At 41.9% G+C, this 72,089-nt stretch overlaps 1 protein-coding gene across 2 annotated transcripts; it reads right to left on the reverse strand.

Moving 5' to 3' along the window:
• Positions 1–21,756: 21,756 nt before the first annotated feature.
• On the reverse strand, positions 21,757–40,612 carry CUNH21orf91 (chromosome unknown C21orf91 homolog). 2 transcript variants are annotated; one of them, XM_066208543.1, is made up of 5 exons: positions 40,545–40,612; positions 40,045–40,174; positions 27,161–27,676; positions 23,831–23,893; positions 21,757–22,795 (listed from the first exon to the last, which is right to left on the reverse strand). In XM_066208543.1, the coding sequence occupies exons 2-5, from the start codon at positions 40,166–40,168 to the stop codon at positions 22,635–22,637; spliced, it is 864 nt and encodes a 287-aa protein (XP_066064640.1). In that variant the 5' UTR covers positions 40,169–40,174; positions 40,545–40,612; the 3' UTR covers positions 21,757–22,634. The 2 variants fall into 2 exon arrangements, with proteins under 2 accessions (XP_066064640.1, XP_066064639.1); XM_066208542.1 differs by having other exon boundaries at positions 40,505–40,604.
• Positions 40,613–72,089: the final 31,477 nt, after the last annotated feature.

Here is a 72,089-nt window from a genome sequence, read left to right on the forward strand (position 1 = left end):
ACCATCACCCTGTGTATTCACGAGATATGGCAAAGTGTCATAGCCATGAATCCAAAACTCTCTGAAATATGAACATATTCCTGTCCTTTTATCTCCTCTGCACTCCTCTATTCCCAGTTTGTAATTCTGTTTTATCTTATGGATTTAGTTAATATTAACTTAATCTATGTAACTGAAGAGAAAAAAAAACACAAGGCAAAACTTCCTACATTAATGGCTTGATATTATACATTAATGATGATGAAGTGGTACATACAACTGTGAAGAAAGTGCTAGATTCTGCAGTCTTACTGTATCTCATGATACTTGATTTTGTTTCCCTTTAGCCTTGAACTGCTGGAGTTAATAAATGAAAGAGCAATTTTGGGGGTGAAATACTTGATTAGGAATATGGAACAATCATACAATAGTAAAACAATCCCATAAAACCCAACCCCCTCCCCCCCCAGTATTTTATATACAAAGACCTACCACACACACATATTAACATATGCATTGTTGTTAACCTTTATGGTATAGTTAGGAAATAGGAATGTAGTAAGGCAGAAATCTAATAATGTTCTTCTTCCAGATTAACTTTTGTTAAAGTATTAAACACACTCTTATCGCTAACAGATAATATTGCTACTTCTGTGGTAGGCTTGAGTCCGATGTTCTAACCCAGACTGGCCTCACTGTGTTAGATGCTAGAGGCAAACAGTAAGAAACCTGTCCTACCACATAGATCTAAATAATAATAAATAATAATAAATACAACCAAATGCTGAGAGGTGAAGCAGTAGGCAGATAGTTGTCTTTATTTTACAGAGAGGGAACCAAGTGAGCAATTAATTCAGTGAGATACTACAGATCGAAGAGGGGCCCTGAAATAGAAAAATAATCCCAAACCAGGTTTCCTGTATCAAAGTCCAGAGCATTCAGCAGGTCAGAATTCTTCCAGCAACAAGAGCTGTGGGAGCAAAAGAGGAGAAAGTATACCTAGGCATTAGTTGGAGAGGTTGACAGAATTGTGAGTCACTAGGTAGAAAGAGGAAATGGGAAGCTGAAGGACAGGATTATGGAAAAGCTCAAAGCAAAGCTTTTAATTTTATGAACCTTCCCTTCATAGATAGTTGAGGTACGACTGCCAAAATACGATGTTTATTTTAGGTTTATTCCCTGCAGGAGACTTCATAAAAATGTGTGGATTGTAATTTTTTTCAGTTTTATTTCATCAGCTGTTGGAAAGTCTGTGCTGTCTCTTAGTTTCTGGAGATCAAAGTGTAGGCAGTGAAAAATAATCTAATCTGCCACTTTGGAATAATTTGCCGCAGCAGGCATTCCCGGTGCAAATCAGAGTACAAATCAGTTGGTGAATCAGTGATCTCAAAAGAGGATTACTTTGGATTAGTTGTCCAGTGAAGCAGGCATTTTGTACAATGCAGCAGACAGCTCCAACATGAGCCAATTCATTGCTTGTTTGTCAGGTTTTGATTTTTTTTTAAAAGAACACTAGTTTACCAATGGATTCTCATACACTAATTAACAGTATTGTACAGTGTTTGTGTCTAGAAGACAGATTATGTGACAATACCACTAAGTAAACTTAATAGCCAGACTTTCAGGAGAGGGAGGAGGCTTGGTAGGAAGCAGCCCAAGCTGCATTTTGGTTGACAGCAGGTGCAGGTTTAAACACTGGTTTGAAGGTTCTGTCTTGAATGTCCATTTCAGCTTGGAGTTTTGATTTGTGAGACAGGAGACAATTCTGTCTGACCATGGTTCAGTTCTACTGCTTCTCTAGTTTAAGGATGTAATGTTTTAGTGATGCTTGAATTATAGAATCATGGAATAGCCTGGGTTAGAAGGGACCTTAAAGATCATCTGGTTCCAACCCCCTGCCATGGGCAGGGACACCTTACACTAGACCAGGTTTCTCAGAGCCCCATCCAACCTGGCCTTGAACACTTCTAGGGATGGGGCAGCCACAGCTTCTCTGAGCAACCTGTGCCAGGGCCTCACCACCCTCACAGTAAATAATTTCATCCTAATCTCATCTAAACCTTTTCTGTCTCAGTTTGAAGCCATTCTTCCTTGTCCTGTCACTCCAGGCACATGTAAATAGTCTCTCTCCATCTTTCCTGTGGGCTCCCTCAGGTAGTGTAAGGCCACAATTAGGTCACCCCAAAGTCTCTTTTCCCAGGCTGAACAATCCCAATTCTCTCAGCCTTTTCTCACAGCAGAGCTGCTCCAGCCCTCTGATCAGGCCTCCTCTGGCCTGGCTCCAGCAGGTCCCTGTCCTTGCTGTGCTGGGAGCCCAGAGCTGGATGCAGCCCTGCAGTTGGGATCTCAGCAGAGTGGGGCAGAGGGGCAGAATCCCCTCCCTGCCCTGCTGCCCACGGGGCTTTGGATGAGCCCAGCACACGGGGGTTTCTGGGCTCCCAGCACACACTGCCAGGACATGTCCAGCCTCTCACCCACCAGCACCCCCAAGTCCTTCCCCCAGGGCTGCTCTTGAAGAAAAGCTTTAATACCATTTTACTGAGAGTATACATTGCTAAATTAATATGCTTTTCAGTTTCACAGGACTGGTATAAGTAACAAGGTGATTATAAACACCACTTATCCATGTATGAACACAATGTCCCGTTTCATCAGGTTAATGTTTAACTCTATCATGCTGTAGCTGGAAGGTCATTACTGTACATAATCAATGGTTTTGCCACCTCCCTTTTTACCTGGGTTCTGGACATTTATTAAGAATGGCTGCATTTCCCATGTCACAAAGTTGGCATGTTGTCTTAAGAAGCACCATCTATCCAGAACCAGTCTCTGGAGTGGCTGTAAAGGGATTGGAAGAGAAGTAAAGGACAAGAACTCACTTGGACATCATGCACTAAAAAGAGGGATATTGTGCATGTTCTGTATGTGTGAAATGGTATCTTTTTCAGTATGCATGGAAAGCAGTCTTTGATGGAAAGCTCAAATTTCCTGGGTAATATAAAACTCCTGTGGAAGAAGAGCAGAAGTAGCCAATTCCAACTGTGATGGCAGCAAAAAACACATGCTAAACTTGAGATCCAGGCAGCTCTACATTAAGGCCAGATCCAGCAGCAATATTTTTTCCTGTGTTTAGACAATAACAGCTCCAGACCATTGTCCCAGCTCTGCCCCCACCCCTTGGCTCACTGGGGAGAAGTGTGAGCAAACTAAAATTTCAGGAGTCACTGGTGAACAGTGGCTTTGCACCATTGCTTCTGCGCTCAGAGCAAGCCTGAACAAGCTGGGAAGCTTGGTGTCTGCTCCAGACAAAGGTCAGCACATTGCTTCTGACTTGGTGCCAGACTGGTTGTTCTGCCAGAGGTTTCCTCCCCTGTATCATCACCCTCCTCTCTCCTCTGGACTCTGCAGCAGGCTAGAAGTAAGCCAGAAGAAGAAAATATCACAATTGCTCTTGAATCTCCTATTGAAATGGATGAAAACATTGTTTCCCTCGTGCCCACTGTCCTAGGTGAGACACCAGTTTCAGCAATGAACAAAGTACTATGAAAAGTGACAGGGAGCCTTACACCTCTAAACTGCTGGGATGGAATGAGGTCAAGTTTGGCACAGTGCATTACATCAGCTGGAGGAATCCTCCTTTAAAAAACAGCCCTTGCCAGCCATGCCAGATGCATGTTCTATCCTGCCTGTGCAAAACCACCACTGAAAACCTCTCTGTCCACCAGAGCTCTGACAAAGATGTTCAGGTATGTTTCTGCAAGAAGCAGTATAAATGCCTACTGTATTTTAATATATTTGTAATACAGCTCTGTGTGCTCTCAGTCATCCACAGTGTGCTGCTCCTGGAGCACACCAATGATCCTCTGCCATAAAGCAAACATCAGAACCTTTAAATAAAGAAATGCTTCTTCAAAAACATGGAAACTCAGGCTTGCAAGAATTGTTGGGACTATGACACAGGACCTAAGTTTCTTGGTTGCTTTAGGGGTGTTTTAAGTCCACCTGTGCTTAGATTGCATTGTTACTTAACAGGAATGGCAAACTTTAGAGACTGAATGAGTTTTTCCTCATGTGGCAGACTGGAAATCTGTCTATGTGTCCATGACAGAGACAGAATTCTTATCAAATACATTTGTTTGTCTTCAAATTCTTCCAAAACATGACAAAGTGCTAAAGGCACTTTAATCTTGGCATGTGCAATTATTTCTTATGAAATAAAAAGTTCGCGTATGAAACCTTCCTGTCCCTGTATATCAGTACAAGTTGCCTAGGTAACCCCTATAAGGTAACCCCTATAGGGTTAGTATAAACCTTACCCTGACCTTAAACTTTACCAAGTACCTAAGCAAATGTTTCATTTGTACCTATGAACAGTTCTACTGAAGTCACAGGTCTGAAATTCTGCATATGATTTTCCCAGCCATGTATTAGGTCATTATATAGAAAGCAAAAATCCAATCTACATACACATACTATATGTACATATTATATGTACATATATGTATACACATATATATCTACCTGTACAAAAGACAGTGATGTATATAGCAGCCTACTAGCAATCAGATAAAATTTTGAGCATTACCCAGATGTTTCTGACTCCACACTCTCCTGACTTCCTTGTGTGTGTGCCAAAAGGTACAAATAGGTCATTGGAATGAAAAGGCAATTCACAGAAATCCATCGTTCACACAATATGGTGAATGGCAAACCTGTGCTGAGTACACATAAATGCCTAATAAGGAGGCAGCCATAATATGACTGTCTGTGTGACATCTGATTTTTTTCTGGTGTTTAAAGTTAAGTGGGCTGTAATTGACAGACTGAATTAAATATATATTTGAATATTATATTAATGGAAAGAAACAACACAGTCTGTGCCTTATGATTCCCTGGCATCATGCATTTTTGGTCTTGTAGAAGTTTTTTTGTTTGGTTGGTTTTTTTCTGTTTTTGGGTTTTGTGGGGTTTTTTGTTGTTTTTTTTTAAGGTGCCTAATGACAGTATGTGAAAGGACAGGAAGGCATATTGCCTTATAATTTATAGCTGCAGTAACACTATCCATATTAAACATAAATCTTCTACTGTTGTGAAATGTACTCGGAGAAATCAGCAGCAGATAATACCAGCTATTCCTTATACTCCTTTCATTCCCAGGGCATTGACTTACTTGATATGTTTCCACCTTGGAAGAGGCAAATGAATTTAGAGTGATAGCTGCTCAGCAGTCAGTGCTACGCACAGAAATTGGATTTGAACGTAAGCGTATCTGCTGCTCCAAGCTCTCTCCTGGGGCTAAAACGGCAGACAGATTATATTTTGCTGTGGTAAGAAATTGTACCTGTAAGAATAAGAATAAAATCATTAAAACCTCAGGTAGATTCTGTTTCCTGAGCTCCTGGATGTGTTTGGGCTTAATGATATGTATGAAACACTCGTAAATGCCAATAACATGGAAATTTTCTGACCTCTCAGCTTTAGATATAGTTTCCAGCTCATCATCTATACTGTCTTGTGTTACCCCAGGTGTGTTCATCTCTGTTCAAGCAGGACAATGTCCTACTCGCTGTTTGCTCCAGTGCTGTCACTAATCCTGGTAGAGCTTGGGGTGGGTTGATCAGAAAAGCGAGGGACAGCACCGAGCTGCTCGGCATGCTTGGAATGGGAGGGAAAGGAACCTGCAACGACTGAAATGTACCACCAGAGAGAGCTTTTGTCTTGCTGACTTTATTAGGGACACTGCACGTGGCTGTACTGCAGCTCTCAGCTCACAATGGAAGGTTTTGTAAGTGTTGAATTATCAGGTGGAGAGGAGGAATCGAAATTCACGGCACTGATACCATTTTCACTGCACACATGATCCTTTGAAGTGATCAGGACAGCTGGTAGGGCTGATGTCAGCCAGGGGAAAGCTGCTACAAGATGAATGTCTCCTATCTACAAGGCCCTGGTCTGACACTGGTTCCTCTGATTTTGGCTGGCACAATCTAGAGAGCGTGGGGCACTCTGGGAGTGATGGACTGCCCTTGGAATTGAGTGGGGACCTGTGCTGCACATCTCTCCTTTGCCATGAAATCATAGATTCATAGCATTACAGAATCACATAGGTTGGAAAAGACCTCCAAGAGCATCAAATCCAACATTTGACTAATCAAGCTCCGGTACAATCTTGCTCTGGGAACATCAGTTTTGGTTTCCACAACTGACACATTACACAATTGCAAAAAATTTGTCAAATATGTGCAATCACACCTTCATTGAGCTTTGAAATAATATTTTTGATTGCTCTGGATTTCTTAAGTCGAGAAAAAAGCGGCTTTCATGAAATGGATACAACTTCACAGAAAGTTTTGTTTCACTCTTCATTTGTCTGTGTGGTAGAGCTTGGAATGTATTTTATCTGGTATTGTTTGTGGCAAAATACCAGCGTTGGCTCAGGAACAGAGTCAGGTAGGTCAAAGCTCTGAAGCTGTTTCTGGGAAGTGTCAGGAGATGTTTGCAGGTTTCCTGGCTTCTTTTCTGGGCGTTCAGTGTTGCAAAGAGGATACCAGGCGAAATGGATGATAACTGGGATCCAGCATCTCCACCAGCCTTGTGGTTTGAGAGGAAGCATCCCCCTCTCTGCCCTCTCCACCTCCAATATCCCTTCTCCACTTTTATTGCAGAAGTGTGTTTGCAGTTTTAAAGGTGAACAATACCATCATCATGTGAGCCTCCTGAAACCTGTGTGAAAGTGGATGGAAGCCTTCACTGAGGCAATGGTGCCCTTTGTTCTCACAGGAAGATGTTTGTTATCATTCAGATCTTTCACTTAGCTGGGCCACACTGCTCCTTCTCACACTAAAACTGCAGGGACTGCTGGGAATAGGCGTGTTCAGGCCTGTAAAGAAGAATTTCTCACTGCAGCTAGAACAATTGCACTTGGCTCTGTTCTCTCCCAGAAACTGTCTAGTCCTAGGAATTTCTTAAGTGTCTCAAATACTCCTCATTTCAATATCTCAGTGTACTTATTTTTTTTTTAAATTTTATTTTTTGTGGCAAGAGATCAAACAGCATATTAAATAGCCACCAAAGCAACACGTGTCCTGTAAGTGAGGCAGACACATGACCAAACTCCACACAATCTAATTGCATGTAGACATGAACATCAAGAAGCCCTGGAGAAAAAGACCATACCACAGGTCACGTGGATTACTCTGGCATGTTATGTCAAGCCAACTTAATTATAGATTGTCTTCAATGGTGTGTTGCAGGCTTTATTTTTGTGTGTGTGTGTGTGTGTGTGTCACTAAATAAATAACAACACTGACAGCCTAAAAATTTTGTGAAGTCCTAAAAAAGCTAAGCTATTCATGTTGGTTTGGGATTCTTATAGACAAGATTTCAAACTTCAGTGGCTCTGGCTAGGAATGGGTGACTGTGCTCAAGTATCCTGGCACAGAAGCAGGCTCTAGTTTATTTGTGTGCTCTAGAAAAACACATTGTGGCAGTAGATGTATTCCAATGTAGCTTTCAAAAATTTATTTTAACAAAAATGGACCTCTTAAATTTATTCCACCCTAATTTTCACTCCAGACTGAACTCATCATTTGTGATCATTGTGCTAGCTACCTGCTGAGAATCCTGTGGTATTCCAGGCCTTGACATCAATGAGGACAGACACATTGCTGCACTACTCAAATGACCAGGTATGCAGTCAGAGCTGATCATGTGAAAAATTCATCAGCTCCAAGTGAGGTTTTAGAGTTGCTACAGTTTGAGACTGTGATTGAAAGGAAAGGTGAAAAGTTATCATAAACAATACAGGATTTGACCCTGCAAGACATTGTGACCCTTTGGTAATACATGAAAATGTCTTAGCCACCACCTTCATCATTCAGAGTTAATGACAATAAAATAAAGCTTTGGACAGGCAGGACTGATGGGTTGAGGCAAATTGTCTGAGACCAATGGTCTGAGGCTCAACAAGGCCAAGTTCTGGGTCCTACCCTTGGGTCATAGCAGTGCTATGGGCCAGGACAGAGTGGCTGGAAAGCTGCCCTGGGGAAAAGGACCAGGACGTGCTGGTTAGAGCTGAACATTAGCCGGGTGTGCCCAGGTGGCCAAAAGGGCCAATGGCACCTGGCCTGGATCAGCAGTGGTGTGGCAGCAGGACCAGGGCAGGGATTGTCCCCTGTGCTCGGCACTGCTGAGGTCACACCTCAAATCCTGTGTTCAATTTGGGCTCCTCACTGCAAGAAAAACATTGAGGTGCCAGATCATGTCCAGAGAAGGGAACAGAGCTGGGGAAGGGTCTGGAGCACAAGTCTGATGAGGAGCAGCTGAGGGAGCTGGGGGTGTTTGATCTGGCAAAAAGGAGGTTCAGGGGGAACATTATCACTCTCTACAACTGCCTGACAGGAGGGTGCAGCCAGGTGGGGTGGGCTCTTCTCCCAGGTGACCAGCCACAGGTCAAGAGGAAATGACCTTAGGCTGTACCAGGGGAAGTCTAGATTGTACATTAGGGAAATTTTCTTTCCTTAAAGGCATCAGAACAGACTGCCCAGGGAATTGGGGGAGTCACCAACCCTGGATGTTTTTAAAAGTTGTATATATATGGTACTGAGAGTCATGGTTTAGTGGTGTGCTTGGCAGTGCTGGGTTAATGGTTGGACTTGATGATCTTAGAGGTCTTTTCCAACCTAAATGAGTCTACGATTCTGATTTCAAAACTTTAAACTGAGTGCCTGACTGTGTTTGTGGATGCACTTTGGCTCTTCTGCAGTTGCTCTACAGCTCATTCCCACACACAAAGGGTAAGGTGTGCTACTGGAGCAGGACATTGCCTAGAGCAGGGGCCCTCCCTCTGGCCAGCAGTGTGTATTCCCAGGACCAGCCCTGCCATCGCCTGTGAAGTAGCATCAACTGAACCATTTCTTACACCACACTGTGAATCAGCTCAGGGAACTGCTTTGGGTGAAAATAAGCCAGCAAAACACAGTGCATGGGGACCTATGCCTGCCTACCTACAAAAGCAGAGGAGGCTGCATAAGGAAAGGGATGTGGAGAAACTTGGGAAGGCACAAGCCAGCAAGAGCACTCCGACCCTCTGGTTACAATGTGCCCCAGTATGAATGAGCTTATGGCTCTTTCTCTTTTCCACAAAGGGTGGGCAAGGGTGTGAGCTGGCAGCACAAACCTCCTCAGCCAAGCAGCTTCACCAACACACCCACTCATCGCTGTCCTGCAGACCTTCCTCCCTGCCCAGCCATGGGTGCTCCTCCTGAGCCACTGAGAGCCAGCAAAGGCTGCAGCTGGTTTTGTGCCTCTTTAAGGACCAGCTCCCAGAAGGGTCTAGAAAAAGCCAGGGCTGGCTCAGTGGTTGCAGTGGAGAAACAGAGCACTCTGGTGCTGAGGGAGGGGAGCTGGGGCAGTGGGCATGCCTTTGCTTGGCTCAGCTGGCTGGGAAAGCACTGCACCAGCACAAGGCAGCCCATTTCAAAAGTGGCTGCACCTGGAGGTTCCTGGTTTGTCCAGAGAGCAGGTATCAGTGGAGTTCCATCACTGCTGACAGAAGGCTTCTGGACTTGGACAACAAAAGTAGAACGACCTGTACTGGAAGAGACCTTAAAGATCATTTTCTTCCGACCCCCTGATGTGGACAGCAACACCTTCCACTAGACCAGATGGCACAGAGGTCTTGAATAAACCTGGTCTTGAACATTTCCAAGGATGGGGCATCCATAGCTTCTCTGAGAAACCTGTGCAAGTGCCTCTTCACCCTCACAGTAAATAATTTTTTTCCTAATGTCTAAAACATACTCTGTCAGTTTGAATTCATCCCACTTGTCCTGTCACTCCAGGCCCGCGTAAAAAGTCTTTCTCTGACTTTCCTGTAGGCTCCCTTCACATACTGGAAGCCCACAATTAGGTCACCCCAGAGCCTTCTCTTTTTTGTGCTGATCAATCCTAATTCTCCCAGCTTTTCCTCACAGGAAAGGTGCTCCATCCCTCTTGGACACTCTCCAACAGGTCCATATCTTTCTTCTACTGAGGACTCCAGAGCTGTATGCAGTACTCCAGGTGGGGTCAAGCATCCTCCATTTGATGGACTGTTCACTCCAGTGCTCAGGATTTCTTTTCCACGGCACTGTCATCCCCCAGTGTGCCTGATCTGTCTTGATCTCAGCACTTTTCCCTGCAAATGACTCCTTCATCCTTTCCAAGTGTACCTTTTCAAAGTTTATAAACAGAAAGCAACACAACAGACAAATTGCTCTGCACTGCTTTCATAAATTCCAGTGCTAGGCTGAGAGTTTATACAGGATTTTTGAAACGGGACTGCAAATATTACCTTTCTTCCTCTTCTATCAGTGCTTTAGCCCAAGGTTTCTAATTTCAGTGTACTGCTTAGCACAGGACATACCACGAGGTAAAACCATCTCCAAAGCACAGCAGTTCAAAATGGAAGTGGCACACAGCCTTGTGATACAGAACAGCTGACTCATATCAAAGGGACAATAAAGGAATAAGGAATATTTACAACTAATTTCATGCAGCTGTTGTGAAGGGAGAGGGTAGTTATCATTCTCTACAGGGACAACACAAGCAGATAAACCTCTGTCAGGCAGCAAAAAGCCACCCTATTACAGGTGACCCAGCACCACAATTGCTTACCAATGTCTTGTCCAGCAAGACTGCTTTAAACCATGGGCAATGGGAGTAGTTCCCACTGGATCTCAGGTGATTTTGAATTTACCAGAGCAATGACCATACTGCACAATACACCGGTTTGTATTTTGGGCTCTACATTTTAAAATAAGTCTGAAGGAACCTGCAGTCCATTTCAGAGAACTTTAGGAATGATTAATCCTCCAAAAAAGTGGAGAAGCAGAGGCTAGTGGCACTAGTGGCACTGCATTGCATGCAGCTCTACTTTTTTCTGTAATTTTCTGTGGTAATGGTGTTTGTCTTCTGGAAGAGGATACTCAGAGAAGATGTGGAAAATCCAGCCTTTGAGATATTGAAAACCCATCTGAACACGGTCCTGAGCAACCTGCTCTGGCTGGTCCTGTGTTAGGCAGGGTTTGGACCAGGTGATCTCCCACGGTGCATTCCTCCCTCAGCTGATCCCTGGTAGTGAGTGACTGAGTGTGTCTGCTAGTGAGAGAACAGCAGTGAGTGCAAGAGCTGCTCAGTGGCCTGCAGTCAGTGCATGCTACTCATCCCCTAATTATTATTTAGTCACTGTTTGCTGGGTGAAACTCAAGCCTGGCTTGGGAATGAGAGCTCTGCCAGAGCAGTACCATGAATTCACCTTTCCCACAAGTGCAAGCAAAGATATTAACATGATATATGTTTATGGACGAATCTGATCTTGTGTCTGAACATGACACAAGAAGGAAATATATTTACTTTTTCCTGGTTTAGTTCAAAATTATGAAAGGTGCCTTAAAAGCAGAGATAAGGTGCCGTAAGAAATGCAGCATGTGGAGCTAAGTTTGCAAAATGAAGCGTTCTGGTTTGCCACGCCACAGTTAAAGTTAGCAGAGCAGTGTGTCCCTTTGTGGTTAGTCATGATGAGACAGTCTTTGCTCAGACCATCACATATGGTTTTTCTCTATGCTTTCTTCCTCCTCCCCCTCATTCCCACAATAGATGGAAGTCACTGAATGAGCAACCAGAGACACTCTTTTAATCTTGCTCAGTGTTTGAGCAGTCTATCTGCTCCTGCTCTGAGAAACAACAGGGACACACAGGGGCCCAACAAGCTGTGTTCATCCTGGACAGTTTCCAACCTTGTATTGGGTAATTCCCATCTGTGCTTCCCCCTCAGCCTGACTCCAGTGCTCACCACACTTGCCTGCTCAGGAGAAGGGTTTTGCCAGCATGAGCCTCTCAGGGAAGCTGGATCCTTTGCCTGGGTGCTTAGGGAGCTGGTGCTGAGGGCTCCCACTGGCACCGAGTGGGGTCAGCTGGTGGCTTGCAAGTGCTTCAGGGATGGAAGGACAGTGACCTGACAGCAGGGCTGGGGGCTTTACCAGAGCAACAAGAAGCAGTTCTTGGTCCCAGCCCATCTCCAGCACCGTCAGGCCCTTGCAGCCTCCTCAGCTTTGTAGAGCAAGAGCTGGTCTCTGACTCACTTTCTTTCAACATGAGCCAGGTTAGTTTTGACTTTATTCAACACCATGAATTATGGTGGTAGTTCTTTCTGTTGTGGGACAGCTATGAAAGGGATGGGAACAGACATTCCTCACCTGCCCCCTTGGTGGCCAAAAGGTGCCTCTGCCTCACCAGACCCAGCACTGAGCTGGCAGCAGGTGGAGTTCATGGCCAGTCAAACCCCACCGCACAGCTGGCTTGGACTGAAGCCTCAGCCTGGCATGGACAGCCCTGCCAGCCCAGCTTGGGGTCACAGCCTCTTCAGTGACCATCACAGCACAAGGGATGTCTCAGAGGTGTGTTGGTTGGTCAGCTTTGGACACAGACTCACAGGGGCAGGAGAAGGCACCCCTCCAGGGAGAATTCCCTGGCCTCCTCAGAGCCACAGCTACCAGCAGTAAGAAAGGAAGCAGACAGTGCCAAACTAGCAACTGAGGGATCATGTTGTGATCAGAGGAGTCTGAAATCTGCACTGGTGGCCACTGATATTTTCCCTGCTTATATCAGCTGTGTAAAATGTGTAATTTTTTCTCAAGAGATGATATGCAGCTACAAGCAAGTCTTCAGAAAAGATTAGTCTTGCCTCAATCACACCTTTAAAAAGGCCTATGATCAGCAAATGAAACTGAAATGTTCACAAAGCCCTATAGAAAATGGCACTGTGCTGAAGAATTGATGCATTGAAGTAGAAGGTTAATATAAATAATATAAATGATGACTAAGGCATGTGCTTTCAGCAGAGTGAAAAGCTGCATTTCACAGTTAGCTACACAGTGTCTAGGATCTGCCTGTGTGATAACAACATGAAGAATATCAAAGCTAAACTGACAAAGCCTTGAGCTGACCTTCACCATGAAGTAACTTCCCCATGATGACTTCCTTTGGCAGGGCCTGCTCAGGTCTTGCTGAAGATGACAAACCATGGGGACAAACCTTTTAGCTGTGCTAGTTGTGACAGGACAAGGAGTAATAGTTTTAAACTAAACCAGGCTCTAGTTAAATGAGACATCAGAAAGAAATCTTTTACTATGAAGGTGATGAGGCACTGGATTGCCCAGGAAGAGAGTAGGTGCACTGTCCCTGGAAACATTCAAGACCCGGTTGGATGGGGCCCTGAGCAACCTGGTCAAGTCAAGGTGTTGCTGCCTGTGGAACGAGATGAGCTTTAAAGTCCCTTCCAGCCCAAACCATTCTGTGAGTCCATGACACTGAACCAGGTGTCTCACTGTCACTGCTGGATCTGTTTTAAAGCTCTGTGGCCAGAAAGAACAATGAATATACTTGTGACTGAAATTTGCAGACATACAGGTGTTGTATTTACAAAAAAATGTTAACTATTACTGTGTGCAAGTTACCTGCTTTTAGAAGAATATTTTTGTCATCTGACTTTTCCTCTGTGGAAAACACCAGCTGCTATACAACATGCAGTACAAAACCAAAGCTAGTAAAGAGATCATATTGACCATGATGTGGCACCAAACACTAAAATACTGAATTTAAACATTAGGCACTTAATTTTGATCAATGCAGTTAATTAACAGATTTGTTCTGGTTGTTGAATAGGATGCCACAGAAATAAGGGAATGGATGAAAGCATCTGGCCACCAGTGTTACTTCTGTGGCACTGAAAGCCACGATTACATTACTGGCAGTGCTATAACTGGTCTGCTTTTCTTGTTGGACCAATGTTTTTCTTTGACCCACACACCAAAACTGGAAGGCTTCTCTGAGTGCTGTGTTATTTTAATACATACAAAAACAAGCACAAGCCAATGACCTTGGCCATTTGTCACACTGAGGGAAAACAATGCCAATTGTTCACAAGCAACAGGCCTGGCTTGTCTCTGTGCTGAGCCGAACACCTTCTGGCAGCTCTGCTGTGGGTCACTGTCACCCAGCAGAAAAACATGCCCTTTGGACAGGCTGTTCTCCAGCCCACTCCCTGCAAGCCCAAGGCCCGGTGGTGGGCACTGGGAGACAGCACAAGGGCAAGGCCAGCTCAGCCCTGCTCCTCTGGGAGCAGAGGCTTGAGGGAAACAGTCCTGTGCCTGCTGGCAGAAACCCAGTTCTTGGGGTCTGCATGGGGTTATCTCAAACCACAGAATGGCAGCTTCGTTTGGGGAGGGCTGGAAAAGATGTGGTTTCCTCCCACTCATCCTCATCCTCCACATCTCGGGGTGAAGTCTCAGCAAAGTCGGCTGCAGAAGAGGATGATGTTGACAGACACTCACTGAAAGCCTTGTGTGGATGCTGACTGCCTCCTCCAAGGGCAGGATCCTGTTAGTTACTGCTGTGAGAAATCTCATTATCTTTTTTTTTAAAGTTAAAAAGGGAAAAAAGGACATGCCTTTTCCTTCCTGTTCCATTGCCTCTCAAAAATTAACCTCCTTTGCTTTTAAAGAACTGACTATGAAGAAAAAATACAATTTTTGAGAACTGGCCAGTTTGGATGAAACTGCTCTAAGGGAAACCTTTATAAGTACACACAGTAATAAAAAGATAAGTGCTCATTTGCTGCTGGGAAAAACATTTACGATAGGATTTCAGGCTGATGAAGATGAGTTTGGCCTGCCTGCTGGTTAGTGGTGTAGGAGAGCACAACTTTCCCGTGACTGTATCAAGCACTTTATAAAGGCCTTGTCTTGCCTTCCTTTCCTTACCTTTCAGGTATGGGAAGGCTGCAATTAGTTCAACCCAAAGCCTTCTCTGTTCCAGGCTGAACAATCCCAATTCTCTCAGCCTTTTCTCACAGCAGAGCTGCTCCAGCCCTCTGATCACCCTGGGGCCTCCTCTGACCTGGCTCCAGCAGGTCCCTGTCCTTGCTGTGCTGGGAGCCCAGAGCTGGATGCAGCCCTGCAGGTGGGGTCTCAGCAGAGCGGGGCAGAGGGGTAGAATCCCCTCCCTGCCCTGCTGCCCACGGGGCTCTGCATGCAGTTTTGGAGGTGCTGTTGCTTGCTAAACTCTTTGTTCTGAGGGAGGAGAAATACGGCATATTCCAAAGTTATTCGCAGATTGGCACTGTATTATTCCTTCACCTGTCTCCACACTGAAGGACAAACTGTCCTTAAATGCAGTCATCTGAACAAAGGCCTTGGTAATCTTTAACTACACAAAGAACTTAAGTAGTTGTAATGTCATTTCAAACAAATAATGACACTTCAAACAAACCTCTAGTCAGAAAGGAACACAAGTGATTTTCAAAAGTGCACTCTACATAAACATCCATTCAGAATCTCCTTTTAAAGCCATCTGGGGAGAGAAGTCCATAATTGTTTATTTCAATTCACAGCTCTAAACAGAATAATTCACAGCCTGTGATCTTTTCACTTTGAAGGCTGGCTGCCTTGGATTTTAAATACTAATTACTTTACCTACTGGAAGCCACAAAACCGCTACTTCTCCTGCCCCAATCCCCTTAAACTGACTTCCCACAGTAATTTTTTTTAAACAGATTAGCAAAAGTCATTGAAAAGGTGAAAATCCTGAAACTCTTTTTGATAATTTCTTCTTGCTTTAGGTGGATTTAAAAAGTCCTATCATTTAAAGCCGGTATTTGGCTTCACAGAATGTTTATTTTTCCTTCTTTATCAGGAAGAAAAAATACTTTAAAGAAGAAATACTGGACGTCTTCTGCTGAGGACCTTGGACCAAACTGGTGTTATTAAATAAGAAATTAGGCTACCCTTGGCTAATAAACTCTGTCTTTAGCCATATTTCTTCACTTATGTGATAGAGCAATCCATGCTACCATGACAGTAACATACATTCTTATATATATGCGTTTGGTTTATACAGAGATATTTTTTATCCTTAACAGAAGTCAAGAAGGCTGCTATGTGCTTCAGTGACCACAGAACCAACACACTTGCTAGAAAGTATTCAGAATACACAGAAAACCACAATAAATTTTCAAATAAGAGGCAGGAAAAATTCTTACCCAAGTTGTCATTATAGATAGATCTGAATGTATTTCATCAATTTTGTATGGCCACACAGATGCCCCATGTGACTTAGACTGCAAAGGGCCACCTCTATCCCATTGCCCAGATCTTTCTGCTTCATCTCAGCATTGCATACTTTTGAAATAAGGAGGAAGATGAGGATGCAGATGCTAAAGTTGTTGCAATAGAGGTTCACATATGAGCTGCTCCAGGATCAGTCTCTGTAGGCCTTTTGTTACTGCAGAGGGTTTTGCTCAGAGGCATCTTGATGTGGAGTCAATATAGCACCTCAGTGAATAAGGTACTTGCATTCAGTTCTTTGTGGTTATGAGTAAAACCAAATGTTACAATGAGGTTTTTTTTAATGCTAGCCTGATGCCAAGAGTACATCTTAAAGAACTGAAAAAGGCACTGTTTGATTCCTGAGTTACTGAGGTAGATGGAGAGAACAGGACAGAACTGCATAAGCCTTCCCTTGTTAGCCATTAGGTGATTATTAAAAATCATGCACATTTTTCATCAGTGCTAAGTCATATCTTCCTAAAAATAACATATTTTGAACATTTTCTTAGTATTCAGGTAGGGACTTTTTCAGCCAGCTCTGGGCTTGACATCCAGTTTCTTCCTGATTTTCTACCTTTTCATGCCCATGCTTTACTCTTGAATCCTTGAGCTACCAATAAATTGCTCTGTCAACAACCCGACTCCAGCCTGGGATTTTGCCTCTCTTAATAACAGTGCTGTCTCAGTGGCAGCACCTTTTCTGACACCTGAGCTGGGGTTAAACATCTGTGCCTGGCACTGAGGAAGGTGAGAGGGGGAGTGAAGGAGGAACTGGAAGTTACCAAGGGTGCTGGAGGGGAAGAGAGAAAATTCTCAGGTGTTACCAGTAATTTTGTTGTTGTTCATATCAACAGAGGAACAATGGCATTTGTCAGGATTTTCATGGTGACTCAGGACTGCAGAGGACAGCAAACAGAGAAAAATACTCCTGCAGACAAGGACTGGGAGGTGTCTGATGTGGCTGCCTTAGGAAAGGCCTTTGGAAAAGAATTAACTACATAACTACAACCAGCAAATTAATTTGTTCTCAGTAATTGAGAAAAACAGTCCTTTAAATAAACATTTAAGCAGATGGTACACAAACATTCCAGCAAGTTTAAGGACTTCATGGCAATGGAAACCCTATGGGATACAAATTAAATGGAGGTGAAAAACCCAGTAAAGTTCTGTCTTTCATTTCACCACAGGATCTGCTATTGACTTGTGATATTACTACACTAGCAAACAATAACAATTTACCAGCATCTTTGTTTTTTTCCACTCTACTGCAGAATTTAATCTACTTTGGGAGCTATGGCCACTGGCATTCCTACTTCCCTTTATTCCAACACATTGTCTTAACATACCATCCTTATGAAATCATTTTTTTAGAACTTGAAGCCAAGCGATGCTAACACATTTAATATTGCAAAACAAAAGTGAACAGAGGGCTGTTTCATACAACACAATAAAAAAAGGCTTTTTAAAAAACAGGCTTCCTTGCAGACTTTATGAATTTAAACCCTGGCTTTCTCTAGCCAGAAGCATCGTGATTTTGAGGTGTTTTAGAACCACAGATATTGTGTGGAAGTTTCCTTAACAAAAAACCCAAGCAACTTTAATAGCCTCAATGCTATTTCTACAGATACAGCTTCCCTAGTGGAGTTGCAGTTACACGTTGTCAATTTTATATGCAGTAAAAAACAGAAACAACAGTTAATTCTTTCTTAGAACCAAAAATCCGGGGGGGGGGGGGGGGGGGGGGCGGGTGAGAGGAAATAAAATAAGCAATCTGCTAATCTGAAAAAACGAAAGTAGCAGATTGCTTTATTACTTTTCCCTCAAAATTAACTCCAGTATTTAAATCTGTGTATCTAGGTCTCATAGCTGCAAAACAAATGTAAATGCCCCTGCAATCCATTACATGTCTGCCACATGGAATCAGCATTTCCTACTTTGACACAAACAGTTGCTTTACCTAGACAGTGTTATTAGAGAATCCTAGAAAGATTTGGGTTGGAAGGGACCTCAAAGATCATCTTGTTCCAACCCCCTGCCATGGGCAGGAACAACTTCCACTATCACAGGGTGCTCCAAGCCCTATCCAGCCTGGCCTTAAACGCTCTCAGGGATGGGGCTACCTTTGCCAGTGCCTCACCACACTCACAGTAAAGAGTTTTTTCCTAATATCTAATCTAAACCTACTCTCTTATGTAGCAGAAATATAAAATCCCAACCAACCAATTTTGTTCTGAGGGTTTGATTAATTAAAAAGCAGCAATAAACCCCAAGTTCTCTCCCCACTTTCTGTCCATGACTTGCTGGCATGGAAACCTGCACAAACATTATCCTTGTTGCTAGCAGAACACACCTGTCCAATGTGAGTTCCCAAACTGGGAAACAGGGACAGCAATGTTTTTCTAATGCAGTTACAAAGTTGCTCCTAAAACAATAAGATTCTGCATGAAAATAACAGATAAAGATCTTAAGTGGATCTAACTGTCGTGTGCTCTATCACACAGATGTCATTTTGATCAAGATGCCTCCTTGTGAATTTAATCATTACCTAACCCAGCCCCAGATGCAGCTGTGTTCTCACTGCTGGGGTCTCCAGGCACTGCAATACAAATAAAGTCACAAAAGATTTTGAAATACCATTTCAGTGAATGTTTTATTTGTAATATATTCCTTTGTTAAAAGAATTAAGTTTCTACCCTATATCAATAGCAATTGTAAAGAAACCCACAACAGACAACCCCCAAACTGTAGCAATTCTACCTGTTTTCAGAGAGTATTAATTAATAGCCTTCTGTTAAGTGCCAGTTTCTGGCCAGTTCTTGTTATCATTTTAAGAAGCATTAGCTTGTAATGCAAAGGAAAACTAGTAAACTTTAACTGTTAGACTCTCAGATTGGATTTTATTTGAACATTAGAATCAGAGTCACGTAATGGCCACGGTTGGAAGGGATCTTACAGATCATCTCATTCCAATGCCCTGCCATGGGCAGGGACACCTTCCACTGGACCAGGTTGTTCAGAGCCCCATCCAACCTGGCCTTGAACACTTTCAGGGGTGGGGCAGCCACAGCTTCTCTGGGAAACCCGTGCCAGGGCCTCACCACTTTAAGAAGGAAGAATTTTTTCCTAATATTTGATCTAAACCTACTCTCTGTCGGTTTGAAGCCATTCCCCTTTGTCCTGTCATTCCAGACCCTTGTAAATAGTCTCTCTCCATCTTTCCTGTGGGCTCCCTTCAGGTACTGTAAGGCCACAATTTGGTCACACCAAAGCCTTCACTTTTCCAGGCTGAACAATCCAATTCTCCCAGCCTTTCCTCACATCAGAGCTGCTCCATCCCTCTGAGCATCTTGTTCTCCTCTCTCCAACAGGTCGATCTGATAGGTGCTCATAGCCTCAAACACCACTTTTGCAAATCCAAGCCTTCTCCTCTTGGCCTTTTTAAAGACTGCTTACTACTTACTCTCAAAATACGTCCATCTCTGAATGGAATACGCTAAGATTCAATGTTTCACATACAGAAGCAACTCAAATTTAATGCAAGATCTAGATAAACATCTCACATTTAACTCAATATTCACACCACACAGATTTTCCAGTGGAAGTCAGGAAAGGAATGAGGAAAGAAATCCTCCACATATGTGATAGTTTGCACATTTTCTTATAGCCATGTCTGTCCTCTTGAACTCCTCTAAACTATTGATGTGCTGCAGCAAATGCAGTTCAGAGCTGAAAGACACTGGGGTACGTGTTGACCCCCTCTGGAACTTGGGCCTGAGAAAAAAGCTACAAAATTTTAAAATATATTTTTATTTTAAATTTAATAATATATTTTAATTTTTCAGTATGTGTGCCAGGTGTTCGCTTTCTTTTCCCCCAAGTCACAGTCTGAGGCAAAGCATGAAAAAAATTGTTTCTCCGTGGCTTACATATCCCCAAAGTCAGCATTCCTAAATATAATTCCTCTTAAAAAACAAACAAACAAAAAAATCCCCCTCAACGTTGCCTGGATCAATAACCTATCTAACGTAAAAAAATAAAACATTGCAAATCACAGTAAGGACTTCAAAGTGTAGATGTTTTGCATTTAATTCTCACAAAAGCTAAGAGAAGTGTAAAGTATAACTTAATTCTCCTCACTATCCAGTTGAACTGAAACTGACCCTCATCAGTCTGCTCAGACACCTGGGGAATGCTAAAATTCAGCCTCCCTCAGACTGCATGATGGCCACTTTCACAGGTAGGAGTAACAGAATCCTAGAATGGGTTGGGTTGGAAGGGACCACAGTGGGTGATCTGGTCCAACGTCCCTGCTCAAGCAGGGTTATCCCAGAGCACAGGGCACAGGATTGTGTCCAGATAGTTCTGGGCTCTCTCCAGTGAGGGAGACTCCACACCCTCTCTGGGTGATCTGTTCCAGTGTTCAGTCGCTGCACAGTGAGGAAGTTCTTCCTCATGTTCAGGTGGAACTTCCTGTGCATCCATTCTTGCCCATTGCTTCTTGTCCCATTGCTGGGCACCCCTGAGCAGAGCCTGGTCCATCCTCTGACCCCTCCCTGCAGGCACTGACAGACATTGATGAGATCCCCCCTCAGTCATCTCTTCTCGAGGCTGACCAGCCCCAGTTCCCTCAGCCTTTCCTCATAAGAGATGTTCAACCCCTTCACCACTGGTGTAACCTCTACTGAAGTTGCCCCAGGAGTTCCAAGTCTCTCCTGTGCTGAGGAGCCCAGGACTGGACACAGCACTGCAGATGTGCCTCACCAGGGCTGAGCAGAGGGGCAGGATCGCTCCCTGACCTGCTGAAAATGCTCTTCCCAATGCATCCCTGGATCCCTTTGGCCTCCTTGGCCACAAGGACACTGCTGGCTCAGGGATAGTTTGCTCTCCACCAGGACCGTCAGGTCCCTCTCAGAGACACTTCTTTCTCCTGACCCTTACTTTGGCACTGAATCAACAAAGTCTGTACCAACAGACTTGCACATGGAGACTAATCCATCTTCTGACAACTAGAATCAGCAATTTTCTAGGGCCCACCTGCTTACACAAGCAATGATGCTACTGATTTTTTCCCCTCCTGAATCACAAAATACTCAGACAAGCTCAAGTCCCTACTCATGCATTTGTGGAGAGGCTTTGGAACAGCTGGAGGATACGGAAGGAAACAATAAAAAGGAATAAAAACACAAAATGAACCTGTTCTATGACACCCAGTTATCATTACACATAGGCAAATCAATAAACCTACTCTGAACTTTGACTTATTTCTCAGCTTGAATTTAAAATCAAACCTAAACCTTTCTTCATGCTACTCATGCCTTCAGCTCAGCTACAGAAGTTACTCCATTTTCACTTAAAGAACTAAAAGCACAAAAGACTTTTAACTTTCTTGTGTGTGTGTGTCTGTATCTTCCACTCATCCTCCCCCAAATTTTTTCAGTGCAACTCAGCAACTTTCAGCTACTCAAATGCAGCCCAGCAGTATTTTTGGCAGAGACTAAGATTTATTGCCATGGTAGGCTGATATAAGTTTAAAAAATGCAAAGGATGTTCTGATTTATAATGTACCATTACTACTTGCATTTCAGAACTTTATCAGTCTGATCCAACTTTATAAAGAAATCATAACAAGGCAGTGTAGTATTACAAATTTATTGAGTTTCTTCAAAGTAATTTTTCAGCATTGAAAATTTCACACATATAAAACAACTTCAACTTCTATGCATTAAAAGCAAAGTATGGATTTTTTTTTTTTTTAATTTAAAGCAAGTGCTGTGCTTTTTTTAAACATCTCAAGAACCAAATTCTTCAGTTATAAAGCTGATAAAAATAAGTGATACACCACTAGAGTTTTTTTCTTCAACATGTGAAATTCGTCTCTTTGGGAAACAATACTTTTTAAAATTGTATCATGAAAGATACAGACCTGAAAAAGGATAAACAATCATACACAAGGCATAAACGTTACACAGAGTAATTCAGACATTTTATAAAGAGATCTGGAAAAGTACCTAAAATAGTGATATTTATTTAGTATAAAATTTCAATAATAAAATATTGCTCATAATAAATAAGAAAACATGAGTTTCATTAATACTGTTCTCCCCTTAAAGCTCTCTTGGATGTGACACAATCAGACCTGATCAAAAGTCAGATTTTCATTTTGTCCTCTGCATGAAGGAGGCAGGTTTACAGGCTTCAGGTCATTCTTTGCTAGAAACAATTTTATTATAAACAAAACACAGAATTCATTTCAAGGCTCATGCGTAGTTATGGGAAAGAAATAACAATCCCCAAATGTGAACAAACCACGTTTCAGTAGATTTTAATACCCAAAATATTTGCCCTTTTTGTTAAACATGAAGTGGAATAAGACTTCCCGCGGATTACGAATACAAAGAGAAAGCTGCCCAAGTTTTCTCCAAAGCTTCTAAATATGGATGCAGCTGTACTGAATGGTTATCAATGCTGCTAGGGACAGTTTGCTCTAGGAGGGTTTGAATGCGTCACCTTTTATATGGGAACGTTGGATTTCATCCCTGCTCTTCCCATCTGCAGGCAGGGCAGTTTGGAGCAGTTCTTCAGCAGCTGCTCGATGGCGATGTGCCGCACATTGAGCTCAGAGGCCAGGGAGTCCTTCTCCTGCACCTGCTGTGTCAGCTCCTCAAACACATCTGCAACAACAGCACGGGGTCAATGCACTTGGTCCTGTACTGACACAGGCTTAGGAAGCACTGACAAACAACACTGGGAAAGAGGCACGTACATTTAAGTGGGATCATGCACAGGAACTCTGATTTTCCTGGCTCCAGAACAGCTTTGTATGCATTGCAAACTGAAAGGCATCACTTTGTTTCTAGTTATAGACACCCTGAGCCAAAGTGGATCAGTTTAAAACTTCAAACAAAGCTGACTCTGGCCTGGATCTGCTGGACCAGGGAAGAGATCATCCCCTGTGCTGGGCACTGCTGAGGCCACACCTCAAATCCTGTGTTCAGTTTTCAGACCCTCACAACAAGGACATTGAGGTGCTGGATCATGTCCAGAGAAGGGAACAGAGCTGGGGAAGGGTCTGGAGCACAAGGCTGATGAGAAGCAGCTGAGGGAGCCTAGCCTGGAGAAAAGGAGGCTCAGAGGGAACCTTATCATTCTCTACTATTGCCTGACAGGAGGGTGGAGCCAGGTGGGATCGGGCTCTTCTCTCAGGAAACAAGTGACAGGATGAGAGGAAAAGGCCTTAGTTTGCACCAGGCACAGTTAGATTGGCCATTAGGAAACAGTTCTTCATGGAACGGGTTGTCATGCACTGAAACAGGCTGCCCAGGCAAGTGGTGGAGTCACCACCCCGGAGGGATTTAACAGACATGGAGATGTGGCACTGAGGAACCACTTGGTTTAGTGGGGGACTCAGCAGTGCTGGATTAATGGTTGCACTTGATGATCATAGGGGTCACTTTCAACCTTAACAATTCTACGGTTCTAGACAAATTCTTAAAGAGAATATTATGCCAATTTCCAGCACCAAAGCAGATTACATGATGAAAGCACCTAGAAATCCCTCCGTATCACACACTTCCATGCAAAACAAGAGACTTCAGCTAAAAACTTAACTGACAGAAAGGCAATCAAAATTTCTTTTATAAAACCAGATGTTTTTCTAATGACAAAGCACCACAAACCCACAACAAAGAGTATTGAAAAATTCTCACCCTGGATTTGCTTGAGCAGTTTTTCATTAAGTTGCTTTAACTCTCCTAGAGTCATTGTAGTCACTGCAACAATAAAATCTGTTATTACTACTACCAAAGTCACATAAGCATCCCTAAGCTGATTCCTATTTTCTCAAGATTTCTCCTATTTGCATCCTAATAAATCAACAGATGCATGACAGTAAGTCAGAGACAACAGTATTTATCAGTCATTTAAGGAAAGTTTGAAAATTCTCTTTTTAATAGAGACAAGGATTTACTCCATTAGAAAACCCCCTCTTCAATGTCAAAAAGGTGGAAAATCAAGCCCTGAAAACAGTAGCATCCAGAATCAGAACTGCTTGGCATATTCAAATACTCCACCCTCCTCTGACTGCAAAACATGATTTCCCCAGTGCAACCCCTCCAGGCAGATCTGTTTAACTGTGGGCAAGGGGACAATTCTGAGGTATGTCCTGCTACATCTCCCAGCCTGCAAGAAGCAGCTTCTTGACAGAATTTTCAGCATGTGGCTCCCTGTTTTGGTTATCAAAGTCTGTGCTTTATGCATACAGGAATATTATACACAGGTTCCAATGAGTATCTCAGTGACAAATGACGAAGGACAATCCTGGCTTGATATGAAGACCAGCATATAAAAATAGGTTTCCTCCTGTGCTCCTGGTGATAACTACGAGATCCTCTGTATCATTCAAAAGCCCTTCTGTATCTCAGGTTGTGTGCATTGATCATCCTCACAGAAAATACACCTTAGGCCTCAGAGGAGGGAACTGTGAAAGTATTCTTCCCTGACCTTGATCAACAGCAAGGAAGCCCTGGCCTGCTTCCTAGGATTCCCTCAACCCTGCAGTGGACACACATGGTGCCATTGCCTGCTGCTGAGATGCCGCTGTCACCACGGTGAAAAGCAACAATCTGAACACCACAGGCGGCACAAGCTTTAAGACCTTGCAAGTCTAAAATACTGTTCTTAAACTTCAGCAAAGCTGTTTCTACTGCAGCTTAGCAAAGCTCTCATTTCATACTTGAGAGAAAAAACGATGTTGCAGTTTCTTCTGGAGATTTCTCTGTGCAAAAGGTTTCTACATGGCAAATTTAAAGTCCAGAGTTCTGAAAAAGATGGGTTTTAGCTACCCACTGGATTATTTGATTATCCTAAGCCTTCCCTTTCAAACTTTCTCACAGCTGGCAGCTGTGGGATGTTAAATTGCTGACAGTACTGCCAAACCAAAGAAGCTGGCAATCGCTAAGACTTGGTACTTGAGACATAATCCCAGCTAAGACTAAAATAGATTCACCTTTGTCCTCCATCAGCCAAGTAAAATGGTGCTCCTTCCTATCTTCAGCTATCAATAAACCTGAAAAGTCCCTTCTCACACCATACCACCCTTTAAGAACTATGAAAACCCTGACCAACTTTAATATATTAATTAACAGTTACAAATGTCAAGATTTTTTCCTGCCTTTACACTAGTGGCAGGATGTTACTTCCCCATTCTTCAGTATTTTCATTAACATTTTGTCATCTGGCAGATAGGCTGGTTCACACATTTCATTGGAGTGTTTTGGGACAGGACTGTTTCATGGCACATTATCCTGATACAGGAGGAAAACGGAGAAGAAATGGAGCACTAAATTTAAACGGTAAATCATTATTCTATCCACAGCTGAGGGAAATTCTGAAGAAATACTGGCCAAGCTATTTACAGTTCCATTAATACTTTTTTTTTTTTTCAGTAGACAGCTATATTGTTAAGAGTGAAAGCATTGCAGTACCTAATTCTGTACCTAATTCTGGCAGTCTAAGTTTTTGTCTAACATAGAAACTTTATGTAATCACAGAGCCTCCAAAATAAATGGCTTTTAAAGGTAAATATTGCAAAATACAAGCAAAAATGCCTCAAAGCTGCATTATGTAGTCATAACAGAAGAAAAAAACCTGTTATTGTACTCAATGCAGATTTATGTTCCCACCCCAAAATCAAAAATTGGAGATGAATTTCAAGTCACTAACTTCAGTTAGACAACCCCATAAACAAGGTCAAGCTTCCATAATTCCTCTGTTATATGCTGTCCTGATTTATGTAATCCCAATTCATGACTCCAGCAGACAGGTGGCCAAAAAGCCCAGCATGTCTGTTTTGATTTACGGCTTTAAGGCTACTGATTCACAATAAATGCAACATGACACATCAGGCAGCAGTTAAGTAAAATCCTTTCATAAAGAATGAGAAATGACTCAGCTTTGCAAGGACAGAGTTGTCAGTTTGTTAAAAAAAAAGGGAGGCTAAAGAAGCCAATTCCAACTTTTTACAGTACCTCTTTCTCTGACTCTTCAGATATTCTGATTCCACTACTACCTTGTTTTTCAGCACCTGTTTTTCCCTGGAATATTTTATCAGTGCTTTTATTTTCTTTCTCAGGTCTTTTGAAGTTCAGAAACCCTCTTCAATTACTCCCCTCATCTACAAAAGTAAGAGTGGACATACACCAGCTCAGGACCAAGTACTGCCTAAAAAACCAGATGGTAACACCACATACCTCTAGGAATCCATTCCTAACACATTTTGTGCAGCCTGATGCCAGAGACATTAGAATATCCTAGATTTTTTTGAAGATTTCTTCTAGTGATCTTCTTAAACAACAGAGAAACTAATTTTCTGTTATTTTCATTATCACCACAGTCATCAAAAGATAACTCGGGTCTTCTGCTACAGCCTTTAAGAGGACATGGTGGCAGAAGGGCCTTCCCATTTTCTTATGCTCAATAAACACAAGGAAAAAAAAAATCCAGTAAAATGCACAACAAAAGTCTGCTACTATTCTCAAGTCTGCTACATGACCTCTAATTTCCCCTGTTGCTTAGGGCAGGTCTCTGTGAAATGTAACTCAGAGCACTGTGCAAGTTCAGTAAGAGAGATTTGCAGGAGCTGAGTAACCTCCACCTCCACAGGCAGGGCTGTGCAACTCCCAGGAATGACATATTGAAATGACTTTTTTTGCATAAATTAGACATGTCCTATGTCACACTGGGCTACAGCTAGGAGTAAACCACCCCCCCCCCAAAACAACAACAACAACAAAAAAACAACCACAAAAAAAACAACCAAAAAAAAAAAACAAACAAAAAAAACACCAAAAAAACCCCCACAAATAAAAACCAGCCAAACCACCCTGTTTGCTCAGGCAGGTAGCTCTTTTTTCCCCCCAGATTTTACTTGCTGGACTTCAGGATGAGAACTAATGCCCTGTGGAGACATGAAGTGGTCAATAGGTATTTGAAAGAATGTCCTTGCTTGCTAGGCTGTGTGTAAATGGATGTATACTCACATTCCTCCCTGTTGTGCTGAGGATGTCTCCTATGAACACTGGCAAGTGAATCACCTTCAGCTTTTTCAGCCTTCTGGACTTGGCTGCGGTTGGGCCACAGAACGCTGCCACAGCAGAAGGCAGCACCCAGTCTGAAATCTGAGGGTTCTCTTGGTTCCATCAGAGCTTGTGAGCAGCTTGAGATGTCTCCAGATTTCCCATCTATCCATTTCGCAGAGTATCTAGGGACTGGGGAGTCAAACTGTGGCAGTAATTTTCTATCAGTCTGATGTCTGAAGCTAAAAAGCTGGTGTTGGGATGGTTTTGAGCTTTCAGAATCAGAGTCTAAATCCTTGTTTTGTGCGTATTGTATGATCCAGTTAATTTTTTTGCTCAAGATATTTTTTACTTCTGCATAAGGACTTTTAGAGAGCTTTGATCGTGGACAGTCCTGATTTGCTATTAAGTGGAATTTTTCAAAGCAGTCTCTGTGCCCCCTTAAAGATCTTGTATGTAGAAGATCTGACTTTGGTACTCCTGTAAAGACACAACAGAAAGAAGTTCACTTACTGCTAATTTTTTAAAATCTTTACTCACCAGCAACCGAGAAAACAAAAACTTTAGTGATACTTTCCTACTAACAGTCTGAAGCAAACAAGGGTACCGCACAGTCCAAAATTTGTGAAGTTTCCCTCAGGCCTGAGTCCTTGTCACACAAAGTGTTTTGCACACCATAATCTCTAGAGCAGGACTTCAGCGTGTGCCTCTTGCATGGTGACAGAGATGAAGCAAACTGGTAACTCTACACATGCTGCATCACCCCTACACACAAGTGTATAAGCTGCAGAAGTAAAATAAATCCAACTGTGTATCAGCAAGTTCTATAGAACGATCCTGAAGAGCATTTTGACAGCACTCATACAAGCACCCATCTTTTATGCATAATGTTATGAGCCATCTGATCAAATACTGCAGAGTGCAGGCTTGTCTCATTCAAGTGGTCAAATGTAACTCAGATTTCAGCCATAGTTTATTTTTTTGGTATAATATACCAGTGCAAAGGCTTGCACTGGTACAAGCCTGCAGCCTAGCCAGGGAATCAAGCTCTAATACTGGCAATGCTTGCCAACATTAAACTATCCTGAAATTCATTTGAGGTGTTCTGGTTTTGGCTGGCATAGAGGTAATTTTTATCCCAGTGTAATATGGGGCTGCGTTTTGGATTTGTGCTGCAGTGTTTTCATTATCACTGAGCAGGGCTTACACACAGTCTAGGCCCTTTCTGCCTCTGACAGTGAGTGGGCTGGGGGCATGCAAGGAGCTGGGAAGGGACACAACTGGAACAGCTGATCCCAGCTGACTCAAGGGATATTCCACACCATATGGCATCATGCTCAGTGTATAAAGCTGGGGGAAGAAGGTGGAAGGAAGGAATGTTTGGAGTGATGGTGTTTGTCATCCCAAGTCACCGTTATGCACGACAGCCCTGCTCTCCTGGGGATGGCTGAACACCTGCCCAACCATGGGGAGCAGTGAATGAATTCCTTATTTTGCTTTGCTTGTATGGGCAGCTTTTGCTCTCCCTTTCAAACTGTCTTTGTCTCAACCCACAAGCTGAAATTCTCTCCCCATCCCACTGGGGTTAAACCATGACATCACACAAGATGGATGTTTATTCTCCTCTTTGCTCATCCTCCCTCAAAGACTGTTCAAATAGCTACAGCAGGTAACTTAAACCTCTAAGTAACTGCTAGTGATTGACAGATTAAAAAGGAACACAATCTGTGAAGTTCTGCAGTTGGTGAGTGAACACAGATGGTATGAGAAATGACTATTCCAGAAAGTTAATAGTGCCCCAGTACAAAATTACTTTCTGCAGCTTCAGTGGATATTTATTTTTCTTGAGATTCACCTACACAGTGGATTCAGAATCCAAGCCCAGAGTAATGAATAGTTTGTCATTTATCTCAGTACTCCATATACTACTTGGGAGGGTTCCCAATACAATGAAAACTAATTCTGTCTAACAAGTTTGTCACTGCAAATTATAATAATATACCTGTGAACCAGAGGTTGAAAGAGCTTAATGGTATTTAAACCAACAAACAATGTAACTGGATCTCTGAATCTAGGCAACATGAACCAACCTGCAGCCATCCTATCTTTAAGCCATTAAAGGTGACTAAAAAGAAAAAACATGAAATCCAAGAGGTAACAAAATCTGGTAACAGAGACATTTACAGACTTTTAGAAGAAAGCTACACATTACAACAAGTTTCAGTTCTATCTGATTTACCCTCTTAAATTCTTGTGGTAAATCATAATCTCCTCACCCCAAACAATTAACAAATGATATAATGTTTGTTTCAAAGTTACTGAATGCCATGAAATCCCACAGTACTCTCAAAACTAATCTGAAAAGGTCAAATTTTTAACATAAAACTGTGAAAACAAATCCAAGCACTTCATTTTGACTATCTCACTTGTAATTGCTGTTTGAAGTTGGTGAGTTCAAACATTAAGAGCAAGCATTTTAAATTGTTGATTTTCTACTCTTTGGGCAGCACTGAAACTTAAGTGCCTTATTTTCAGGCTGAGTTTCTGAGAGTGCACACAATTTATGGTGCAAAATATGGAAAAAACCCCTGGAAAATAAAAGAAAACAGCAGTGGAATTTATTTTATTCATAGTGGCAGGGGAAAAAAGGTAAAGTCATGAAAACAGATGTTCCTTCTGTTCATGAGGTAACTATTAGAAGAAACAAAACTCACATGCTAACCAGAGGCATCTTTTAAGAAGGAAGTTCTGGATTAAAATACACTCTGTGCCCCCTTTCAGTGGGCAGTCAAGATTCTCACTCCAAAACTTGAAGTACTTTTCAGCCTCTTTCAGCAAACATATTCACCAACTTTTCTTAAGCTCTGCATAATCTGCTGCCTACTTGCTATGCTATTTTACCTGTCTTTACAGAGACTTAAAAAACCCCAACAAACATTTCTATTGAAAACAAGAAAGACAAGCCATTTGTTTTCATGACTTATCAGCACCATTTAAAAAGTGCTAGCCGGCTTAACTCAAGTAGCATGATGGAAACCTTAAATCTTTAAGCCATCAAGGGAAAGCAAACACTGTCAAGTGAAATTGTAAAGCAAATATATTCACAACATCACAAACCCTAGAAAACCAAAGTGATTTGTTCAATCTTTTACCCAAGTGATTTGTTCAATGCTTTTTACTCAAGTCATTCTTCAACATTCTACTTTGCTGCTGCTCATAGTGCTTTCTTTTACTTACAGAAAATAAACAATGGGCTGAAAAACAGGTTTTGCACAATTTTCCATACAATAATGTTCAGGAGCCCACCTAACAAACATACCCGCACAACAAATGAGAATACTGAGGGTACCACTTAAAAAAAGAAATTCCTTTGAGACTGCTTCATTATTTCAATCAGAAAAAATGTTACCTGTCCAGTAGGAGAGGAGAGTGAGACCACACAAAATAGCCAACACACAAATTGTTACAAAATAAAAGAACAAGTGCAGCATGACTTCATGAAGCCTCAACTGAATTATGTCCAAGTCTTAAACTCAAGGTTATTCAAGTCTTTCCTTCTGATGAATTTATCTTTTAAGAGTTCTGAACATTGCTAACTTCCCCATTCTAGAGTCATGCTGCTCAAAGAGATCTATTTTATCTGAACTCAGTAATAGAGTGCCTGAAATGAGCAATTATTACAGAAGAAAAAACCATGCTACTTCAAGAGTTCAAGCTTTGCTATTTATATGCCACACACTGGCCAGTGTCCCTATTTCTGAGCACAGGGTAGGTTTTATTGCGAAACATTTCCCGTATACAAGATCAGAATGTACATCTTAACCCCTTCTCTTACTCCACTGCAAAAACCCCCAAAAGAATCTTGAATAAAGTAAGGAACTGAAAATGTGCAAAACCAAAGCAGTTTTGTAGAGAACTGCTAACAGACCTGCTTCAGCTTTCACATTTTTTGTTTTTTACTGTAACAATCACACACAAAACTAAAACAACCATCAATCTCTCTTTTGTCCTAGGGTGACAATTAGTCCTTTCCTATGTAGAGAACATCAGCCATAACCTTCTGGAAGAGCTGAGCAGGGACAGCAGCTGCTGTGCCAGCACAAACTAGCAATCACACACCAGAATTACAGCAAGTAAGGGTACAGTTCTTTGGAACAAATTCTTCTGTTGTGGGCAATACCATCAGCTTTATGAGGCAGAAAAGATGTCCATTTCTTTTTGGGAAGACTTCATACTCCACTCAGATTACTTCATGTTTTCCCCTTCATCACAACTGCAGAAAAAGCTACAATCTGGTGAGTTGGCATGGACCAAGTGATATATAAAGAAGATGCAGTTTTTATTGCTTTATTCAACACTCTACACCAGGAGATGCATAAAGCACAGCAAGATTTCTGTACAAAACAAGAAGCAATACTGTAATTTTGATAAACAGCTATTGTGAGTTTCGGGGACTTTCACAGGGTATCAGTTCCATCTCTACATTTCTGATTGCCAATATCAACCTGAATCTTTCTTACTTTTTGTCTGGTTCTTCAAGTCTGCCATCATAAACCCATCAACTTCTTTTCCCCCTCACATTTGCAAGTGTGTGTACATTTGCCCCTTGTCTTATTTTCCAAGAACAGGATTGCAGACTATGTCCAGGTATGTCCTACACTTCATATTTATTTTTTCAGAGAAGAGGAAAAAACCCTCAAACAGCAACAAAAACCCTACAATCATGCAGAGTAGAGAAGTTTAATCTTCAGGGAAAAAAGAAAAAAAAAACCCCACAAAATTCACTAATATCTAGAAGGCCATATCCAATAAACTTAAGACAGCTAAGATGTTATTAGGAAACAAGCTCATGCCAGAGATCATTCCTCAAGTGCACATGATCCACAGGCTGATGCCAAACTTCTAGACAAATTATTAAACAATGAAAGCACTTACAATCCATTAGTTGTTTCTGATGCTAGTAAATCAGGTATCCTAGATGAAATATGAACATATCACTTCACTCAACACTATAATCATATATTGACTTGAAGAACACGACTTCCTACATAAGTGCCTACTGTTTAGGGGGAAAAAAAAAATCAATCCAAACCCTGACTATTTCAATTTGTAAGCTATGCAAGGCAGGCAGTCAAAATGACTCCTAATCCACTCCTACAAAGTAATTTTGTAAATGTATGACTAGCAATCAGGCAGTTCAATACACATTTTTGTAACTTCCATTTATTCATGGCTATAAAGCAGCTGAGAGCAGGGAGAATATTTACCAGATAACCAGGTGAGCAATCATATCTCAACAAATTCTACCCCATTTCAAGCATTTGTACTTGAAAGTAAATGAGTTTCTATCAGAATTAAGTCTTTTTGCTTTCTGGGTTTTTTGAGGGTAAGAAACCTACAAAGACTTTTTTCTACCTTTGTAATTGATTCACTGAGAACTATGTATAACTCGTCTTCATTATAAAGACACAGAACTGAATTGAAATGTTTGCTCAAGTTTATACAAAGCTGGCTAGAATAGTTGTCTTATTTGGAGATTATAATAGTAATCAACAAGTCCAATTCAAAAGAAAAGTTCTTGAATAACAAGATTATTCCACATCCCTTCACAAATGTTTCCATAGAAAAAAATAAATCAGTGATCATTAGCCTGCTTATCCTCAACAGTGTTTGGGTTTTTTGGTTTTTGTTTTTTTTTTTTTTTTTTAATTTGTTTGCTATTCTCTTTAAAAAAAAAAAAAACAAACAACCAAACTTCTTCTTTGGTCTTTCAGATTCTTCAACTGGAAATAATATTATAGAAAGCCTGCATTCCCTTCTTAGCAATTTTGAATGTAATGCTGTAAACTAATTGTTGTTTGCAATGGTGAATAGCAGCTGAAGTAGAAAATCCCCCCTCAATCTAAGATGCAATAAAATTAACAGGAATACTTGCAGACACATGAATAGTCAATGGTAAGTTTGTACTATGCCACTGGTTACTTAAAGCCCCTTTAAAGAATTTCCAAGTACTTATGGGTAAGATTTATACCTGACTCCAGTTTGAGCTAACTGTGGAAACCTGCCTTCACAGCCAGTGAAGAAATGCTTCTCAGGCACAATTCACCTCAGTGAACACCACAGAGATTTGAGACAGACACCTCTGCTCTTCTCCTTTAATCCTAGAGAAGGCACAAGCCCTTGCCTGTGGTTGCCCACTTTCAGAGCCCTGGTCTCCACTGTGTGTTCTGAGGTGTCCCAGCTGCTGCCCCCCTCAGCTGCCCACCCCAGGACCACTCTGTACACAGGGATGTGCAGGCAGCTCATGGAGCAGCTCCCACACATCTGTGAGTGTCCACAGGAACACAAAGATCACATGAGCTGCAGTGTGGTTTACCTTGCGTGCAGGGCCGAGATCTGCAGCAGACAGAAAGGCTTCACAGGACATTAAATGTTCATGTCTATCTATTTTAAGCCACTGCTGCATAAGCTGTTTACCAAGAGTGCTGAAAGAGGGGGGTTCCCAGAAAAGCAGATCCCAAGACCTGTTCAAAATGCATGAAACACAAGCAGCCCATGATAACCTATGACAACAGTTATCCACACGTCTAAATGACAAGGATGGGGAAAACTGATATTCTCCAGCTGTACAATTCTGCCAACACTGAAAAGCAGGATCATTAGATTTGTATCTCCAGTACATCTGCTTGACAAGATATAAAGCCAACTGCTATTTTAAGGGTTTACATGCAATATCATTTGAGAGTTAAATCTTATGATTTATTAGACTGGCTAGAAGGAAAATGCCAGTGCCATTCATTGACTTCTAAAACCAGACATTTTGTAAAGACTAGATATTATCTTATTCATAAATTAAAGTTCTGTCCTTGCTTTCATATGATAACGCCAGTACTTTCACCACATCAAGTGTACACACAAATCACCTCCCACTTAATTTCTTTCAGCTCATTTGTATTTTAGCAGAAAGCAAAGATATCAGAACAGAGATCCAGCTGACCCCTTAAATATATTTTCAAGAATCATATTCTTTATATACTACTTTACTAAGAAGAGTTTGCTACTGTATTAAACAAAGCAATGCATTCTAATGAAAATTTCACCACAGAAAATATTATGTCACAAAGTTTGTAAGAAAATCAGTTAAATAGACCTAGAAGAGAGTGGAAGTCCTAAGCTGGTATTTCTGTAGTCTGGATGATGCCAGGTAACATAAATATTCAATTATCTTGTTTGCATGGACAAACCTCCCAAATGTACACATTAAGAATGCAAAAATGTACTTATTGAACCAGCTCCACAGCGTGACATTACTCAGTGGTACACGTACAGCATTCAGAGTAAGAACAGCATCTCCAAGCATGTTCAGACTTGAATTTGTAGTTAAGAGCTTTAGTGGAAGCTGCAGCTAATTTCACATGTCCATTCATGTTTGGAGAAATGAGTCATACCCCTGGCTTGCAAATGCTACCTTGAAACAAGTTCTTATCTGTCTATTCTAAAGGGCAAGGATGGAAATTTTTAGCTTTTATTGCCAGAATTTTACTGTTTATCATTTCATTAACACTGAAAAAATCAGTGTAATATTCTGGAACAGAATTAAATCAGGCAGCAATTTCCACTTCTTTCAACTATACCTTACAACACATTTTATTTCAGTGAGATATTCTTCAGTAGGGTGTAAAAATGAAAAAAAAACCTGAAATTTGAGTGCTTACAGTTTGCAACAACTAAACCCACCCCCTCCCTCTTTTTATTTTTTTTTTTTTTATGGACACTGCATGAGGATATTATACAAGATTTTATAGACCTTAACAGGAAAAAAGCTATGTGGTAAGACAGACTTATTTATAACATCCTTGTCTCAGCCTGGAGACTGAGATGCACTAACCTGATCCTGAAATTGCCTCAAAAGCTGAGTCTATCAGCACGTTAAAGGACCATGGAAACCTAACTACTTCAACATAAATCAGGGGAATGGATGCCCAGTACTTACACTGTCCCTTATATTACAGGACCTGGGATGGGAACTGTCACTTGCTATTCAGCTGTTCAGCTCTAAACAGAAATGGAAGTGAGCCAGTTTGCTTGTCAGCCAGCATTCTCCAAGATGTTACTGTAGTTAGCATCATTGGATAAGCAAAAGAGTAAAAAATCATCTCAAACAATCACATTTTCCACTTCTATTACTGTTTGTCTCCATTAAAACCCTTGAATGTGAGAAAACTCAGGTTTTTAAGTAATTCTGCATTAAGAAATACCAGCATAAACCCAGTTAAAGACAGATACACTATATGAAGTAATGTGAAGGTAAGCCATAATTATTATAGAATCCCAAGTTTGATGTTCAAACAAAAACATTCAAGTATTAAGATCCTGAAACTGGGATTTCCACAGGTGTCCAGAGGATCCCAGGACACAGCTGCTGTGTGCAGTGCCTTCCTATGGCAAGAAACCTGAACCCCTCTAAGCAGCACCCCAGGCAGGACCCTCTGGCTGCTGCTGTGTGAGAGGTGAGACACAGGGCACACGGTCACACAGAGCCACAGACTGGTTTGGGCTGGAAGGGACCTTAAAGATCATCTCATTCCAAATACCTACAATGGGCAGGGACACCTTCCACCTCACCAGGTTGCTCAGAGCTCCATCCCACCTGTCCTTAAAACACTTCTAGGGGTGGAGCATCCACAGCTTGGAAATGCTACAACTGGAGTTTCAAACCACCACATGCAGGCAGAGGATTTTGTTTTGTTGATGTATACATTTACAGACAGTTTTTAAACATACGCAAGCAGGTATTTTTCAGTTTTCATGCATTTCTTCCCATCATTGAAGTATTACTGCAGATTTGTTGTTAGTACTCTCTGCTAGCAGAGTTCAGGTAATAATTTTCTCATATTCTAATGAAATTAAAAAGAAGAACTTTGTTTCTACTAACACACAACATGTGATTTCCTGGCTTATGCAAACCAGTCACGTATGAATTTAAAACATTTCCTGTTTCAATCCACTGATTATTACTGTGACACCTACTCAGAAAAGCGAACAATGCATGATGCATGATGTTCACTTCATCTGCACAAGGAAAGAAGTCAACACCAAACTCCAGCAGATCCTTCCCACCAGGATATTCTAAACCCCATGTAGAACTTTAAAAACACTGTCCACAATCCACTTCATTTTTCAAAATGTTTAGTATTTCACATGTAAGTACTTTGAATATTTTAAACTTTAAGGAGCACATTAATATTCTGTTGTGTTATATCATCTGACTGTGAACCTTGAGATACAAAAGCTAGTTTGGCAACAGAAATATTTATGTGTAGCTTAGTCCATTCAGCTTCCCTGAGAGTGAATCCTCAAACTAAGTGAGCCGGACAAGCCAGTGCAACAGGAAAAAAATACTGCCCTTTCCAGAGACAACACTGCTCCCACTCCTTTTAGACTGAAGACCAGAACCACTAAACCCTCCTGAGCATGTTGCTCTTTCCTTGTTCAAGAAAGACTGATGACATTTAACAGGGTTAAGTTGAAACCTGTATATTGGTTTTAATTATTCCAATGTCCACGTTGTCTTTTCTTCTGCCCTTGCTACCATTCTTTCTGTCAGCTTCAGAGAAATAGACCCTATAATCCACCTGTATCACTCCTGAATAAATACTGGGACAGATACCACAGCTGATCTCCCAGTTACACTTAGACCAGCAGTTTCTGTGAATTAACTGAACTTAGTAAAAAGCAAAATCACAGTTTAGGCTAAGATATAATTTTATTTCACTAAAATACTAAAAATCTACTATTAGAAAAACCATGATGGAGACCTGATATCTGATAAAAACCAAAGGTTTTATGACACAGTAACTGACTTCCTTATTCAGAAACTCAACAGTTATTTAATCAAGACAGACCACATATTAAGCTTTCTGTATAGCAGCATTCTCTATAAAGGACTATAAGAGAAACTCAATTCCCCCCCCCCCCCCCCCCAGTTATGGAACATTATCAAGATACTGTCCAAACATAATAAAGGTTACAAATAAATGTTCCAATGTCAGGAAAGGATGGGCTGAGCCATGTCACAACACTAATCCAGAAAGGAGTCATTATTAGATATGAGGATGGTCCCCAAGTCCCCCATTTCTTATTCCTCCTCTTACTGACCCAAGCCAATCAACAACATCACCACTGAGACATAGGCAAGCCTGTGTCCGCTGCTGAACTCACAGATGCCAGGAGATGCAAAGATTCACCATCACTAGATTACATTGTAATTAAGCGCAGCTCACTAAATTATACTTCTGCAGCATTTTGTTCATAGACACTTGAGAAAGTGTTTCAGCTGCATCAGTTCCCAGCACACGGATTTGCCATGTCCACGTTTAAGCAGTCAGATGCTGCTGGCATGAGGGGAAACAGAATTGTCCTCATCTGTTTTGTTAAAGCACTACAATATGACGCCCAGCTAAAAAAAAGGAAGTTTGGAAGTCTACTTCCAGAATTTCATACCTAGACTCACAAATCAGAAGTATTTAGGTCAGAAAAGACCTTTAAGATCATTGAGTCCAGCTGCAAACTTGATTGCCAAGGCCACTGCTTGCCCTGGCACATCCATCTGTAATGCTCCTTCCTGTCATGACCCAGCTCCTGCTGCAGACTGCATGGTCAGGAGAGACGGAAGAGGTGCCATACATTCCAATTAATTCAGACAGCACTTAACACATGGAAGTTAATAGGGTGCTGCAAACAGTGGGAGTACTCAAGCATCCTGCAAGATGCTGAGCTGTGACTAATAGCCTGCCTGCTCTCCAACAGCATCTATTTCCTGCTTCTCCGAGGGAGCAGTTCCACATGCACATCAACACCAAAAATGAGCAAGCCTGTCTTAGCTGTTGCATGAGTATCTTTTTAGAACTGCCTAGTTCACTTCCTGAAATCCTTTTCATATGTATGGGGTTTAATTGCTGACAGTTTTAAGTATGATGCTAAATAAAAAGACAAACTATCAGTGAGATCGACACTCATTTGTAAGTGTGGGATAACACATCCACAAGAGTTGATGCAACTTGCTGACTCTGTTCAACAAGTTTTAATGCATCTGAACTCCATTAAAACACAACCAGGAGGTCAGTATGAAAATATCCAGCATAACGTGCTTTAGCGAATTACCCAGTTTGTGCTGTACCCAGGGCTGCCAAATGACTTATTTTAGACACATAAAAATCAATCTTTGTTACAAAAAAATACAGGAATGTAGAGATATGTCAAAAGTAGGAAATGTGTGACCATAGTAGGGAATGGTAAAGAGCTGACTCATGCAGTAGTTCAGCTAAAAAGCCTTAGAATGACTATATAAAAAGTCACTGACATAGCTTCTGCCACCTTTAAGCCTCCCCTTCCTACGAGCAGTAACAGTACATCTTTTCAAAGTGGCACACAGAAGAAAATTAGAAACTGAGGCATTTTGATGCCAACATGATCAAAGATATGTATACTTTTATTATGCAAAATAAAGGAATTGCAATGGCCCGTGTAACTTCAGGGGAGCTTTTATCACTACTCTATTCCAAGCTGCCTCCTTTTAAAATTAACTGGAAATTTAGAAGATTATGCAAAGCTTTGCACAGATTAAGTCTTTCCTACTATCAAGGCTATTTAGAGCAAAAAATTCCAAACCCATTCCACTTAAAACACAGATCACTTTCTAAAGTCACAGCCATAACAAGCAGCTTTGACAAATCCACAGCTTATCTCAAACAACAGAGCACAGGAACCATCCAGCAATTTTTTAACGTGTTGTATCACTTTCAACACTTTCAAAACAGAACTAGATCAGCAGTGTAATGGAAGTACTTAATTCTCATTGCGTCGGTATGTTTCTAAAGCCTAGAGAAAGAAACATCCTCTCTCCATATTGAGAAATCTAAACCTAACATACTAAAACAACAAGAAAACTCAAACAGACTGACAGGTTGTGTTAGGTTAGGCTGCTGCTCTTGAGTTTTAACAAAAAGTGCAAGTACACAGGCATGTCTCTTCTAAACAAAAGCAAAACACATGGCAATTACTTCTGAAGTATCAAAGTATTGTTCAGATTAAAATACACTGCCTTTACTAGCAACAGAAGTCTACTATGTGTTATCAAGAAAACCACCCTATGTAAGTAGAAGTTACTTTGTTGCTCCAAAGCCAAGCAGTTTGACTTAAAAAAAAAGGACAAATGAAGAAAAGCAACAAGATGGAGAAATTCTTTACCAAAAGAGGTTTAAAATTTTAAAAATACTATTCTGGAGGCCAAAATGGGTTTACAAGATTAGGCTTTTAAAAGATGGTCAAATTTCCTACTTTTTAATTTGCAGACTTTAGGAAGCTTTGATAATGAATGCTGCTTTATCATGTTACACATACCAACATTTTATGAAAACAAAAAGAAATAATCCCCTGAGCAGATCTAGTGAAAGCAAGTGATCTGTTTCCAAAAACCCGAATATTATGCTATAAAATTTGCAATTTAAGCTTGCTTGATACATAGACCCCCTCTAATTACTGAGCAAATCCTCTGAATATAGGCAGAACGTGATTCAGATCCCGAGTTCAACATGTGAGGTCTAACGCCAGAAGGTGGAATAAACACCAGGGCATTTCAGAGGCTCTGGAAAGAGGGGGGCTCACCTTCACGTCCGGAGGAGCAGCACCCATCTCTACAGGAAACGAGTTAGGAGACAAACTGGTTTAAAACTTTCTACAGACAGACGTTTCCAAACCCGTGACTCGATGGCAGCTCCCGGAGGAGCCGGCTGTGCCCGGAGCCCTCGGCCGGGCTGGCCCCGGATGGCCCCTGCTCCCAGTCTCACCTTCGATGTTCAGCTCGAAACAGACGTGGCAGAAGGAGAGGGTTTCCTTCTCGGTGCCCAGTTTGCAGACGCTGCAGATGTTGTCATCGTCCAAGTCGATGCTCACGAACTGCTCCTCGTTCATAGTGCCCTGGGGAGGGGGAAGGCCACAAGGGACGGGAGGGTTACTGCTCCGCGCCCGCAGAGAGGGAGGGCAGGGGCGGAACGAGGGCGGGAGCGTCCCGGCAAAGTTTTCCCTTCAGAGAAACTGAGGCCAGGCCGCACAGCGGGGCCGGCACGGACCGAGACTCTCCCCTTTGCCCGCCCGAAGGCTGCCCCGTCCCATCCCGCCCTGCTCCCCCGCAACTCCACCACCACCTCCATCATCGCTGCCCATTCCATCCCTCCCTCTGCGCGCCAGCGGCGCGGACGCCCCACCATCGCCCGCATCGCGATATCCCGGCTCTGCCCTCTCCCCTACCGCTAATCCGATCCCGGATCCCGATCCCGTCCCCGCTCACCGCCGCCCGCTCCGGCAGCGCTCCGCTTTGTCCGCCCGCCCGCGCCGCCGCCGCCGGAGCTCTCGGCGCCGGACACCGCCCGCCGCTTCCGGCCGCCACCACGGCACGGGGGGGGAAACCGCGGCGCCCGGGCCGAGCCCCGCCCCCCCGGGCAGCTGGAGTCGCCTCAGAGCTGGGCAGCGCAGCGGGAGGAGCGGGAAGCTTCGGTTTCCCCGGCCCTCCGAGCGGACAGGGCGGCGGAGAGCGGCGGAGGGCGGCGGAGAGCGGCGGAGAGCGGCGGCGCTCCCCCCGCAGCAGTTGGTCCGCGCCGCGCGGGCGGGGTGCGCGTGGCGAGGGCGGGCGCGCGGGCGGGCGGTGCGGCGGCGCTGCCGCTGGGGCCGGGGCTGCCGGGCGGGACTCGTCCTCAGCGCCTCCGCATCTGGTGACAGCGCCAATACTGAGCGCGACCGGCAGCCGGGGCCATTAGGATTTGTTAGGGGTGGGGGCTAAAAAAATACCCCAAAAAACCCCAAACAAACAAAAAACCCCCCCAAAACCCAAAAAGGTACCGTGAACCGGTATTAAAACCCGGTCAGGGCTCTGCTGGCGCTCCGAGGATGAAGCCACAACCGGTCACAGAATCACACATTTTGGGTACGGCTCGAAGGGGCCACAGAGGGTCATTAGTGCCACCTCCCTGCCCAAGCAGGGTCATCCCAGAGCACAGGGTTGCGTCCACACCGCTCTGGAGTATCTCCAGTGAGGGAGACTGCACACCCTCTCTGGGCAACCTGTTCCTCCAGCATGTGTTCAGTGGCACAGTAAAGTTCTTCCTCAGTTTTAGGGGGAACTTCCTGGGCGCCAGTTTTTGCCCATTGCCTCTTTTTCTGTTGGTTGGCAAAACCGGGAAGAGGTTGATCGTATAGTCTGGGAATTTCCACAATTAACGGAAATTACGTACAACACATTGCTACATGTCAAAGCGGGATTATTAATGGGAGAGCTAAGTAATCTTCCAGAGGCTCCTGTGTTGAAACTCATCTCTGCGGTTTTGATTGTTTCTTTCACAGTTTTCTTGGGGTGATTTCTTTGATTTTATAAGAAAAAAAAAAATATTTGCCATCCAAAGGGACCTGGACAAGCTCAAGAAGTGGCCCAAGGGAATCTCACGATGTTTGACAAGATGTAGTCCAAGGTGCAGCACTTGGGTCAGGGCAATCCCCAGTACCAGTCCAGGCTGAGGATGAACAGACCCAGAGCAGCCCTGGGAGAAGGACTTGGGGGTGCTGGTGGGTGAGAGGCTGGACATGCCCCGGCCGTGTGTGCTGGGAGCCCAGAAACCCCCGTGTGCTGGGCTGCATCCAAAGCCCCGTGGGCAGCAGGGCAGGGAGGGGATTCTGCCCCTCTGCCCCGCTCTGCTGAGACCCCACCTGCAGGGCTGCATCCAGCTCTGGGCTCCCAGCACAGCAAGGACAGGGACCTGCTGGAGCCAGGTCAGAGGAGGCCCCAGGGTGATCAGAGGGCTGGAGCAGCTCTGCTGTGAGAAAAGGCTGAGAGAACTGGGATTGTTCAGCCTGGGAAAAGAGACTTTGGGGTGACCTAACTGCAGTTTTCCAGCACCTGAAGGGAGCCCACAGGAAAGATGGAGAAAGACTATTTAAAAGTGCCTGGAGTGACAGGACAAGGGGGAGTGGCTTCAAACTGACCAAGAGTAGATTTAGATTAGATAGTAGGAAAATTTCTTTCCTGTGAGAGCAGTGAAACACTGGAACAGGTTGCCCAGAGAGGTTGTGTCTGCCCCATCCCTGGGTGTGTTCAAAGCTAGTTTGGATTGGGGTTTTAGTGACCTGGCCTAGTGGAAAGTGTCCCTGCCATGGCTGGAACTAGAATATCTTTCAGGTCCCTTCCAACCCAGGCCATTCTATGCTTCTATGATTTTCTGAATTAAAAGAAGTCCTGCACTGTGCTGGAGTTCCATCCTTTACCGCTCTTAGCCAGCAAGTTGTCTTTGCATTTGCTTCTGTTGGAGGATGATGGATCATGTTTCATGACAGAACTCTTTGGAATCTTCTTCAAATTGTTTCTGCCACAAGCTGAGAACTGGATCTGGGAGAGGGGATGCATTTCCTTCTCTCCTCATCATCTGCTTTTTTGATGAAGAGTAGCAAAGAAGCAGCACCTTGGCTTCATTGCAGAAGAAATATTAATACAGAAAGAGGGACATCAGCCTGGAGTGGAAGATTTAGAAACAAAAATGGAAGACTGGACAAATGATGGTGGAGCTTTATGAGATCTACAATTATTGGAGTATTTTCCCCTCCAGAATCTGATGTCTATTGAGTCTCAACAGCTCATCGCCACAGTGCAGCAGCCGCTGCTGTGAAATCCAAGGGCAAAAAAGTCATAAATCTTGTTAATAAATGACATGTGGGAGACAGCATGGCTCTCGGTAACTGAGCTGATTTTCTTGTCAAATATTGCTCTAAAATGTAGAGGTCATTGCAGTAAAAATAGTGAAGGAGAACTAATGTTTCAGGTGCAAATTTCTGACAAATGCTAGCAAATACCAAGATGAAGATTACGCAATTGTAGCTGCTGCCTGTGGCGTGGCTTATACTTATTCATACACAGTCGTATTTCCTCCCTTGGTTTATCAGTGCATGTAATTCTAGCTAACAGTTTACTTACACTGGAAAATTATTTTAGTGGGAAACAAATCTGTTCTGTCTTTCTATGTTTCTTTTTCCCTACTGAGTTTGCATTTTTTTAACAGGGAGGCTTTGGCAGTGATCATGTTTCAGTAATTCCCACTGCTTCACCTTCCCCCAGCTGCTTGGTCATGTTCCCACACTGTTTTGTCTCTGTATTTCTGTATTTGTGAGGTGACACAAGGGACTGGATCGCTGGTTTTAAGGAAGAGAGTTATTTCTCACTGTGCTTCACAGTGCAGCCCTACAAGCACTGGGGGAAGGCAGCTGAAGGGGTAATGCATAGACGACAATGAGTACGCTGGACCCTGTATCATAAAATCATGGCTTTAGCTTCATCAGGGTCTTCCCTGCAAATACTGAAATGTTGATAATGAAAGCTTGTGGCAGCATTTTATAGACATACTGAGTTCCAGTTTTGTGAGCAAAGACGTAGGAGTTCTAAAGCTAAAAGGCATTTTACTGAAAAATACAGTGTTAAACAGGAATTCAGGTGGAGGTGGGGGCAAAATACTGCAGTGGAGATCCCCAGTGGAGACCACAAATAACTGACACTGTAATGTAAGTATCTGTGTAGGTTTGTATATTAAAAGATATTCAAGAAATGAGAAAAGTTTGTCCAAAAATTTGAATGTTAAACTCAGACTAGGTGAAGTAGGTCTGGCTCCCTGAAAAATAAGTAACATGTTGAAATCAGCCTGACTTTGTCTGCCCTCTCTGCTATCTCCCTCTGCTCTCCCCTGGGCTTGGGGATATTTTTCCCCTCAGTAGGTCAGGCAACTGTGGCTTTTCCAGGCACTCTGGCAGATCTTCATGTTCCTCAGGCATTTCTGTCTGCAGTTAATAAACACATGCATTTTCTCCAACTCTTCAACTCATCTGTTTTTTGTTTGTTTGGTTGTTTTTTTTTTTTTGTTTTTTTTTTTTTTTTTTTTTTTTTAATTCTGGTGGATTTTTTCCTAGTTTTTTTACTTGTTGCTGTCCAGTTTTTTTACAGATCTTTTGTTCTTGTGTTCTCTGACCTTTCCTAGTTTATTTTATCTTTCACCCCTGGAAGACAAGTGTAGATAGTAATGTTTTGCTGTACCCCCTATCCTGTTCCCACTTGTATATTTTGTGACCTGTTATCTCTTTTTATTCTTCTATCCTCTTTCAACTTCCTTCAGTGTGAAACCTTTACTATTATATCCTATTTAAAATCTTTATTGACTGGTCTTTGCCCGCTTAGTGTGTGGCAGAAAACCTAATTGAAAAGGGGTAGTTCCACATTCCCTGTCCCTGCCGTTTCCTTTGTATTGGGCCTGGTGATCCCATGGCTGCTGCAAGGTGAAATGAGTCACTGAGGAGATACAAAAGAGAAGAAAACAAAATTAAAAAGAAAAATCAAAGCCTTTCTTCACCAGCTCATTGAAAAGTCTCTATATTCAGCTATATCACTGCTAATTGTGGTGTAAGGCTTTTTGGGGTGGGAATGCAACTGACCCTTCAGCAGCCTAAAATTTCATCAGACTTGATGTAACCACTAGTTTTCTCTCTTTCTCCTAGTTCTTCTGTTCCTTCATCCAGTCCCTTTGCTTCATCTTCCCTCCAGGCCCTGATCTCATGATCCTCTCTTTTGGCAGCAGGGTTGGCTGAAGTATTCACTGCTTCTACCCATTTTCCACCTTTTTTTGTTTTTTTTAGGGATATGTGCTGAAAAGTAACCAGCATCTGGCAGATTCCTGTTTGGTTTGCTGCATGACTGCCCAGACCCTCAAGAGAGTGGTAGTAGAGTCAATCTGAGCCAACTGCCTGAATACCTGGGTAAAGACAGCCAAAGTCTTTCTTCTGCTTTTTCTGGTTTTCTCTTCTTCCCCTTGTGACTGTTTTTCTTCTGTCCCTTTCCTCCATGTCTCTCCTGTCCGGCCATATGAAACCACAGTTTCTCCACTACTCTTTCCGTGAAACACCGCTGTCTGTGCTGTAGCACACTACCAGACTTTACAGAATCACAGAATCACAGAATCACTACCAGACTTTATCTCTTATCTCCTCTTTTTCTTCTCAAGCTCACTGAACTGCATGCCTTCTTTAAGATCTCCTCCTATGGAAGTTTAGTTCTGTTCATTAATCAGTGGCAGAGGATATTGGGCTGTTCAGAACGCTCAGTAAACTCAGCTCTGGACTTGAAGAGACACTGCATGGAAAAATTTCAAAAGCTTACCATAATACCACTGGTCTGATTCACAGATGTCATCTCAGCAAAGCAGCCAGAAAAGGATGGGTTACTCATTGGTTTTTGGCTTCATGATTGGCCTCTGAAATGAAATATTAAGCTAGTATGGAAAAGTATTCCTTGGAAAGTTATGCCCTGTATTTTTTGAGGTTAGAAAAACAAATCTGCCTCTCATCTAGTAGGCCATAAAATGAAGGAAGCTAAGCCAACCTCACATTACACAGAAGTCACAGCAAACAAGGGTGGAGCAACAATTTGTGTCTTGTAAACAAAGGCATGTAGCAGGTTTCTGGCTACAGTGGATCAGAGGCGTGATGGATGAGTACATGTGTATTCAAACAAGTCATGAATGAGACAGAGGAGGGGAGTTACTTCTATGCCTTCACACTCTCATAAAAGGCTTTCTAGTAACTAGTTTATCCTGATTTTCTTTTCAGAAGAACACACACAAGATTTCCTAATCCTAACAATTAATTGATTAATTGTAATGATGAAATAGCACTTAATTTCTAAGTGGTGTTTATGCATTCCTTTTTAATCCATAGATTTAGATTTAGATATCCTTTACATTACCTCTTTCCCCTTTAATGATGAACAGTGCTCTTTCAAGCTCTTTAGACTTCTTTTTCCATGGTTAATGGAATGTGTTGTCCACTGCCACAGCCTTGTTTCTAGCACAGCCTCATTTTCCTTCTTGATCATCACAATAAGCCACAAAGTTGTGGATGTCTGCAAGTCACAGAAAGTGCTGTCCCAAGCTGAGCATGCCTTCCTTCTGCCCAGATCTCAACCCTCCAATTCCACCTGAATTTCCCTTGACCTCTCAGTATCGTGTGACAATGCAAGTCATTCCATCATTTCCAAAATCAAGATTTCGTATTGGATTTTGTGTTTTGTCCAGTGTGCCTTCTAATTCTTGGCTATTTCTCTTAAAGCAGCTGATTCTTGTTAATCAGCTTTTAATCAGGGTCTGTAATACATTCCCTGAAGTCCTTGTGGCTGTGAGCCTGTCTCTAGGTGTCTTATCCATGAATTTGACATTGACCCATATCTTATTGTGGTGATTTACAGCTCTTCTGCTCTGTTGCTGGCCTGTCTTTTCAGGTCCAATTAAAATCAGTACCTTTTTGCCACCTCCTTGAGGGCAGCTACCACAGCTAATGCTTGGCACAGTACATTCAGGTCCTGGGTTTTTGCTGTCACAAACCTCTCTTTCTCCCTCTTTGTACTGTAAATGCCTCACTGGCCTTCCAGCCATTTAGGTCTTTAATTTGAATAGAGTGATGCCCTAAGTTTTAGCTTTCATATTTTCCAGACTCTGTACTACATTAGTATATAACTCTCAACTTCATATACAGTGTTAGCAAGTTCTCCTCACAGTTTAGTTAGACAAAACTATCCTTTTCCAGCCCGAGAACCAAGGACACCATTGTAGCTTCAGGCCCAAAAAGTATAAACAACAGCGAATTGAGGAGAGCAGTCTGGGAGGATGGGACTTCGTAACCTGAAGCTGTAATTGGACGATGAACCCCAATATGTAAATGGACCAAAACTTATAAAAGTGTGAAAATATGTGATCTACCATCCATCTTGTGTGGAGCCACAGCCAGGCTCATGTACTGCCCAAAGTGTATCCTTTGAAGGTCTTTTTACTAAATACCTCCTTTAACACTGTCTAGCCTCTGTTCCAGGTAGCTTCTCAAGGCATCAGATCTTGCAGTCTCTGTGGAGCTATACATGAACAACCTGCCTATAATATCTTGTTGCTCTCTACATGCCATTTAGGAGATTCAGCCTTGTTGAGTGTCCCAGTGTCCCTGTCACTTCACACCTCAGCTATTACCAACTTCTCTCTGCGTCTCCTGTGGCTTCTGCTGTGTTCTCTGAAAGCTCATTCAGAATTGCACTGTGAGGATTACTTTCCTTGCTGACATAATGTCTATGTCTCTCTTCTGGCTTTCTGCTTCATCGGCATGAAAGGCAAACTCATTGTCCTCTTCAAAGTTTCTGATCAATTGACTCTGCAGTGACTCAGCGTTATTGTCGCATTGAGGACAGCCCTCACTGCTCTCTGTCAGTAACACTTGTCTTCACTGTCTCATTAGTTGTTTCTCACACAGTCACCTCTGGCCTTTTTACAAAGTGCCTGCTCCCTTGCTGGAAGTTCCTTGCAAACTTCAAAGGAATTAGTTTGTGCTGTTGTCTTACCCAAGACTCATTTCTGCATCGCTGCCCAGACCTGAACATGTAAAATGCAGTCATTATGCTCTGTACCCTCCATTCTCTTCACCAGCTTTACTCCTCCTATTTTTGCAAACTACAAATTCTAGGCTTCTTTTTTATTACGAATACTAATGCAGTCTTTAACAAGCCTTGCAACCACCCCACAGTGGTCTTCTGAAAATCATCTCAGGTAGTCTGCTTGTCTCATTTTGCTTGAGTAAAAGTTTTGTGAAAGTTTTAGCTAATTGATAAATAATATTATATGAGAAATTTTGGGAAGAGCCAAAGTGCTACTGGCTCCTTAAATGTGAGGGTCACTGAGTAGCACAGAAAGCCCTGATTTTGATAAGGAGAATCTTTATGGTAATATGTTGTAACAACATCAATACAGCATTATGAAACCTCCATATACACCCACAGCATTATGAAAGTTCTGTGGTCTTTAATGGCTTTCCATATGTTGAAATATCAACATGAAAATGACACAATAAGGTAGTTACCTGTCTGAGAGAGCAGAGAGATGTGTATCACTACCTAATGCACACATTAAGGAGTGAATTCTGAAAAGTGTTGTTTCAGTATCTTGGCAAATGGTCTATGCTTTCCTAGAGAACTGGCAGCATCAGTTGTGCTATTGGAATACTGAGTGTTCTGTCCTCATACTAGAGCCTTCTGTAGCAGCAAATGCAAGGAAAACAGCATCCTCATACTACTGTCCTCACAATTTCTTTTTAATCCTAAACTGTTCTTTTACAGGATATCAAAAGGGGCTGATCCATTACATGGTTCCTTCCCCTATTCATTTCCCAGAGTAAAAATTCAATAGATTAAGAAAAAAGGAAAAATCAGATACCTGTGTAAAATTGTATGACAAACTAAAAACCTTTAGTGAAGATGGTCAAAAATGAGTACCACCTTCTCTTTCACTGACATTGTTTGAATTATTTCTTCTCTATCCTGTATTTTGGTGATAATAATCCTCCAAGTGATAGGATTCCTCTGTCATGGTAAGGTTTGCCTCAAGAAACACATACCCACTTGAACTGTGTGAATTTTTCACTACGACACCAACTCCAGTTACTGCTGCAACACCATCATCCTCTTTGGAAACTCATTTAACAAGTGACATTGGTGCTCCTTATGCCTCTTGTTACTGTCCCTGTTTATGTGTTCATGCACACACACACATTTAAAAGTTATTGCTTCAACAAAGAGTCGATAGGGCATCAGAGGAGATGTACTTGCAGCAGCAAGCAGCAATATGAATTTGCACTTGTGTGGATGGTGAACCCACCATAATACTCCGGCCACTGAGGTTCCCTGTTGTTTTTCCTGTGTGTTTATGTGGAGACAGTTTCATTGTAGCATGAATGTTGTCAGCCCTGTGTGCAGGTTATTGGCCTAGTCCTACCTTCCAGCTCCAGTTTTGTGTTTGGGTGTATTTGCACCAACTGTACATCCAGAAACTGCCTACATCAGCAGGAGGAAGAGTTAGTGCCATACCAGGGGGTTAAAAGAGACCATTACTAATCCAGCCTAGCTGCCTAAACATTGGTGAAAATGAAGAATGAGGGGCAATGTGGGCAGTCAATTTCAGAATCACCTGAGCATGACATTCTGCAATATTTGTAATCACACTCTCAGCTGGGGCTGGCTGAGGTAGGAAGGTACCTCAGAAGATTGTCGGGATTGCCTCAGATTGCAGTTCAGCCAGAGCAGGTTGCTCTGGGCTGTGTCCACCTGGATTTTCAATACCTTCAGGGTTGCTGACTGCTTGGCCTCTGGCCAGTGTCCAACCACCCTCACAGTAAAAAGTCTTTCCTTATGTTTCAGTGAAATTTCCCATATTTCACTTCGTTTCTACCCATTGCCTCTTGTCTTGTTGCTGGATACCACTATGAGCAGCCTGGCTCCCTCCTCTTCAGTCCTTCATCAGGTCTTTTTACACACTGAAGAGATCTCTCTGAGCTTTCTCTGCGCCAGGCTGGACACTCTCAGCTCTCTGTGTCTCCCTGTGGGACAAATGCCTTCAATCATTGAGACACTAACAGTCTGTCTCCAGTGACACTACACCTCTGTTGCACTGGGGAGCCCAGTGCTTGACCCAGCCCTGCAGGGTGTTGATATTCTCACCAGTGCTGAGGTGAGGGGAAGGATTGCCTTCCTTGACCTGCTGGCAACACCCTGCTTAATCCAGCTCAGGAGGCTGTTGGCCTTCTGTACAGCAAGGGCACTTTGCTGGATGTTGTCCCACTTGCCCACCAGACACCTCAGCTCCTTTTCTACATAGCTGTTTTCCATCCAGATGGTTCCAGCTTGTCCTGGTGCATGGGGTTATTCCTCTGGGGCTTCAGGACTTTGCACTTCTGTGTCAAACTTTGAACACCAGTTAATTTCTCCGACCTGTCAAGGACCATCTGAAGGGCAGCACACCCCTCCCAGTTTCGTGCCAACCGCAGACTGGCTGAAGACACACTGTGCCATCATCCAGGTGGCTGTTGAAGACGGTAAACAGTCTTGGCTCTGCGTCAGCCCCTGGGCTGCACCTTTAGGGATTGGTTTCCAGCTGAACTAACTGCTGCTGATCACAACTTTTTGAGCCCAGTTCCATCAGTTTTCAGTCCACCTCATGTACTTTTAATTAGTCCATATACCACCAGTTTCTCTACAAGGATATTGTCAGAGACAGTGTTGAAAGCCTTGTTAAAGTCAAGATAAAGAACACCACTGCTTGTACTTCATCCTCTCAACTAGTTATTTTATGGAAGAAGCCTTTCAGGTCATGAGGCATGATTTTCCTTTCACAAATCCTTGCTGGTACTTCATGTCCTTCATGTGTTTGGAAATGATTTCCCGGATTATAGGTCCTGTCCTCTTCCCAGAGATCAAGGGGAGGCTGATGAGCCTGTAGCTCTTCTTCATGCACTTTGTGGCCCTTCTTGAAGTTAGGAGTGATGTTTGCTTTGTTCCAGTCCTCAGAAACCTCTTCTGATTGCCATAGCCTTTCAGAGATGATGGAGAGTGGCCTCTCAGTGACATTGTCCAGGTCCATCAGCAGTCAAGGGTGGGTCCATCAGGTATCAGTACTTTGGGTATGTCCAGGTTGTTTATTTGCTCCCTAACCGATTCTCCTCCACTGAGAGTTAAGCTCTCATTGCTCCAGATTTTCCACTAGGCCCCAGGTCTCACAGGCTTGTGATTTCCACAGGCTGGTTTTTACAGGTAGTCAAAGGCATTCCATGCCATGGCCTTTTCCATTCCCTGTGTCACCAGATCCCTTGCCCTGTTGAGTAGTGAGCTCCCATTTTTCCTGTAGAAGCTATTGTTGCCCTTCACATCCCTCACCAGACTCAACAACCCATTGGTTGTTGGGTTTTCTGACCCTATCCCTGAACACACCGGATTCCTGACTGATTCCATTTATCAGCCTCTGGAAAATGCAGGTGGTGCTCCATGCAGCTGCCCAACACACGTGTTGTCTCTAATAAACTTAAGGAGAAGCAAAGACTGTGTTTAGTTGTGTCTTTTTACTTAATTAGAATTAAAATGACACATCACTCTATGTGCCGGCTGAGCCCCAATCTCCAAAGAGTGCCAGTTAGTATTAGGCTCATTATTGACAGTGGCCTAGTTTCCATTGATGGAGTCATTAGAAGTTTTAGTCTGCAAAGTCAGGAAAAAGTGGTGGCTTATAGTCCTGATCTGAAATAAGGGGAGAAGAAAAAAGGATCAAACCCAACCTACTTTATTAATCTATCCATGTACATGAAAACAGCACAGCAGGATTGAGGAACTAATCCCATTTCAAATCAGATGCCTGCTGGTTCTATTTAATGAGTGTTATGTCTGTTTCTTTTTTAACCCAAAAATACCTTAATTCATATAACAGCATTCTGCTTTTTAAAAATTATAATTTTTTAAATCAATTCTGTTAAGATATTTCCCTCTATAGCTGGACTGAAGATGGATTGCTAACTACCATCTTTACTGCCAAACTACACGTTGAACTTCATTCATGTGGAAATACCCAGAAAATGGAATTAGCGCAGGGTCCTGTGAGCATTGGTACTAATGAAATTTTCCTACAGATTTGTACCTTGTGAGTAAACTCTGGTGTGTAGGAAGAAATAAAGTTATGGGAGATTGTCTTTGAGCTGAGACATTAAAACCAGCTTTCTCCTCACACATCTTTACTACTCAATAAATATTTTGTACCCTCACACTGTACTCTTTTCCTGTGTAGATGCTCTGTCAAGATCTCTCCACCCTACGTGCCCACTTTCATTATATTTGCAAAAAAAACTATTGGAATTTTTGGCTCACTGCCAAATAACCCTAAAATTGGAGAAAGATCTAAAACCTATTAGCAGAAGTTAAGGAGGGGCATTTTTCATTCCCCTCAGCCAAAGGCCATGTCAGCAGAATGAGTGAGTGTGTCATGTACCATTTTAATTCAGTAATATTTATATCCCTTGATAGCAATGCTTACACAGAGTCCAGGATAATGAAGAAATAATGATCCAATTCTATTGATTATCAATATTAGCTTGATATCATTCAGATATCTATATAGTGATATTAGGGGAAATAAAAGTATATTTATGTAAATTTTATTATTCAGTGTAGACATCAGCTATTATTCTAGTACTGTTTATTCTCTCAGCATCTACTATATTAATTTTTTGTGTGCTTCATAATTCCTGGGGAAAAAAAAATCCTCATTCCCCAAAATGTCTTTATCTTGGATGATCTCTAGACATTTGTTAAAATAATATAGAACAGGTTAAAATGGGTAGAGACTTCATTAAAAAATGCATATATATATATATATACATATACATACACATACAGGTAAGGGAATGCCTGCAGCAATAATTTGCTCAATTCTCTTCAGCCTAGACATCCTCATCATCCTCTGTTGGTTTATTTGTTTAGTTTACAAGCCAAGGCAGCCTATTCATGTATACAAGCAGCCTAAAGAGATCCCTCAATAGAAAAATACTTGCAGTAGCATATTTGCAAAATACCTGATGAATAGGTCATGAATAGGAAACCTGTGGCATTAAAGATCAGGTAAATAAGGCCAGTGCACACAATTGTCAGCTGACCAATTTTTATTTTTTTTCATGCATTTCAGACTTTGCACCTTGGGATCAGTGACTTGCATAAAGGTATTTATCATCATCCCAAATCTTTGCTGATTTTCTGTGTAGTTTGAATGATTCTTCCTTCTTCTGTGCAACAGCTTAAAAGGCAAAATGTTTTTTTGGCTGGCTGAAACGAAAGCTTAGCAATTTTCCTTTTTACTATGATCGTGTCATAACACTGAGAGAAGAGTACAAGTCTGCAAATGATGGGCTGCCATGATTATCAGAAGGCTTAGAAGTGGCTGGAACTACAGGAGATTTCCACCTGTAAATGTATGTCAGGTATAAAGTCATGTTTCAGTAAACCAAAGCTGCACTCTATGGAGCATAGCAGGGAGAGGACAAGACGCCACAGTAGCAGCACGGCAGGGCTGACCTACTTGAGCAGGCTGTGCAGTAACCAGCATGCAGCTTTGGCTCTGTTTCAGCAAAACGGTGTGTGACCTCCCAAATTGGAATGTAATTTGAAACATTAAATGACTAACCATATCTTTTGGCAATGCAGTTATTAACTTTTGACTTTATCTCCAGCCCACAAGGCCACCTCTTATATCACAGTGATGCAATGCCTACTAATTGAAAGTCAATTTTCTGCCAGCCAAGGACACTGGCTGCAAAAAGCAGACACAGATGTGTGCAGAGGGGAGATATTCTCATTATTTCTTCCTCTGACTCCCTCATTCTACCTGCCATCTCTCTTTGCTACTCTTCCTCTCTCCCATCTGCGCACACATCAAAAACCCTTAAAGCACAGCTTCATTGGGAAGGAAAATTGTGGAATTATGTGTTCTGACCATAAGGAATGGTCTTGCTATGAGAAACTGTCAGAAATTTATTCCTTAGTATGTTTCTTGGCAAAGTGATGAATGAACAGGTGTGTAAATAACACTGCTACTCATTTTTTGAAGGAAAAGGTAACACATGTCTTGAAGAAATCTTGAGCAAATTCTGAATGAAACTTCTCTTGCTTTTCAGTGCGGGTTTGCTTAGATCCTGTTTATATTCAGAAGACATACAGGATTTAGGACTAACATTTCACAAGTCTGCCAAATGCTCTGTCAGCTTTTAATATTTCTGGTTAGTGTTTTTCAAAAAACTGGTTCACTCATTCTCTATCCTTCCTGATAGAGAATATCAAAGGCACATTTTTGTACCAGCTATAAAAATCCTAGCACAGAAAGATTGTTGATATCGAGGCTTTCTGGATCTTAAGCATTTAGGAATCTCTTTCATAACTAGAATTAAATTATTGCTGAGTGTAGGATAGGCCAAGGTAGCATGTTTCTCTGTTGAATTACAGCAGGTTTGCACATAACATGATCCTGAATGCAGCTGTTTCTGACTGCTCACATTGAGAAAACCACCCAAGAGACATTTATGCCAAAATCTGAAGGGAACTGCCTGGCTGAATGGAGGCAGAAGCTACCAAAACTAATAGAGCATGATTGGAAGGACTAGTAAGATACAGGTGGAAGAAAGTGCAAATCACAGTCTGCTATTGGCAAGTGACTTCTCTAATGAGTATTGCAAATTTTGGTGCTACCATGTAGTTATACAGCTCACTCACATAAAACCTCATTAATTCAACTAAAGGATTCCCAGTCATTTCAGTTGGTTTTGGCCCAAAGGGTAGTTGTCCATTCAGTTGTTGTCCTTCTCAGTTTTCCATAAGGTCTCTCACTTGGATGTATGGAAACTTCCTGTTACTTGCTGCAAATCAGTTGGTATTCAACCAATGTGCTAATGCAGAAAACTTGGCCAAATACAGAAAACTGAAAATTGTACAAAATACAATGAATGAATAGTGATATCCAAAGCTGCTTTATGGCATTAGCAGACACAAACCTGACTGATATATTTTCTGAGTTACAGAGAGCTCTAGATCCTCTTCCACAGCTCAGTAGTGTCATTCTGGTTTATCTTTACATTTAAGAACATGAGAGAGATTTGAGGTTATTTTGTGTTTCATCACTTTCTCATCTCATCACTATGTTTTACTCTTTACATTCTTTAGGCTTGTTACAGAACACCTGATGCTGAAGTTCAGCAAGTGAAGTGTTAACATCCAAGGGTGCCTGCCTGATTTGCATGCTGATGTTAATGAAGCTGTGAATTGTGTCATATTAGCCTCATTTGCTTCCCATATGCTTACTCTCATTTTCCCCTCAGAAGCTGTGACTTCACTTTTTGTCTTAATTTGTATGCCCAAAATGCAGCAGGCTTAATTACCAATTATAACCTTGCTCATTTAAGGGCTAAATCAACTGGAAACAATGCTAAAAAGTGTTTCCCTTGAGGAGAACTGAAGGCTTTGTGTTAATATTCTTCATGTATTTTGATTCGTAGAAAGCACTGTGTAACTTGCAAGTTAATCTCTCCAAATGATGCTAATTTTAAATCAAGATGACACGTGCCCACTCATGGGATGACAGCCTGAGACACCCGCCTTGTCTTCCTCCTTCAACTCTGACCTGCCGTGCAAAATTATCTCTCCCGGGGAAGCTCTCAGTGGAGCACCAGAGCACCCAGGTCTGCCAGCAGCTTTTTATTTATGGCCACTTTTTCCTGCTTTATTTTTTAAACCGCTTGATTTGTGCTATTTTCTTGACTTTGGAAGTCCCTTGAGAGTTTCTTCTAAATGTAATTTCTTCCATCTTAGGAAATGAGAACTCCATAAACTTCCAGGTAGGTTTCATGGGACCCATGGAAGGCGTAATAGCTGTTTGGGTTGATGTACTTCTGATTGCCACATAACATCCCTCCAATCAATACTGCAAAACTCTCAGACATTCTTTAGCTCCTGAGTGAATTTACAGTTCCTAGTGACAATCTCCATTACTGCAATAAAGACCGGCAGAACTGGAAGAAAAGAAAACTAGATCTGGAAAGCTGCCATTATTATTTATGGAATATTTGCATGCTGCAATTCATCAACTATTTGGAGCGTGCCACCCTCTGTTTATGGCAGATGCAAGACATGTTTTTCAGCTGTTCTTTTTTTGTTTTGTTTTTGCAAAGAAAAACTATAAGGTATTGAAAATTGTGTGCTTTTTAAATATAAATAATGGAAAATAAAACAAATATTTGGAACTGATGCATTTGCACTGAGCAAATATTTGGAGCTCAGTGCATTTACATTACCTGTAGCTCAAGCTTCAGCAGAATCTAAGACTGTAATGGTTGTTGTGTGCCCCATATTGTCAGCAACCCGTGTTTTCCATACAGAACCACCTGTACCCATCCCTTATCTTCTTTCGGAAATAAAAAGTCCCAACTCTGCTTCCATCCTGGGAAAAAAATGTACTCAAAGCATTCATTCAAAGCCCCCTCATTCAAAGCCCCCTCATCTTGTGTGGTTCATATAATTTTTAGCTTCTGACTTAGTGGAAAAGTCCCCTTTCGTACACCTAGAAATGACTAGACACAACCTCATAAGACTAAGATGTTGGGCTGTGTTTAACATTCGCTCTGGTTTGTCCCTCTTTGATTATATGACCTAGAAGTGTTTTATGGACCACTACTCTGGCTGTGATGGATAAATAAACAATAGTTTTGTCATTTTTCGAGGCAGAACTAGGATTTTTCCCTATGTGTCTCTTTTCCTATTAATTTTACCATCCTTTCTCTAAAAGTGTGAAGGTTTGCTTTTTTTCTGTTCACCTTGTAGCAGGAAGGCCTGAAGGAATATGATTGTTCTTTTTTAGTACACTGAGCAAATGAATGGGATGGAAAAAGCTCAAACACTGAAGAATGGTGGGGATATAGAAAACAAATATGTATAAGCTGGCACAGTTGATCTTGAAACACAGCAAAATGATCTAGTAATCAGGAAAAATAAAGTTCTTGAAGCAGTATGATGGGAAATCTAGACAGCTTTCATATGGTGGTTTCTAAAGTTTAATAGTTTAATAGTGTCTGTGAGAGTAGCATGTTGGACTAAGTGACTGAAATTTCCCATTCTTGTCTTAATTGTCCTTATTTGTCTTGTCCTTTGTCCTTAATATCGTCATGGAAGGACACGGACCTGTTGGAGCCAATCCAGAGGAGGCCACCAAGGTGATCAGAGGGATGGAGCAGCTCTGCTGTGAGGAAAGGCTGAGAGAACTGGGATTGTTCAGGCTGGAAAAGATTAGGCTTTGGGGTGACCTAATTGTGGCCTTACAGTACCTGAAGAAACCTCACAGGAAAGATGGAGAGAGACTATTTACAAGGGTCTGGAGTGACAGGACAAGGGGGGATAGCTTCTAACTGACAGAGAGTAGGTTTAGATTAGAGATTGGAAAGAAATTCTTCCCTCTGAGGGTGATGATGCCCTGGCACGGGTTTCCCAGAGAAGCTGTGGCTGCCCCATCCCTGGAAGTGTTCAAGGCCAGGTTGGATGGGGCTCTGAACAGCCTGATCTAGTGGAAGGTATCCCTGCCCACGGCAGGGGCTTGGAACCAGATGATCTTTCAGATCCCTTCCAGCCGAGGCCATTTTATGATTCTGTGATCATGGTGTAGGCATATAAAACACACAAATGGAGATGAAGCTATGGTGCAGGCAATATATGTTTCCCTTTCAGCAGTTTTTTGCATTTCAGCTTTCCCTTTTTTCATGCCACCTGACATTTTTATTTAATTCCTAATTCCAGGGATGTGTATGAGATTTTTTTTCTTTTAGCTAAAGGGGAGGCTTACAAATCCCTGTTAAGTGTGTTGCATTGGCCGAAAAACTGGCAGGCAAGAAAAAAAGATTTAGAACTGTTGAAGGTACCTAGAGGAGGATTTTTCCTGTGTAGAAAGATCTACATAATGGCTTTGAATGTTGGTTTTAAGGGACTTTCCTCCCTGGCTGTTACCAAGGGAGTTTGCTCTTGGGAAGAGCTGGTGCTTTTGGAAGCACTATGCTAGAAATTCACATTTATGCACCTCTTACATTACACTGGAGATGATGGTGTGGCTCAGTAGTCATCTTCTGCTCTTGCATTTTTTAGCATGTATCCATGCCATGAAAGTTCTGCACACGGTGTTCCAATATGCTTCAAAATAACACATTATGGGGGTTTTGCAGCAACACTGGCATTTCTGTCACCCATGCCCCACTCTGCAGTGGATGGATCATCTTAATGCCTAGTGATTCCTCTAAGCTTTTTGCTTCGTGGTACTCAGCACCTTGTGTGAGGATTAAATTCTGAGAGCCCAGCAGGTGTGTCCCTAAGTTTAGCTGCTCTATATATAGTGTTTTCCTGTAAGCATAACACTGCAATTGTCACTCATACTATCTTCCTCTAATTCTGCATGGCACAAGTCTGAGGATATAATAAACATCTTTTTATTGGGTATTGGCTTCTTGGAGAAATGAAAATTGATTGCCGAAATGGCATCATATGTAATTAAACAGAAAAAGGTTATTATTAAGGGAATTTAAAGTAAATGATCATCAGGAAATTCTGAGCTGAATTTTAATACATTTTATTTGTTAATTTATACTTTGCAGTGATAAATTTACATCAAGTTACCTGTGAAAATGACGTACAAATTCATACAGACATATTTTATGCACAATATAGTGAACAAAAATAAGAGCATGGGAGAAGTGATTGCTGCATTTCAAAATCAGTCATTAACTTCCCCTTAACTGCCCTGTAATTGGTAGCATAAGTTGCAAGACTACACAGACCCGTGTAGTCATTAATTTTGTTCTGAAGCTGGTGAAGTGCAGATTGTAATGAATAGTTTTTTCTCTCACAGCAAGAGACAGGAATTTACAAATCCTATTTCAACTGATGTTTTATGTATGGGAAATGTTAGCAGTGGTGTGGCCAGTGATACCTGTTTGCTAAAGAAATTCTTGTGGACCCCTGGAAGCAGCTTTGTTGTTGTGCACTGTGCTGTAGTTCTGCAGCAGGCACAGGTGGCAGAGGCAAAGTCAGCAGAAAACAGCAGAGGTCAAAACAGGAAATCATCTGTGCACAGACCATGTCCTTGCCCTTTGAGGAACCTTTACAATACCCCAGCAGTGTGAAAAAACATCAGTAAAACTGGAAGGAGGCTTTGTTTTTTCAAATTATTTACTGCTTAAGGAGAGTGATAGTCTATTGGTTTAGATAAGGTGACATTTTGAAGACTTTCTTCACAGCAGAGGTGAAGAAATCTAATCTGTTGGTTTAGATAAAAACTTAAATTTTGTAGCCCCACTTTATAAGAGGGAATTAAGATTGCAAGTAACTTCACTGCAGCTAAATTAAAGAAAATGCGAGGCTCTGTCTTTTAAAACAGAAGCTTACTCCATTTTTTTCCCCTGGTGGTGACATAACATTTACATTTCCACAGATAATGAACTAGATCTTTCAGCAGACCAGCCCCACAGGGGACTCATTCCCAAATCTAAGGTATTATTTTTCTTTCCATCTGCTCCATGGAGAGCTTGAGGTGAGCTGTTCTTAATGTCTTACGAAGATCACCGTTTCTTGAAAGCAAATGCACTTTTCATTGTTTTCTTTAAACACAAAAGATCTTATTACTAGTTGCCATGACTTCTTTGCTGCAGTTGCCATTACCACTTTTATTGGTAATTCACCAGTTTTAGAGATGAGGTTTTTGAGCCCATAAAACTGCAGGGAGCTCACTCTTAGTCTAAATGGTTCTTCTGAGGATACAGGAAGACTCAACAATGTTATTCACACCTCACAAAAGGCCATGGAAAGCCATGTCTATTACTTTTAAACATTTTCACAGTCAACTGCTTCTTCCCATAATTATGTTTATTTCTTATTAGTCCTTAAATACATTCCAGGTAGGAAATTAAGTAAGTGCTAAGGAAACAGACAGCTTTTTTTTCTGCCAGGGATCTCTCACAAAATCCCTAGCCCTCATCTTCCTGAAGTGTTGTGTCTTAGTCTTTGCAAAGAATTAGCATAGAAATCTGTACTAAGGGCCAACAGATCTGTCTCTCAGTTGTGGACATGGGTTCAGTAGGATGCTGTTGCAATGCCCTCCCAATTTAAAGATCTCTTCAAGGGCTGAGCCTCTGGGGAGAGTTTTGCCCATGACTTTTGTATGGTGGTGCCTCCCTTTGGAATACCCACCTAGCAGTACCCAAGGTGCTGGACCAGGACATCAAAAGGGACTATTTACAAGGGCCTGGAGTGACAGGACATGGGGCAGTGGCTTCAAACTGACAGAGAGTAGGTTTAGACTAGATATGAAGGAGAAATTCTTTCCTGTGAGAGTGGTGAGGCCCTGGAACAGGTTGCCCAGAGAAGCTGTGGATGCCCCCTCCTGGAAGTGTTCAAACCCAGTTTGGATGGGGCTTGGAGCAACCTGGTCTAGAGGAAGGTGTCCCTGCCCATGGCAGGGGGTTGTAAGTTGTAACTAGCTGATCTTGGAGGTCCCTTCCAAACCAGGCCATTTGATTATTCTGGATGTCAAAGGGAAGATCCCACTGCCTGATGTGGAGCAGAAAGCAGCCAGTGAGTGCTGTGGGTCAGCCACAGAATGGCCAAACACAGCTCAGGTAATGGCATCTTGAGCTGGGTGTCAGGGTGTGAGAAAAAGCCAGGCTCACTGGCTGTGGAAGTTGTGGGGATTGGCACACTGGGAGAGGAAGGTCAGCTGCTGTTTCTGCTGACTCCTTTGAGCGTGATCATGGGATGAACATACTTTTACATGTGCTGGAGTGTTTTGCTGTGTTTCCAAACACCACTAGGTACAGCTGAGCCCCTGCAGCTTTTTCTGGGATGCAGCAGGCTGCCTGCAGTCCTAAAATCCTCCAGGGACAGCTCACGGCTTTTCCTGCTGTCTCTTCTCTGGTCATCCTGCATCCCTCTGCAATGTGGGTCATTTTTCAGGCTCGGACATGACCCATTTGGTCTGGGTTATAAAGGGACATGTGAAAAAATGGTATAACAGATCATAGAATATCCTGAGTTGGAAGAGACCCACAAGAATCATCAAAGTTCCACTCCTGACCCTGCACAGGACAACCCAAGAGTCCCACCATGTGCTGATAGTGTTGTCCCAAGACTTGTTGAATTTTGTCAGGTTTGATGCTGTCACCACTTCCCTGGGAACCTGTTGCGGTGTCCAGTTAGCCTCTGGGTGAAAAGCCTTTTCTTTATATCCAATCTAAATCTCCCCTGACACAGCTTCAGGCCATTCCCTTGAGTGCTGTCACTGATCACCGGGGAGAAGAGATCAATGCCTGTGCCTCCTCTTCCCCCCATGGGGAAGCTGCAGACCCCAGTGAGGTCGCCCCTCAATCTTCTCTTTCTCAAGCTGAACAAACCAAGAGACCTCAGCTGCTCCTTGTATAAATCTGCGAAGTTGAGCTGAGTGGGGCCCAGTAAGTTCTGCACTTTCCATGGGAAGTCTGTGATGTTTTGTGGCACTTCTGTGAAACCAGGGAGCAGCACCTGCAGGTGAAACAAAGGAACACAGCTGACTGTGAACCTGCAAACACTAAATGTAAGGAAAAGTGGGGAGAAGGGCTGCAGTGACTTCTGTCTCTTTTACGTCTCATTTCTGTGCCTCTGAGACCTCTGTTAGATATTTCTTTCTCTTTTGTACTCAGATTGGCTTCCTACCTGTGCCAACATTTTAAATGCTTTTCGTTTTTTCCTCACAGAAAGACACAAAGGAAAGATATGTATAGAACTATGGTAAAGAAAACAGACAACTTGCAAAGGAAATTAACTGCTTCCTCTTCTCCACCTTACTTTGTTCTCTAAAGACAAAGGATTTCAGTGACCGTACTGCAGCATAGTAGCTTAGTAAAAACTACTGCTAGTAACTGGCCACAGGATTTGCACTGATTTTGCAAGACCTCAGGATGAAGACTTCTCAGATTGGTTTAGTTTAAACTTGTCTTGGCCTGCCTGGAGCTTAGTCTACATGTATCTTAGATGTAATAGCAACCTTTCTGATGACCAGGTGTCTATGCCCATGCATTTTGTCCTTGTTTGTCTTTCTACGGTATGACTGCAATTTTACCTAGATAGGAGAACCATAGAATATCCTGAGTTGGAAGGGACCCATCAGGATCACAAGTCCAACTCCTGGCCCTGCTTAGGACAGCCCAAGAATCCCACCATGTGCCTGAGTGCATTGCCCAAAGCTCAAACATATTTTCATTTACAATATCAACTATATGGATTTAATTTTATGTAATCCTTGTTGTTTTTTCCCTTAAGATCAAGGACTTTTCAATATAACAGTCATTGACTTGTAACCTTTGATTTCAGTGTCTTCATACTCATTCCATAATATTTATTTAGGATTAATTTCTAAAGAAGATTAATGATGGGGGGGAGAGGACATTTCTTTAATAAATCTGAAAGTACATTTCAGCAAGGATGCTAAAGAAAAGAATATCTTTTAAAGTGCAGCTGAATGCCCCAATTACCATAATTTTTGCAACTACTTTTTTTCTCTTTTGAAATTGAAGTGTATTAATTGCAATTTCTCCTCAGTGAAATAGTGGGAAGAGACAAATTTCATACTGAAGATAAACTCTCCTCATACGGTGACAGCACGACCCCATAGCCTGGACATCTGAGGGCAGGATTTTTCTTTGGTATTGGAAACACCACCAAAAGTGTTTTCAACCTTGTGCCTGTGCAGGAATGAAAGTCACTTAGGGGTACATTTAGGTCTTAGTGCTGATTAGAAGCCTTCTGCAGGACTGTGGAAATGGTCCTTAATCTCCTACAAGGATAATGAGCCTTATCTATCTGATGAGTTCAACAGCAGCAGGCTTAGGCCCAGAGTCCCTTGGCAGAGAGAAATACTAAATTGATTTCTGTACTTATGTCAAATAGCCTTGTTTGATTCCAGCGGGGATAATTTTTCATTCAAGCAAAGATCTTGGCTGGAATGCAAATGTTCCTTCATAGGCATTTGATGAATGAAAGCACAATGATCGTGCACAGCTTAGCTTGTTGATTGCTAGTCATCTCACAGAGGATTCGTGAATCAGGTCTGACTTGTTCTCATGCAAGGATGTCACCATTGCAAAAATGATGCAAATGCAAGCAGAGCTTGGTCCAAACTATGCACAGAATTATTTTGTACCGTGTAGTACTTTTGGAGCATGCTGCTCTTGGGGTTGAGCATTGCTTACTTGCTGTAGACATAACTAAATTACATCCTGGCCATTCAGGTACATTATTTCTGCACTGTGAGTTACCTTGCAGCACATTTCAGTTAATGGTAGTTAGTCTGGAGAGAAATGCAAAGCCTCAGTAGAAAGGATTAACTATTATATACCAGACAGCAAAAGCAAAGTGCTTTTTCTCCAGTATCAGATCTCGTGAGAGAGGATATATTACACCATACAGGAATATGATAAAGCTACGTTCTAGGGGAGAACCTGTCTGTGCCTAGCTTGCTTAAAAAAGAATGATAGATGTCTTTTTTTTAGATCCATTCCAAATCTCCTGGTAAAAAATGCACTATTGCTAAGACTATATTCATCAATATTTATAAGGAGCACTAATATGTTAGACTGGGAGAATTTATGGATCTGGATTTTTGGCCTTTTCTTCCCCAGTCATATAAGTTCATCTAATAAAACCTAGCTTCTTTGTGTCATTATTATTATTATTATTATTATTATTATTATTATTATTATTATGACTTAAGCAAATTAAAAGCTAGAAACATAAAAGTGCATCTGACTGTACAGTACATAGTTGTGCAACATATAACCTTGAGGGTACCTGGTCTCACCCAGAAAATCACAGTCCAGAGCAAGGATTTTAGGATTCCTCTGAGATGCATGAGAAGAATTAGACACCCAAGGTTGTGCCAACGCATGCAGATCAGGAAAGAGACAGAAAACACTGAAAAATGAGCAGGTCTGCACTTATCTTGGTCTTAGAAAATTTATTCTGTCTTTCATGGGTCTAATTCTTCCTGTTTCAGCTCTCTCCAAGGTCTCTGCTTTATTAAGGAGTGATTATTATACAAAGTGCATGTAAGGAGGCAGATACAGGTAAATTTCTTTTGTCTAGTTGCCCAACAGCATGTACTAGCTCACATTTAGTCTGGGATGCTTATTTCCACAATACTGCCAAACCTTAGGCAGTTGCAGGCCCAGGTGTAGTTTAGGTTCCCTTGGGACTAGGTGCCTTCAAAAGGCAAGAGAATGTAAATCTTACTTATACATAGTATTTCCTTTAGGTGCCAACACTACTTGCATCATCTATTGAGCCACAGTTATGCTGCAGTTTTTTTAGCATCCTCATCCAAAATGTAAAAACCTTGCTCTGCTGAACTGCAAAATTCCTTTGATTTTAATAGGGCTGAGAATTTATCTCTGAAGCAGGAAGAGTGAGGACTAGAGAGTGAGAAAGAATGGCCATCAATTTGAGGAACAAAAATAAGAGCAGCAATGAAGACAGACTAGGCCTTTTATTCTTTCAGAACAGTTGAATTATAAAATTTATTTCAAACTGTACTTTAGCTCTATATATATAGATCCATGGTCTTCATCATTTCTGCTTAAACCATCCCGAGTTTTCTTCTGACTTCTAGTTGCCTTGTAAAAATCCAAACAAAAATAGCAAATGAAATATTCAAAATAAAAATATGAAGAATTAGAGAAAACTTGATCAAGATGCTTAATTATTTAATGACAATTTTTTCAGGGAGGGAAAGAATAGGTCAGGTGTTTCACACTGCACAGCAAATGGGAGGAGGCTAGACAAAGGCATAATGTATAATAAAGAATGTCATATAGGATATACAAAGCATACAGAAACTTCCCATCCTCTAAAATAAGTCATGATAGTTGACCAAGCTGATCACACACACACAGTGTCTATGGAACTCCTTGCCAAAAGATACTGTAGTGTGCAGACATTGATGCAACTTATTTAAAAATAGGAGAACAAAATGAACCACAAGTTGCATTAAAGGAGATAAGAAGGACCAGCATTCCTCCAACTCCTTCTGTGTCTGGGACACATGGATTCATACCCAGTTAGTTCCTCACGCACAAGCAGTCACTGAATTCCTGGTGCTCAGGAGAAGCCCTTGCTGGAGAGGTTCCTGGTGACTGCCCACCACAGAGGCTTTCCTGAGGCTCTGGTGCCAGGTGGTGCCAGGGACAGGCTGAGGGATCAGACGTGTTTGATGTGCTGTGGCAGGTCCTGCACACTTGGAGCCAAGCACTGACATGAAAGGCCTGTGGGGATGTGAGTTGGCTGTTCTGACAAAACCACCAGCTTTTAGGTATGTCAGGGTGTGTGTCTGAGAGCTGGACAAACAATGTTTGACATCCTGGAGGGCTCATTAAAAGGGCTATGTGCTTTCTGGGTTAAGGTTTTTTGTACTTCCCACTGACAATGCAGCCTCAAATGTTGCTGTCTAAACAAAGAAATATCAATCCAAGCATAGCAAATATGTGCTCTCTTGTTGCTTGGCAGTGATTCGGGAACCAGGCTAAGTCATTACCAACTGGAAAAAAACCCACATGTCCTGCTGTTTTTCTTCCAGTGTACAGGCAAACTTGTGAAAAACCAGGTTGTGTATTTGTCTGGGCATAGAATGATAGAAAAAAGAAACCTATGACTACATGGTGATGAAACCCAGAGGTGAATAAGGAAGATGTTCAGATGTAAAAAGTCTGTCCATGCTTGCGAGAGTGAAATTTCTGTGTTGACAGCTCCAAAATTAATTATAAGCAATGTGCATGCTCCTAAGAAATAAATTGTGCCTCTTAGGGGTCTCTATGTCAAGTTAGTATAACTAACAAGGGAAACTGATAGTGATTCTGATAGCAGAATCACTAAGGTTGGAAAAGACGTCTCAGATCATTGAATCCAACATTTGTCTGGTCACCACCTTTGTCAACTAGACCATGGCACTAAGTGCCACATCCAGTTGTTTCTTGAACACTTCTATGGGTGATGGCTCCAACACTTCCCAGACCAGCCCACTCCAAAGCTTGACAACCCTTTCAGTGAAGAAATTCTTCCTGATGTCCAACCTGAACCTCCCCTGATACAACCTAAGGTCAATTCCTCTTGTCCTGTGTCTGGTCACCTGGGAGAAGAGCCAGACCCCCACCTGGCTACAGCCTCCTTTCAGGGAGTTGTAGAGCGTGAGAAGGTCCCCCCTGAGCCTTCATTTCTCCAGGCTGGCCCCCCCTCCCAGCTCCCTCAGCTGCTCCTCATAGGATTTGTTCTCCAGACCCTTCCTGAGCTCCATTGCCCTTCTCTGGACACACTCCCAGCCCCCCAGTGCCCTTCTTATAATGATTCATTTTTTTTTCTGATGGGTTTCCAAAGACAAATCTTATCTTTGGATTATTTAACAAAATTGATCCCAAATGCTAGGAGGACTGGAAGATGTTTTGCCACCAAAGGGAGATGTGCAATGAGGCAGTGAGGGAACTGGAGTATTACTCCAATAAAAACAAAGCACACAGCCACTGTATTGTCCTGTAGGACGGTTTCAGGCACCACATTAAGCAATTCACAATGAGAAACTAACTAGTAAACAATGTCATTTTGTTTCAGAACCCTTATACCACATTTGTGCTGTCAGCCCAAGCTGAAGGCCAAATCACAGCTTTCTACAGCAAACAGAGAAGCTCATGAATAGATGGAAATGTTTTCCACATCTCTGAGTGCGGGTGCTGGGGAGGCAGTTAAAAGTGTAGCTGAAATATTAAGGGTGTAGAATCATATGGACACACTTGGACATATAACATTTTGGAATATATGTTGAGGTCTCTGCTGTGCTGACCACACTACAGAGTAGAACAGGTGAGAGATTTAAAATACGTTATATGAAAGCAAGACCTATAAAAAACATCCTGTTCAAGCATATGGATCAATACAGTTTGTGAAATTTCTAAAGTTCAGCAACCAAACAGAAAAACAGATTTTTAAAGAGATGTAGGAGTTGCACCTCAGTTTCCACCATCCTTATTTGAGGAGTGATCTCATTTTCATTGCAATTCACAGAATAACTGTTTGGATAAAATGGAAGACAATTTAATCTATAGCCCTTTCTAACTTGTGTACTTATTGACTGAATAAGTGATTTGATAGCACTCTGAAATATTTATGATGTGGCTTTCAATTCTGAAAAGCCACCAGTGTTCCTTCAAGTTTATCATAAGTTACTTTGCCTCAACTTGCTGACAAAAATAAGAGGTACCAGTGGAAAGAAGTTGAGCTAGACTGAGCTATGTCTTGACTGAGCTATAGCACAATCCATAATTTCTGATTTACCAGAAGCAGTAAAGCAAGTTTTCTTTCATTAAAAAATACCACATAACCCCAAAGTATTTAGATGCAAATAAAAATTGTAGTCTAAGTCATTTGCACAATCCCCTGTCAGTCTAAATTTCCTCAAAAAGCATGTATGTATAGCTGAGGATGTTTTATAATCCCTAGTGGATTAAACCTTTTATCTAAGCATGCCATGATGTCTCAATTTCTTCCTTTACATTAATATGACAGAATGAATAGGAATTATTAATGTACATTTATTAAAATAAACTTGTACATCAATGATCACAGCCTTTGCAAAGTACAGCTAGCTTAATATGGATGAAAGATATCTTCTATAATGGATACCTTTAGGAATTTCATATAATTATATTTTTCAATGGGAGGATACTTTTCACTGATTGAAGCTTTCTTTAAGGAACACTTTAGATTTGCTTCCATTTTGAAATTGCTCCTCAAGAAAATATTTAATGATGTATTGGAAAATTCTGAACTAAGATATTTTTGATTCTCAGAATTTTTTTGATCATATATTTTGTGCTACGTGATGAAATTCATCAAGAAAGGCAGGCCTGTGTTCCTGTGCTTCTCCTGTCTGTGAGATGGTCATACCTGCATTGGTTGCATCTCTTTTGCTATTAAAACACCGTGGAACTAAAACTCTGTGTATCCATTCCAAATGGAAGGCTGACTCCAAGCACTCTGACTGTGATGTCCTCAGGGAGAAACTGTTACACCAAGGCAGAATTAAATATTTCAACATTTTAAACTTGGTTTTATCAAGGAAAAAAAATAATTTCAGGAAGAAAGATTCTTTGATTTCTCCTAATGTTTTGGGAATAAAAGAAGATTTTTGAATGGAATTTTCCTTGCAGTGTAACTTGGAAATTTGACTAGCTCCCTGCAATAACGCAGGTATGTAACACATGGGATCTTAAACTTCTTGCTGCCCTCTGGTGGGTGAAAGGAATAATTCCTTCAACAACAACGTGGGGAAAAAAGGTAACAGGGAAATAACTTAGTAGAAAGTAAATTCCACATAAATTAATAGGATTGTCTTTCTTGGGACACAAATGTGGATTCCACTCCTCAAGAAAGCTGTTGGAATCAGGCAAATTACATTTAATCTCTGTCACACTTTTCTGTTAAATGTTGGCACCTTTTCAGTGTGAAGAATTAAGAATAGAATAAAACCAGACAGAAATGCAAAAAAAAATTGGGGAGCACCTCAATGCTTGTGGGCGTTCCAGGATGACAGAAAACATGAGGCTTAAACTAAGCAGTCTCTAAAACTCCTCTCATACAGAGCTGGGCCACCACCCAGGATGGAAACAATTTTCATTTCTCCTTTTCTGTCACCATGGGGGAGGATGGGTGGGTCGATTACAAAGCCGTCATGAATGTTTTGATCTGGGGAATTCCTGGATTTAGAGATCCTGACAAATTGCTTTGTGACAAGAAGATGAAGAGAAATGACATAAGAAGTTCTATGTAAAATTAACAACACCGGGGGAAAAAAAAAAAAAAAAGGAGAGAAGTAAAACCAAACCAGACCAAACCAGGTCTTTGCCACAGGCAACTAAGCTGCCTGTGAAAAACAGCATCTCCTTTGTCTCTTTATTTGTTAACAACTTAAGCCTCGTTTCCTCAGACAACTTCAGTTCTACATTTGCTTGTTTCAGTCCAAAAAGTCTTGACAGGCAGTGTCACTCATAGCACCAGTGGGGGAAAGGACAGGACTTACCATGGCACTGTTTTCCAGAGTATCTCATGTCATAATTCTAAACAGCACCTATAAAACAGAATAAAGGTCTTCATGTAACTTTTTTTCCAAAATAGTAGGGTTTTTTTGTTGTTGGGGATTTTTTGTGTGTGTGTGGTTTCTTTGTTTCTTTTTTTTTTTTTTTTTAGGCAGATTGTGGGATTATGAACCCAAACTCTGTGTGCAAGCCTCTAGGTCTTGTGTTTCCCCCCTCTTTGACACTGCTCATCACAGGAGCTGTGTCCTCACTGATCTGCTCAAAGGCTTGTTTTTGCTCAAGGCCTCACTCAAAATCATTCTACTTTGAGAGAACTTGATAAAAAAGGTTCACAAGGCAGCTGTAACCTGGAGTATGTTTTCTCTGGAATCCCATAAGGCCTAGGAAAGCTTGTATTTCTTTCTTGTTAGCGTGTGGAGACATATTTGATACTTTTTTGATCACATCCATGGGGAGATGACAATGTCCATCCCGCTATTTTTTTCCCAAGAGCCGAATCTGTTGTACAGTTCCCTTGATCTTTCTTCCTTTTATGGTGTCAGTGTCGAATCTACACAACCCAGTATACTCAGTATCCTTTTCCTCCCCCTGGCTTTCAATGCCTGTTCCTGGCTGCAGTATTCACTGTCTGAGCCTTTCAGTGCCAGACCAGATCCCCTCTGACACCCAAAGTAGGATACTGAGAACACTGAAAAAAAAGAAAAACCTTAAAACTCCTTCCCCCCACCTCTCCCTTCTTCCTAGGCTTAACTTCACTCCAGATTTCCCTCCCTCCTCTGCCTGAGTGGTGCAGGGGTATGGGGAATGGGAGTTGTAGTCACCTCATCACGTCTGTGCCCTCCTCACAGTGTTGGTTTGCTCCCATGGGAGGAAGTCCTCCATGAACTTCTGCAATGTGAGGTCTTCCCATGGGCTCCACTTCTTCCTGACCTGTTCCACTGTGGTCCCTTCCACGGGGTGCAGTCCTTCAGGCACAGACTGCTCCAGTGTGGGTCCCCCATGGGATCACAAGTCCTACCAGGAATCTTCTCCAGTGTGAGCTCCTCTCTCCAGGGGTCTCTCTGAATCCTGCTCCAGTATTGGCTTCCCATGGGGTCTCAGCCTTCTTCAGGCATCCACCTGCTCCATCGTGGTCTCCTCTGCAGTCTGCAGGTGGGGATCTGCTCCCCATGGAGACCCCTGTGCTGCAGGGCCACTGCTGCCTCTCCATGGGCTGCACCAGGGGCTGCAGGGGAACCTCAGCTCTGGAGCAATTCCTGACCCTTCTCCAGCTGCAGGTGCCCAGGTTTTATCCCCCTCTTTTTAAATTTGCTTTCACAGAAGTTGCACCACTGTCCCTGGTGGACTTGGCCTTGGCCAGGGCAGGTCCAGGAGCCAGCTGGAGCTGACTCTGTTGGACATTGGGGAAGTTTCTGGAAGTTTCTCACAGCAGCTAACCCCATCAGCACCCCTGCTTCCAGATTCTGGCCACACAAACCCTGTTTGCAGTCTGTTAGTCTGAAATAATTGTTTCAATTTTCCTATAGCTTTTGGGAGAATAATTTCTTTTAAGTTATATATTGATTTGTTTTTCTTTAAAAGTTTTAGTCGTATGGATTTCTGTTTAAATTTCTTCTGGATACTATAATTCAACACAACCATAAATTAGTTCCAGTTGATCAGAAAAAAAGCATAATCAAAATAAACTCAGTAACTAAATAGTTACTTGAGCTTAATTGATGCACTGTTTTTAGCATATAATCTGGTCAATACTTCTTCAACTAAATCATTCATACTATCAATGGCAACTTTCCTCCTTCATTTCAGGAATTTCAAGCCTTTTGAACACATGCAGGGAGTATTCATTCAGTATTGAATCATAATAAGATTGTGATCTATTAATTAAAAATAATGTTGAAAGTCAAAAGAAATAAAAGTAAAACTTAAATCCACAATAATAACTAATTCTGAATGCTGCAATATTCAAGCAATTTTGTTGAGCCTTAGTTCTCTTTGGTGCTTTACAGGACATGCTCTGCCCTCTGCTGATTAGAAGGATAAGAAGACTAGTTACTTTTTTTGTTCCAGTAAAAAAATAAATTTCATTTAAGTAGTTCTTTGGCACTATAACAACCCACTTCTGCTAATTTAAGTTAATGCAAAGGATCCACATAGTTTATTCAGTGAACAGAATCATCTGAGAAATATTTATCATTATATATTAATGATGAATGAAATTAAATACTACTCAGTATTTCTTCTTCAGTAGTACCCAGGAGTGTGATGTGCCAAGCAGCACATATTCTGGCTCCAAGTTTTAGCAGAAATTAATTTCTTGCAAATTCACACCATCAGTACCTATGTAGATGAACTTAATTATGCTGAGAATTTCATGCTTTCCACATCCTGTATATTGAAACATCTCTGTGAACTAAGGAAATCCCATTGTTTCACACCCAGAAAGAGAGGTGTGGAATGGATGAATTTAGTCAGACATATGCCTAATAAGAACAAGGCAGTAGAGAGGCAGAGCTTTCCTCTTAGTCCAGGACAGACTGTTTAAATTTGAAATCTAAAAATATATGATATATAATATATAATATATAATATAGAAGATAGAAGATAGAAGATAGAAGATAGAAGATAGAAGATATATAAGATATAACATAATAAAAAATTAAATTTTGAATCTGTTGGCAGATTCTTTGCTCCTTCTTCTCTTGTCAGTTGGTCCACTTCCTCAAGGCATCCCAGCTGTAAAATGCCACGTGGGTTCTCACACACACATGGAGTTCCTGTGTCTGGTTCATCAAGAGTATGGCATTGGTTTGTTTGCATGAAGTTAAAAATCGAGGATGGGCTTGGAATAAACTGGGTGCTTACCCAGACATCTTTGGCCTAGAAACAGCTCAAACCAGAGATTTTCTTGCTGTTTCCAGTGAAACTCTGTGTCAGTCACGCCAGGGAAAACTTTCCATAGTATTTCAGATCTGGTATTTCTCCTGAACAGGAAATGCAAGCATACAAGAAAATTGAAAGAAAACCAAACTCAACTTTTTGTAGTTTCCACATATGCTCTGATATAATTCTTACCTCAGCCGAAGCAGTTCAAATGTTAGAGGTAGACTTCTGGTAGAAGCTCCCAGAGTTACAGTCAGATTTAATGTGTTTGGGATGAGATGTCTGTACTTCAATCAGTTTGTACTGATTGCTCCCCTTTACTGGGTGCTGGTGAAGCCACACCTTCAATCTTCTGTTCAGTTCTGGGCTTCTCACCCAAAAGAAGGATACTGAGGTGCTGGAATGTGGC

Source organism: Chamaea fasciata, unplaced genomic scaffold (assembly GCF_029207755.1).
Source record: "Chamaea fasciata isolate MVZ Bird 193981 ecotype frontalis unplaced genomic scaffold, bChaFas1.0.hap1 SCAF_2, whole genome shotgun sequence".
NCBI lineage: Eukaryota > Metazoa > Chordata > Aves > Passeriformes > Sylviidae > Chamaea > Chamaea fasciata.

What these genes read in the sequence shown, in the direction of transcription:
- CUNH21orf91 (XM_066208543.1), bottom strand. Translation starts at nt 40,168, where the DNA reads ATGAACGAGGAGCAGTTCGTGAGCATCGACTTGGACGATGACAACATC. An exon ending in TTTCGAGCTGAACATCGAAG is followed by an intron (nt 27,677 to 40,044) that starts GTGAGACTGGGA and finishes GTGTCTTTACAG; the next exon opens with GAGTACCAAAGTCAGATCTT. An exon ending in TCAGCACAACAGGGAGGAAT is followed by an intron (nt 23,894 to 27,160) that starts GTGAGTATACAT and finishes TTATTGTTGCAG; the next exon opens with TGACTACAATGACTCTAGGA.